The following is a 72,089-nucleotide window of genomic DNA, read 5'->3' on the forward strand; positions in this document are numbered from 1 at the left end:
TACGGCTAAGCGGCCGTCGGCAGTGCGTCGGCAAGGTGTGCGCCAGTGATTACGGAAGGGTCCTTCCCCGAACTCCGCGGGGATCTCCATGCCACCAATGCGAGCCAGTTGCCTCAGGGGTCTGGAAGAAGACGCCGGGATAGGCACACTAGAGCTAGCTCCAGAACTAGAGGCGCCGGGGTCGCCAGTGGGTGTCGGGGCCGGAATGTCAGCAGTAGCAGCAGCAGCAGCAACAGGTGCAGCAGTGGGAGGAACAACGGGGCCTGAGCCGCTCGGGATGTCAGTAGGTGGAACGTCCGACATCTGAACAAGGAAAAATGAATTTTCCATGTCAGTATGTCATAAAGCAAGCAAATAATAGGCCAACAGTTTAAATCATGTATAACAATAAGTAGCATGGCAATATCAGTAATCGTACGAAACTAGCATGCAATCGAAAGCAAGTAATAGCATGCAGTAGTGAAATCACGTAGTAGCATACGGCATATAGCAGTAACAGTAAGCAGCAGCATGCAGTAAGTTCAGCGGAAACAAGTAAACTAACAAGTTGTAGATTAGCCCTATTAGTGAATCCTACTCGGGTCGGTCTTAGACTCACTAATGCATCCTAATTCCCTACAACCAATGCTCTGATACCAAATGTGACGCCCCGTACTAAATCATCATGTACGGACCATCAACAACAGGATCATTACAAGGTTAAGTACTATATGCGTTTTCAAAACAGAGTTTACATTCATAAATAAAAGTGACGTCATAACATACGTCAATTGTTTTACAAATCAAAAGCATGCTTTGCTAAGTAGAAGCATTAAATAAGTGTACGTGACCATAATGGTCGTTACATAACATAAGTTCATAAGTAAAAAGTTTGAATGCAACATAAGTAGTCATGCGATAACAACTCTAGGCAGCGGGTTCTACAGCACGACTAGTAAGATAGCGGAAGCGACTTCAAGCACCTGAGAAAATACATGCTTAAAAAGGTCAACACAAAGGTTGGTGAGCTATAGTTTAAGTATAACAGTAATGTAAGTAGGCCACGAGATTTCAGTGCTACAACGAGCGTTTCAAAAGTATGTAAAAGTATATGCTTAACCGTGGGCACCCGGTAACTAACTTAACGTTTAATGTACCCCCTTAAAGTGCACTTGGCAAGTGCGTATAACCTCGAAGTATTAAACACTCGTTAAATGCTAGCGCTACTAGCCCGAGTGGGGATGTCAAACCCTATGGATCCATATCTAAGATTCGCGTTCACGGTTCAAAAACCAATGATTAAACGTTACCGAGCTAAAGGGAATGTTTCTGCCGTTATATAACCCACACATATATAAAGTTTAAGTACTCGTGCCTAGTATGTAAAACATAAAATCCGCATGTATTCTCAGTTCCCAAAAGAAGTTAAAGTAAAAAGGGAATGCTATAACTCACAATGATTAGTAGTAATGGTAAGGTAGTAGTCGGAAAGTGGTGTGCAAGTAACGGTCCAAACGTCCTCAACCTAAGTCAAATAGCACTAAGTCAATAAGTCGTCTCAAAAGGTTTACAAGTACGTAATTAAGGTCATAAGGGTCATCATCAATCATCATTAAACAAAAGGTAACAAGTAAGACTCGTTTATGAAAGTCGTTTAAAACAAAGGCTGATTTGGTCAGTCACCACGGCCTCTACCCTTACTGAATTAAGGTGAGACCAGTGGTCATGGCTCCGTCTATGAGTCCCTTAAGTGTGGTAAAATTTACAGAAGCAAACTCGTCTTGGTTTGACCGTGGCGACGGTCTAAGTGCGAGTAGGTCAGAAATTTCTGCACAACGTTAAAGGACATGGTAACGATCGGAGGGCCATAAATCCTAAACCGTAACTCGGATTAAGACGAGTCCTATATGAAAAGTTATCTACTCGAAAAGTTCTATCTAAAAATCAAGGTTAGAACAGCCCAGGTCTACTGGTCTGTTCCAGAAACATCAGGTCAGTAGGTTTTGGACAGAACAGTGGGTTTTGGAGAGTTCCGGTTGTCTCGGTGCTTGATGTTCATCACGGTTCTCATCCTTGATGCGTATAGCTTCAAGTGTACAACTCGTTGATGTGTTAACATCATTTTGACCAAGGTTTGTCCATCATAACTCAAGTGCAAGTGTTGTAAGTGTTTGATGAACCAAGGTTACATGTAAGTTTATGAACAAGTTCATGAACACTAAGAAAGATCACAACCAAGTGTTGGATCCATGATACTTGCACCAAAGTGTAAGCTCTTGTTGGTTTCATGTCCTTGTTCAAATGTGTAGTAAGCAACTAACAATAAGAAATAAATAAAAATGAATGATAAGCCTAAACCAACCATGAAGGTGGTATTCTAGTAACATACAACAAACAAGAACACAAGTAACAATTATAAAGATTATAAACTTTAAATCTTTGAAACAAATAAAGTAGAAAACTAAATAAACAAGAAAGTGGTTCATAGTTGCTCATACTTTTAAAGATTCAACCAAGTTGATCTTTAAGTGAAGTAACTTCAAAGTTACTTCAAGAACTACAAGTAATGAGTTTATACAACTATGAACTTTAGTTATTTTGAAACAAAATATGTAGAACATAACTAGATAGATTATGTTCTTGAATGTTCTTGTTATAACAAGATAAAGATGAAGAAATCAAACTAGTAAGTTTGTTCTTGAAAGTTAGAAAGTAAGTAACATATAACTAGTAACTACATGTATTCAAACATTAAGTAAGAACAAGTAAACAAACAACAATTGATGATGATGTTTAAGGGGTAAAAGGCCACGGTTTTTAGGGAGAAAGAAGAAGAAGAAATGTCTTCAAATTACTTACAAAGAACAAAGAACTTGAGAGAAAAAGAGAGAAGAAAATTGCAAGTAAAGTGTGTGTGTTTGAGTGGGAGATTTCAAGTGAACAAGTAATGAAGAAATGAAGTCAAAAACCCCTTATGGAGGCCCCAAGGCCGACGGCCTGCAGCTCCCAAGGGGGTGGGTGAGTTGCTTGTTGGTCACTAGGTGGAAAAGCATGCAAAAGTTGGGTAAAAGGGTGGTGTTCATGGGGATAATGAGCCAACTATATTCCAATTCTATGTAACCAACTAGTTTAAGTTCAAGTATCATACTTACATGTAAACATGGGCTAGATTAATCCATAATATAAGTAGGGTGGGCTTACACTAGTCCATTAACTCTTAAAAGTCCCAAGTTGCAAGTAGTTAGCAAGTAATCCAATAAAAGTCCATCTTAAGCCCAAGTAACTAACTAAAGGCCTTAGTTAATTAAAATGATTAATAAAATTAATCATGAATGTAAATAATATCTTAAAATATTATTCGTGCAAGTTCCGGGTGTCACAAAGACGTTTCGGGCATTTAAAGTTCAAGTACGGGCAATTAAAGCAACATGTAAATGTAATAACATACATTCGATTAATCACACGTATTAATAATAATTATTAATAACTAACGTTGGAAAAACCAGGGTCGTTACAGCCCGTGATCGCCAAAAGAGTTATGCTGATCTTAAACGTAAAGACTTTGAATTCAACATTGGTGATCGTGTAATGTTGAAGGTTGCACCTTGGAAGGGTGTGATTCGCTTTGGAAAACGTGGAAAGTTGAACCCACGATACATTGGTCCTTTTGAAATCTTGGAACGTGTTGGACCCGTTGCTTACCGTTTGGATCTACCAGCACAATTGAGCTCAGTTCATCCTGCCTTCCACGTGTCAAACTTGAAGAAGTGTCTTGCTGCACCTGAACTTATCATACCACTTGAGGAACTTACGATTGACGACAAACTCCACTTTGTGGAAGAACCAGTTGAGATTATGGACCGTGAGGTCAAGACTTTGAAACGCAACAAGATTCCGATCGTCCGAGTACGATGGAATGCCAAACGAGGACCAGAGTTCACTTGGGAGCGAGAGGATCAAATGATGCAGAAGTATCCTCACCCTTTCCCGACTCCTCCATCTGCCTCAGCTTAAATTTCGGGACGAAATTTTCTTTAACAGGTGGGTAATGTAATGACCCTGGATTTTTCAACGTTTATTTATTAATAATAATTATTATTAATACGTGTGATTAAACAAATATATGTTATTACATTTACATGTTGCCATGACTAAACGTACTTGACTTTAATTGCCCGAAACGTCTTTGTGACACACGAAACTTGCACGAATAATATTTTCAAGTATTATTTACATTCATGATTAAGTTTTATTAATCATTTTAATTATCTATGGTGATTAGTTAGTTACTTGGGCTTTGATTGGATTTATTTGTTAATTAATGGAACTTGGGCTTTGATTAATGTTATGGACTCTTGAACATGGGATTATTAGCCCACCCTACTTCTCATATGGACTTATTTAGCCCATCATCACATGTAAGTATCATTTAGGTTGCAACTAGATGGTTTAATTTCAAAGAGAATCTTGTTACATATTACTTGCACACCTTCCCCATGTAAACACCCATATTAACTAAAACTTTTAAGCTTTACATGCTAATGACCAAGAAACAACTCCCCTTCCCTTTTTTTTTCTGCTGACCGTGGCCTCCCAAGGGTGAGAGGGAGTTCAAAATCTTTTTTTTTATCACTTAATACTTGCATTCTTCACTAGTCCCATTTCATTTATACACACACACTTACTTACAATTTCCTCTAAACTTTTCTCTCCTTCCTCTACATACTTGTAAGTATTATGAGACTTTTTTTTCTCTCTTTGTTCTTCATCCAAACCATGACCAAGAACACCCCTCATCATCATTCTTTGCTTGTTATTTTGATACTTGTTCTTGTTGGTTCACTTACGAGTAGTTGTTAATTGTTGTTGTTTACTTACTCCCTCCGTCCCGTCACAAATGTCCACATTTCTATTTTGAGATGTCCCATTACAAGTGTCCACTTGGTATTTCAACCAATGGGAAGAGGTTATTTTGGAGAGAGAAGATTTCTGATTGGTGGAGAATGGAGTTAGTGGGATTTCCTAAAACTGTGTGCAAAAAGTAAGTGGACACTTGTAATGGGACGGAGGTAGTACTATTTTTCTAAGAAGCAAACTTGTTAGTTTGATTCTTCATCTAACTTGTTCTTACAGGGCATACAAGAACATAAAGTTTCCAGCTTATGTTCTTCATTTATTGTTTCAAAAGTTTGTAAGTTCATGGTTGTAAAAATCATACTTGTGAATCATGTTTGTAAACTTTAAAGTTTACTTTCTAAAGATCAAGACTTAGGCTTGAATCTTTAAAGTATGAACAACCTTAAACTAGTTGCTTGTTTACTTAGTTTATTTCTTCATTTACTTGCACTTTAATTTCATGATTTATGTTCTTGTTGGTCAAGTGTTACTAGTTAACTTTGATCTCATTAATCTTGAACTAAAGTTAACTTTGAAAGTTCAAGAACATGTAAGTAAGCTTTCTTTAATTATAACTTTGTACACTTATGTTAGATCTAGACTTTTGAGTCTTGGATCTTCAAGATCAAACTAAGAACTATGTTCTACATCTTAAGATCTTGATTTCATAAGTTCACTTCCAAGTTTGTAACTTATTATTAGTTTTAAAGTTCATGTAAGTGTTAGATCTAAGACCTTGATGTAACTTTGGTTAATCAAACTTCATACAACTCTTAAGTGAGTTGTGCTACATGTCTTGGACTTTCACAAGTGTTATGATGGTGAAACCTTGGTTAAGATGATGCAAACACATCAAGAGTTTTACACTTGAAGCTATATGCATCAATGATGAGAACCATGATAAGCATCGAGCACCAAGAACCACCGGAACCTACTGACCCTACTGTTTTATTGTTTCTGTGTCTGAATCGTACGACCTAGGCTACTGTAATTATGATTTTCAGATAGCTATGTTCGAGTAGATAACTTTTCATATAGGACTCGTCTTAATCCGAGTTACGGTTTAGGATTTATGGCCCTCCGATCATCACTATGTCCTTTTAACGTTGTGCTGAAAATTCTGACCTACTCGCACTTAGACCGTCGCCACGGTCAAACGAAGACGAGTTTGCTTCTGGGATTTTTACCACAACTAAAGGACTCATATACGGAGCCATGGCCACTGGTCTCACCTTATTTCAGTAGGTATAGAGGTTGTGGTGACTGACCGAACTCAGCCTTTGTTTTAAACTACTTTCATAAACGAAACTTACTTTACGCCTTTTGTTTAATGATGAATGATGATAACCTTTAAGACCTTATTTACATACTTTTAAACCTATTCGGACAATTTACTGACTTAGTACTATTTGAATTAGGTTTAGGACCCGTTTGGACAACCTTCATTACTTGCTTACTTTCCCGACTCGACTTTACCGCTACTTTATCATTGTGAGTTATAGCATTCCCTTTTTACTTTAACTTATTTTGAGAACTGAGAATACATGCGGATTTTATGTTTTACATACTAGGCACGAGTACTTAAACTTTATATATGTGTGGGTTATACAACGGCATAAACATCCCCTTTAGCTCGGTAACGTGTAATCATTGGTTTTTGAACCGTGAACGCGAATCTTAGATATGGATCCATAGGGTTTGACATCCCTACTCGGGCTAGTCGCGCTAGCATTTAACGAGTGTTTAATACTTCGTAGACATACGCACTTGCCAAGTGTACTTTCAGGGGGTATAAACGTTAAGTTAGTTACCAAGTGCCCACGGTTAACATATACTTTATCATACTGTTTTGAAACGCTCTTTGTAGCACTGAAATCTCGTGACCTACCTTACATTACTGTTATACTTAAACTATAGCTCACCAACCTTTGTGTTGACGTTTTTAAGCATGTTTTTCTCAGGTGCCTAAGGTTATTTGCTTCCGATGTCGTGCTAGTCTTGCCGTAGACACCCGCTGCTCTAGTGTTATCACCGCATGAACTGTTTATCTTGCATTCAAACTTTAATACATTTGAAACTATGTTTTGTAACGACCTAAGGGTCTCATATATTTATTCATGCTTGCTATTCGTAGAAGTATACTGTTGGTGTAAAACATTTGATGTCGGTTATGACGTCACCTTTTTATCGTGAATGCAACTTCTTTTATTACAGCATATAGTACTTAACCTTGTAATGATCCTGTTGTTGATGATTCGTACACGATGGTTTTGTACGGGGCATCACACTAATAATTATTATTAAAAATATAAATACTCAATTTTAGAGCAAATTTTATTATTATTATATTATTATTATTCAAATATGAGTATTTTTTACGGGATTAATTACGTTACATATGTATACGAAATACATGTCTCAATAAAATGTTGTAATGTAGGTTTTTATGTCAAGAAAAATAGTAATTGTGATGAAAATTGGAAGAAGGTCGTAGGAGAATAAATGTAGTTCATTTATTATGACCAAGTTAAGTATAACAATATTTTGTAAAAATAACAAAAAGTTTCTTAGTCGAAATCTGTAGTTCCATAGGTCATTAAACTAAATGACTTTAGCATTTACGTTCACTTAATATCTACTGTTTCGTTTAAACAAACTCGTAAGTCAACGGGTCATTTCACTAGTTTATGCTCCCTCCGTCCTATATTAATAGTCTAGTTCCATTTTGGGATGTCCCAAATTAATAGTCTACTTTCATTAAAAAAATAAAATAATAAGAAGCTTAAGTTCTATTATACCCATAATGTATGTGGATATGATTAAAGGAGAAAGAAAAGATAATGATAATACTGGAAAGTAAATAGAAAATATATGACATTTTCTTAAAATGTATATTTTTTGTCTTTGGATTATTAATATGGGATTAAGGGAGTATTATATATATTACCTATAAAAGGTCCCAAAACTCTCATCCCCAACTCCGCCCATCATCCTCTACATAACATAAGCCGCATTCTTTGCACAAATTATTAACTCCATTTCTATTTTTTTAATATTCATATAACAAACTCCCCCAGTTTTAGCATTATTTCTTGAAAATTTCTACATTATTTGAGCTATTCCCATTTTTTCATTTATTATTAGTAGCTCATTGAATCAATAACACCCCAGTACAGAGAAAAAAACAAATTAATATCTTTTTATTTATTTTTTCAAGATTTTGAAATGACACCTAGTCTTGTTTGCTTAACATCAAGTTTACTATGTGTAGAAGATAATGACATTATTTGTTATGATAATGAAGATTATGATTGCGATATTAATCAAAGTTACAGATTTGTTAATCATTTTGAAACAGAACACTCTGTTCTTGATATCCCTTTGCAAACTGATGAGTGTTTGAACATGTTGATTGATAAAGAATGTGAACAAGCTATTGGATTTTTTGATTACTTAAATAAAATGAAAAATGGGAAAGTGGATTTGGTTGCAAGACAAGAAGGTGTTGATTGGATTACAAAGGTTTGTTCTTTAACAATATAATTTAATTTTTCTTAGAGCATTTACAAGATTCAATATAATTTTTAGTTCAATTTGGGATTTTAGTAAGTTGCTAATGTTTTTTAATTACTTATTATAATCAGGTTCATGCTCATTTCAATTTTAGACCTCTAAGTGCAAATTTAGCAATAAATTACTTGGACAGATTTCTTGCTGTTTATGAATTGCCTGTGAGTTGTCATTTTATATTTTCATAATAATTTATGCTTTATTTGTCAATTTGCAATATAATTGTCAACTATAATGATTTTTTTTATGGTGTTTATTAATAAAAGGCCAAAGCTTGGATGATGCAATTGCTAGCTGTATCATGTTTATCATTGGCAGCAAAAATTGAAGAGACTGAAGTACCCCTCATATTAGATTTGCAGGTCAAGATTCTTTTTTTGACTAAAGTTGTTGACTTTCTTTGTGGGGTCAGATTAAACTTGACAATAAAGTTGGATTCATGTTTGAAATTATAGGTTGATGGATCAAGATTTATGTTTGAAGCAAAAACAATTCAGAAAATGGAGTTGCTTGTGTTAACTACATTAAAATGGAGGATGCAATCTGTGACTCCATTCTCATTTCTTGATGAATTTATTAAAAAAGTCAATGGTGGTCAACATACTTCAAAATCTTTGATTTTGACATCAACCCAACTCATTTTATGCTTGATTAAAGGTAAGATGATGATATTTTGTTTGATCCCAAAAATTATGATTGATACTCGTCTATGATATAATGAGGACTAATTTTTAAAATAATTTTATAATGTAGAGATTGAGTTCTTGGAATTTAAACCTTCTGAAATAGCAGCAGCAGTAGCAATTCATGTGGTGGGAATGGGATCAACTCAAATTTCTGCTCTTCTTCAATATGTTAAAAAGGTAATTAAGGAACTAACGATTCAAAGATGTTGTAAACTTCTTTAATTTTACATTAAACATTAAGCATTAAACATCAAAGTTATAACTTATATGAAAAGCATATTAGATGTAAATAAATGGAGTTTGATTTCTGTTTTGATAACTTGACAAAATTTTAAATGATTAATGTTTTCATAGTTCAAAGTCATTTAATTTAAATATTTAATATATCTATAATAATGCTTAGATCTTGAAAGGTAGGATGTGGAGTAATATTAAATATGCAATTAAATGCTTTACATTTTTGGGATTTTTCATGATAGAAATAATTTAACTTCAATAGTAGTATTGATTGAAGTTTCTTATTTATCATGTGTTTCTGCAGGAGACTGTTCTTAAATGCTTAGAGATGTTGAAAGAGGTTGATGGTGATTGTACAAGGAGCTTAATGAGTGGTACACAGACATCAATGCCAAAGAGTCCAATTGGTGTGTTGGAGGCAGCATGTTTTAGTAATAAAACTGATGATTCTGCTAAAAGGAGGAGACTCAACAATACATCACATAATTTGGAAATTTAGATTCACATTTAGGTGAAAAAAATAAATTGATTGAAGTTTATTTTTTATTTTTTTGCAGGGTGAGTATTTAGTGTGTTATCATTGAGTGAAAATTCCTAAAAGAAAAAAAAAATTAAGTCATGAGCTGTTAAATATTAGACTTCTTAACAGCTTGGGAAAAGAGAGTTAGGGTAATGTTGGAAAAGAAAATTGAATGTATATAGATTATTATATTATATTATGTACTCCGTCTTTTTGAGTAGATATGTTTTTTTGTGTAACTTAGGTTGCTCCCAACGGAGTAAATACTCCCTCCGCCCAGGCTATAGTCCACAAGAAGCCGATGGCAGCAAAGGCGCCCAGGTCCCGCCCAGGTACTCGCTCACCATATCGTGCTGCTGATCATTCTTTTTAATCATATTTCAGGACGGAAATATTGGCTAAAAAATGTGGTATTTTTTGCTTCTTAAACTTGTACATTTAATTAATTAAGAGAAGAAATGAGTGTTATTGTTGGGAGTGTTTAGTCCTGGAAAGGAAGTGCTGAAGTGCTGATGTGGCGCTTATGTGGTACATGAGGACTAAGATGGAGGAGTGTCTCCATTGGGAGCACTCTTACGTTTTGATTGAATTTTTTGGGAATTAATTAAAGTAATAATTGTATTTCGATAACTCTATAAGACTCGGAATATTATTCCTATAGAAAGATGTACCTAACATAGAGCATCTTTGCGTAGTTCAATTTGGACATAGATTTGAAATACTACGGAGTATATTTTATAGATCCACTAACAATTTAAATTAATTTACATTTTATAGTTGTAATGTGGGTTTTAATAAGTACAACATAATATACATCAGGTGTTTTGTACATTGACATTAATTCATTATGCTACTTGTATTCTGTAGTAATTTAAATTTAAAGGATTATAAATGTAATATTTTCAATCTATAACTTTTTGCATTTTTGTATACACACGGATGTAGAGGGAGGGGGCTATGTCCCCTACCCCAACTATACAAAAAAATGAAATTTTTGGCCCTTTAGTCACGAGTCCTAATCAATTAATTGGACTCTATATGAAGGAGATATGATTAAAACGGAGACAACTCAGTAAATTTGTAACAAACAAAACTTGACATTCTTCGACATAAAAATAAATTTCAAACTAAATAAGTATTGGAAGTTTATGAAATCAACCTAGATATTGTAAAATTAGAAACGATACGCACTTGAAATATAATAGGTCGTATACATGCTCAAGCACAAAGAAAATGCATTGGGTTCGTTGGGGAACAAGTTCTAGCTTCTTACGATCAGGGGGCGTAAATATGGGTAGCATTTGCGCGTTTAATTATTTGTTGCTTCTTAAATGGGTGTGGCGATTCGTTTCTAGTGATAAGTCATTTTGGGTTAAGCCTATATGCTAACAAGGCTGAGGAGTAGGGAAACCGTGACATGATACAAGTCACCTCTGTTATCACGTGAAAGAAGGACACGACTAGTCAGATAATTGCTTACAGTACATCATGTAGGTAGAGGAGGTCGATAAAGGGGTTGGAAAAGTACTATAACCGGTGTTGGTGACTGGAATAAAAATCTCGTCGCCAACAACAACCAAAGGATAAATGAAATGATTAAAAACAACACTTAGATTAGTCACAGTTAAAGTAAAGTGCGTAGATGCAAATAGTATCCATAGTCCAACAAGCATCACCTAAATCCGACAAATTTACAAAACAAATTCAGGTTGATAAGATACACGAGAATAACCATGAAGGTGGTCATGGAGTGGTTACTGGTTAGGGCCTACCCTTCTAAAGTGGAAGTCATGTGTTCGAATCCACAAATATGAAAAAATTAATCTCCCTTGTGACCACAGAGGTTCACCCGCGATGACTCCGATTGCTCGAAAAGCAAGCAGTCGTCCTAGTCTTAGTCGGCTCGCAAAGCGAGTCGGTCCCATGTATACTTAAATAAAGATACGTTAGAATAAGGCCCAAAATAATGGGCTGAGAAGTGATGTAAGCCTTAGGAGGCAGACATCAAGTGGAAGATGTGCTATTTGGTTGTCCACTGGAATGAGGTGGCCCACTGCCAAGTATCCCAGCTGCTGCTGGTCCAAATAATTGTTAGAGTGGTAACCGCAAAGCTTGTATTTGCTGCTGCGGTTTATTACCTTTGGCAAGAAAGAAACGTTGGATGTTTACGTTGACCAGCTTTTGAAGTTTTTTTCTGGACGGTTGGACTCAAGATAATGACATTGAAGTTCAATATCTGCGGGTGATGATTATGAAGTCTTTGTGGCAAATGTCTGGTTGTTTTGGTCTGGTTGTTAAAAAAAATCCTTGGGGATTAATCATATTTTTTTTTAACGGCAAGCTTGCATCAGCGTATCATTTATTTCAACGACACTCATCATTTGCACATACACACGCGTTCGGGCAGGAAACCCGAACCATATTACAGGGATCCGAACCTTAAACCATCCCGAGGGGCAGGCGGGTCGGATCTGGGTCCTGAATAGGTCGGTAAAACCTTCCCAGGGGCAACCCGACTTATGATAAGTAAGCCTAACACGGATATTTTTAAAGAGTGGGACTCGAACTTGAGTCCACTCTCCCCCTTGCCCTGGCCCCACCTAAGTGAAACCAAGGATACCTAGGTCAAAATTGTTGAAGCAAAATTTACTCAATATCTAATAAATCCCCGATTTGCTGATTACATTCTACGAAGTCGTGATCGATTACTCCCCAATTAGCATTTTTCTAACTTCGTGTAATACCCCCAGTCCCCCACAAAATTAGAGCAACATATCACACTCTTATATGCATATAAATAAAAGTAACACAGCTATGAATCCTATTATTATTGTTCATCAATACTCACTATCATATATCTTTACTATGGGACTCATGGAACAAAACACCCCATTAGTGCAATTTTGAATGCTGAAATGAATGTATAGTAGGACTCCCAACCCAAAATATAGATGGTTCAACAATTTGAACTAACAACACACAGAGGATATTGGTGTGGATCAAGTGCACCCTGAAGATTTTTCGCTGCGCTGTCGTAGTATACAAAACCCATGAACCAGAACTCGTGTTCGTCAACTGATACAACTTGGATGTACTTTTCTGCAGGATTTGTTTTGCTTCTCGAAGGGTACACCGCTTTGAGTTGAAGAAGTGGGAGGATCACCTATTTGTTGTTTCACAAAACATACTGCAAGTTAAAGTCATATGCATCTTATGCATCACAATGAATCTAATCTTTGATATATTTTGTAGTCATTTTAAAGAAACGTAAACGGATAAGGTTTTCCTGTTCAAACTACCCGGAGAAAGAAGATATTTTTATCGTTTTCGACCCTTTTCCTTGACCACCCCAAGATATCTCATGTACGATGCCCTAAAGATTTTTCATTTTACATTATACTCCTATCTTTATATGTAAATTAAAGATAAAAGAATTAAGGAAGTTAACCTTGTAATAGCTCCATTTCTTTTCATCACCAACTTTATATGGAAGTGGATTATCACTACAAAACGCGAGCTTTGCAGTTGAAATGTACAGTACACCCATTACGGGGCCAGCAGAAGTTGATAGGTAGCATGCATACGACTTCAAAAATCGCTCATCAGGAAACGTTTGAAATGTTGATCGGAAGATTTTATCGTATCCACCTTCTGCAAGAACTTTGGTTCCCTGAGCAATTCTTCCAACAGCCGCATCAGTAATACTAGGACCCGTTTTTACTGGTTCAAGGTAATCAATCAAATCAAATACTAAATGAAAAGGTCATTACATACAGAATATAAATATGTATATATATACACACACACACACACACACACACACACACACACATACGCCTAATTCCAATTCCCCTACAATACCGAAATTCTTAGTTGCAAATTGAATTCAGATCAAACTTTTATATTACCATGATATGTAGAGGAAGTTCAATGTTGGGGAAATTATGGTCGGCTGCCCCTCACGACCACATTTTTTAGTGTATTTATATGTTAAAGTTATATGTTTTGCCCCGTTCTTTTTTGAAAGGCAAGTAGTTGGAATCACTGATGGGGATAGAAACCACCCACCCGATCATATTCCATGCACACACACACGCTTTCGGGCAGAAACCCGAAGCGCATTACAGAAACCCTATCCTTAAACCATCCGAGGGGCAGGCGAAGCGGGCCGAATTCTTGGAATACGGGTCGGTAAAACCTCCCCGGGACCCCGGGGCAATCCATAATCGGGTAAATACCCTGAATATTTTTAAGAGAGGGACTCGAACTTGAGTCCTTTCACCCCATCCAATACAAAAGTTATTGAGCGTACCACTTAGGAATGGCAATGGATCGGATATGGATCGGGTGATGCCATATCCACATCCATATCCATTTAATTTTTGTTCATCCATATCCATATCCATATCCATTTAATTTTTATTCATCCATCCATATCCATATCCGTTGGATTAAGCGGGTTAATGGATATCCGTTGGATATTAAATGAAACGTTAATCTAACGAAAATTTTGACAATTTTATATAGAGCATAACAAATGTAAATATTTAACCTTAATATTATTGGTTTCTTACTAAGGTTTGGATGTAATTTGTCTTCGATTTTGACTTAATTGAGCAAAATGCGTTATAATATAAGTAAATATATGTTTAAACTAATATAAATGTGTTACTTTAAGTGTTGTTATTAACAAATTAATAATTGTGTCGATCATAACCCTTATTTTTGTTAATAAATTAAGAATTTGTATGTTATATGTATATGTATATCGATATGTAGATGTTTATAAATATATTTTAGTACGTTTATATCAATATATAAATGTATTTCGGGTGGCAATGGATATATCCATGGATGACATATTGTCATCCATATCCGATCCACGAAATATTTAGATCATCCATATCCATATCCATATCCATTAATCGTCCATTTACATCATCCATATCCATTATAAATGGATCGGATCGGGTGGATATCCATCGATGGAACATCCATTGCCATCCCTAGTACCACTAGGCCACAAGGGCGGTTTTTTAGTTTATGTTTTTCAATCTTTTAATATTGTCAACAAAAAATCATGACCACTATACATACATACGTTAGGCACGAACACTCATTAGATACCCTTATATCATTAGATTAACCCTTATATCATATCATTGATAAACAATTATTCATCATAATGATTAAAATCAACTAATACAAATGAATTAAACAAAATTAAATATTTATTTATTGTTTTTGATGTTAATTTTAACTTACAATGTTGCCACACATCTCCTGCATATTCTTGCCCTTTCTTTGTTGCTTCAGCAGCTTTCTTAGCCCATCTCCCAAACATAATCTTCATCGTATCCATCGTACCTGCAGCACATCAACGTACACAAATAAATAATTATAAATTATTCACAAAATCGTTATTATTCACATGCAAACTCACTTTTCGTTGAAGAATCTCGAACCGGCGTAGCTGACACGTAAGGATTATCAGACGGCGCATTCATTGCGGTGGCGCTACCGCCGGAAATATCACCGGCAGCCGGATGTGAAGGGGGAACGTTAACGACGTTGTTCATATGGTCTACATTGTTAGGGTTTGTATTCAACGGATGTTGGTGCGATGTGTTGGATGATTGATTAGGATTCATCGCCCAAAATTTGATTTAATTAAGATAAAAGCTAGGAATCGTCTAAACTTTGATTTGATGAAGATTTCGAGGGTTTTGTTTTGATTTATTTAATTTGATAATTTGATTGAGGGAGTAACGTTTAGGTTTTTACTTTTATGACACCTGGCAAGTGGCAATGCATGTCCTTTATAAACGACGGACAACAATACTCCGACGATTTTGAAAATTTTCTAGTGAGTTACAGATTTGGTCCACTGAGTTACGAAATATTTACAAATCCTTTCTTTCTTTCTTTCTTTCTTTCTTTTTCGTTTGTAAAGAAGGCAAAAAAACCCGTACCCGATGAGAAAAATCAAAACCCGATATTTCTAGGCCGGGTAAATGGTTATAGGGTCGAGTATGGGGATTGTTTTTAATTTTTACACCGGTCCGGGTCCGGGAATGCAGGGGCGAAGCCATGAATTTTGATTACTGGTGGCACAAAATAATAACAAATATATGATGAAAATTTAAATACGCTATGCCTAAAAATAAACAAAGTTATATTTTAAATCAACGTCTATATATTTCTTTCATTGAAAAACGACCTACAATTGCTTTATCCATAACACTAGCAACTCTTTTACCCCATCTGATGTTACTTTTCTTTTCTTTACAAATCGTTATAGTGTCTTACATCCGTATATAACCAATAGTTATTTAATAGTATGTACAAATTCATAAAACTACTATACACTAGGAATAACAATTTTTAATTGAAATGCAAGTGTGGATTGAATATATGTTTTCAATTGTAGATTTTCAAGCATTCAATCACTAGGTTACTCGTTTGAAGTTAATTACGAATAACATTTGACCTGATTGCAAATAAAATTGTGATAACTTAATATGACATATAATAATTATAAAACATTGACCGTAAAATCTAAGTAATTACTAAACTAAATTGATACAAGTATAACATTAAAAAAACACTTAAGAAATTAGATCATTGAAAATGAAATGATTTTTTATGAATAGTTACATGAAGTGAACTACAAAGATTGATAATCACTTCAAGTAAACAATAATATATAGTACTCGTACTTGTCACTGTAAAATTATATCGCAAAAGTTTAGATCATACTTGAATCAATATCAATCTAAATTTTATTATTAGGAAGCAAACCAAATTCAAAACAGCCACTAAATAATTTGCTATTAAAGTATTGGACCAAGGAAGATATAAACTAATAAAAGTGGATATAAACTGATAAAAGTGTGAATAATTTGAGTTGTGAGCCGGTGCCCCAACTTTAATTGAATGGTAGCACTCTTTTAAAAGTCCTAAGAATTCTTACAAAATATTTACATAACAAACATCAATTTATCATTGCACTGGTTGCCTGTGCACCCACAAGTCATAGAGTGGCTTCGCCACTGCGGGGATAGTTTTAGACACAAACCCGATTATCCGGCCCGTATATACGAAAAAACCCGAGTCCGTATACCTGAACCGTATACCCGATTACTCGGCCCATATACCAGATTACTCGGCCCGTATACCCGATTACCCGTCCCGTATACCCTAAAAAGACTCGAATACCCGTGGAATAACCCATTTACCCAATAGTTCGTCAGTACATGAAGACCCGAATACCCGTGGGCAAACCCATTTACCCGCTAGTTAGAATGAAACTACTATTTGTTGTAAATGAAAGTTTAAGTAAACAAGAATGAACAAAGAATGTGCAAACTGAATGTGTATTGGATTTATGATCAAATGATACACCAATATACGAGTTTAAATACAAGGGAAAACAAAAATGCAAGGCAAATAAAGACAACTAATTGATATAAAACACACTACACACACTAAACACACTATACACTTGTTGTAGAAAGATTCAAGTTTGCATGAAATTTAACACAGTGTGTGCTAGCTAGCTCACTCCATAATGCTGTTAAACAATTTAAAATGAAAAAATATGGCTTGTGCTTTGTGGAAGTTAGTCATTATGAGCTCACTGGTAACGTTAAGAACTAGAGAAGTTATTACTGGGCATAAAAATCGACGTTTGCTGTTGACTCATATCAATAGAGCCGATTTAAATGAAAGCAAGTGGATGACTCAAATAGAATTTTAACTGCAATGGAAGCATCCAGGAAGATGTATACAATATATAAGATGTAAATGCTACATATATAGCACAAGAAGCATATTCAAATGAGTCAAGACAAGGTGAAGCTAATAGGATATTGGTCAAGCCCTTTCGCACTTCAAGTGCAATGGGCACTCAGTCTAAAAGGGATCAAATATGAATACACTGAGAAAGGTTTCATAAACAAAGGCCCGATGCTTTTGCAATACCACCCTGTACACAAAAAGATTCCGATTCTTTTGCACAATGGTAAACAAATTCTTGAGTCACTTGTGATCATTGAATAAATAGACGACGTGTGGAAGAATCATTGGCTACTTCCTGAAGATCCTCTAGAAATGGCTCAATTTCGTTTTTGGGCAAAATATGTCGATGATAAGGTAAATTGATTGAATAGCTATAAAACGCTCATTTTTTTTGTACAACAATAACAACAATATCCAATCCCGCATGTGCGGGGTATGGGGGAGGTAGGATGTAGACAATACTACCTCTACCCTATAGTAGAAGAGAAAAGCCATTTCTCCATCCACAAGCAGGACCCGCATGCGAAGAAAGTCGTCCCTCTGTGTACTCGAGGGCAGAGAGATTGCTTTCGGTGGACCTCCCGGAAGAACAAAACAATAATAAAACAAAATTCGATACATACCTGAGTGTGCCGTACGGAGCTCAAGAAAAATGCAAGAAATGTTACACCAAAAGAACGCTAGACATATACAGACAGATATAAACGCACATACAAAAATATACATAAACACATACATAAGCATACCAACATACATAAACGCGCATACATACATCCATAAACATACGTCTATACATACGCACATGATCATACATACATACATACACACACATGTATACGCGAATGTATATCTGCATAAACATACATACATACATCCATACATAAACATGCCTCCATACATACACATAAATACAAGCATATATACACATACATACGCAAACTGATACAACTACACACCCACACACAAGAGAACCCTATAAAAACTATGCTCCTAACCGCATAAACAAGTGTATCCTAGTATATCTTACTCAACAAAAACACTCGTATGTATAAAAAAAAAATTATTCATATATATATATATATATATATATATATATATATATATATATATATATATATATATATATATATATATATATCACATAAATACATACATACACACACATATATACCTACTGTAAGACCTGAATAATTATTGTACAGAGTGTAAATAGGGTACATAAAGTATAATGACCCGTTCTAATCCATCCGGACGAAGTCCACATCGATTATAAACGATTCACAATAGTTGATTACATTGCGAGGTACTGGACCTCTATATGATACATTTTACAAACATTGCATTCGTTTTAAAAGAAAAATTTTCATTTACATCGAAAGTTGACGGCATGCATACTATTTCATAATATATCTAACTATAATTGATTAAATAATAATCTTGATGAACTCAACGACCCGAATGCAACGTCTTTTGAAATATGTCATGAATGACTCCAAGTAATATCTCTAAAATGAGCAAATGCACAGCGGAAGATTTCTTTCATACCTGAGAATAAACATGCTTTCAAGTGTCAACCAAAAGGTTGGTGAGTTCATTAGTTTAACATAAATAATCATTTCCATCATTTTAATAGACCACAAGATTTTCATTTTCAGTTCTCATAAATAAACGCCCCATGCATAGAGACAAAAATATCATTCATATGGATTGAACACCTGGTAACCGACATTAACAAGATGCATATAAGAATATCCCCTATCATTCCGGGAAATCCTTCGAACATGATAAAACAACATCGAAGTACTAAAGCATCCGGTACTTTGGATGGTGTTCGTCGGGCCCATAGATCTATCTTTAGGATTCGCGTCAATCAGTAGATCGGTTTACTAATTCTTAGGTTACCAAGAAAAAGGGGCATATTCAGCTTCGATCATTCAACCATATAATGTAGTTTCGATTACTTATGTCTATTTCGTAAAACATTTATTAAAATTGCGCATGTATTCTCAGCCCAAAAACATAAAGGGTAAAAAGGCAAATGAAACTCACCTAATGTATTTTGTAGTAAAAATACATATGACTATATTGAACAATGCAGGGTTGGCCTCGGATTCACGAACCTATATCATTTGTATACATATTAATACATATCCTAGTAGTTGAATGATATTAATATATATATATATCATCTGTATATATATTATTACTGATATAATTTTTATATTAGTAACTTATACATTTCGTTATTAATATATGTTCATTTATGTATATATATAAATATAAATTTTTGTTACATTATATGTATTAAATATTTTATTTATATATATTTCATTTGTTTGTTAAAATAGTATTTATAATAATACTAAAATAATATTAGTAGTGATTAAAATAATAATAGTGATAATAATATTAATGACTCTATTAATCATAATATAAATGTTAGTTTTAATAATACATCTTATGATAACGATAATAACAGTAATTTTTAAATTTGAAAAGTTTATTAATAATGATAATGAAAATAATAATTTTATACTAATACATAATAGTTAATAATAATAATTATTATAGCAATTTCATTATTTGTGATAATATTAATAACAATACTTATGTTAATCATAATCAAAATTTTCATGTTAAGTTTCTACACTAATAACTAAGGCTTCTGTAACATCAATTTGTAATTTTAATCATATTAATAATAGTAATACTTATTTTAATAATAATCATTCTAATAATAATATTTAGTGATATAATGATAATAATAATACTAGTAACTATAGTAATAATTTTATTAATAACGATAATAAGAATTATAATAATAATGTTAATAACTAATAATAATGAATATAGTAATAATAATAACAATCATAATAATAATAATAACAATTAATAATAATAATAATAATAATAATAATAATAATAATAATAATAATAATAATAATAATAATAATAATAATAATAATAATAATAATAAGATAAATAAGATAGACTACCTTCAAGGAAAAATAGGCCTAAAAAGAATACTGCCTCATTTGGGATTCGAACCCGAGACCTCTCGAACACCTAAACACAACCCTCACCACCCCGCTGCTTCTACTTTTCTGATTACATCTACAGGCTAATTTTATTTAACCGTATTTTCCATGTTTTTATTTCTTCTTCTTCGTCTGATACAAGAAGTCGACCAGGAATGAACCAACTAAAACAATCATTTAATCAATAAATTTGTTTTAAGTTTTGTAAACAAAACAGACTTCATGAATTTAGATGATTGAATTTGATCAGAGTAAAACGATTTTTATAAAACACAGGGAATAAAACCCGTTTTTGAACTCGATTGGTGATTTCGATTTTGAAAGCATTATAGCCCATGATTTATACATGAAAGATGTTCACAATCCTTCTCAGAAACTGCTTGAACCTTCAATTGCATCTGAAACATCGACTAGACTTTGAATTTCATGAAGATCAATAAGTTTGACTTTTTAAATAAAAACTTTGACTGGAGAATTCAAGATCAAACGAAAGAATTAATGTCTCAAACTTTGCAGATAGTTCAAACTAAAGGTTTCTAACATATCTGCAATTCTAGATTTTAAAAATCGTTAAGAATTCTAAGGATTGGTTTAAATGTCCATGAACAAGGGACAGGAGCTCTCTTTTTGAGTTTCTCTGATTAGTTTAAATCCAGTAAGAGTTGTTACTGATATTTGTAATTTGTACTAGATAATGTGAGTTGGAAATTACTAATTAACAACTGGTTTGGAGTTATTATATAACTCAATTGAATTCGATACCAGGAAGCTATCGTACAAAAAAAATATAAACAAAATAAAGCCTGACATTGAAAGTTACAGATTTGGATTCGATCATGTTATTCCACACTGATTATACGACTAATTAAACAGAAAAACAATCACCTACAGTTTTGAGAGCGATTGAAAAACATCATACAATTCTCCTGTATTCATATGCATATGATTAACCGTATATATATACACTGTATAAGTATATGTATATGTATTTATGTATATTTGTATTTGTATAAATGTATATCGGTTACCTCTATATCTGTATATTATATATATAAAGAAAACATATTAATATTAATTATACATACAACAATTTTTAATATAAATAATGGAATTAATAATAATAGTAATAGTAATAATAATAATATATAATCTTAATACTAAAAAAAAAAATGATAATAGTAACAAAAATGATAATAATAATATTTTTAGTGATAATAATAATAAATTGTATTTTTTTAATAATTATAATGATAATGATAATAATTTATAATAATAACAATTCTTAATAATAATATCTAATAACAAATAATAAAAATATTGATTTTAATGCTAACATTAATATACATATTAATAATGATGAATGTAATAATAATAATATGTCAATTGTATTATAACTTGTAATTCTATATGTCTATTTGTATATGTATTTATATATACACTGTATTTAAATATATCTGTATACATATATGTATTATATTTAGTCTCCTTAGTTATTAAATATAACTATAATAATACTTCTTAATATAATAATGATAACACTCTATAATAATGTAATGGTAATAACAATTATATTATTATAAATAATAATGAAATTAATAATAATTTTAATATAACATTTATATCTTAACTTGTAATTACATTTAATATTACAATTTATTAATTATGTAATATTTAATAGTTATATAATATATATATATAATATCTATATTTAGTATTCAATTACAATATATATACTAATAATAATAACAATCTATTTAATAGTATTATTGATAATACTAATTAATAATGATACTAATAATAATATTAATATAACAATTATATTCAAACTTGTAATTAAGTTTAATATATTACCAATTATTATATAGTATCTATCAATTATATAATTATTGAATCCTTAATATTTATTAATTATATATATATATATATATATATATATATATATATATATATATATATATATATATATATATATATATATATATATATATATATATGTATGTATATATATTACCATATTACTTATGTATAGAATTTATATATATATTTACATATTTATTTACACTGATGTTCTTGAATTGAAACGACCCGTCCTAATCCATCTGGACAAAGTCATTAACATCTGGTCCCATTGCGAGGTACTGACCTAAATATGCCATGTACGACTCCATATAATATCTCTAAAATGAGCAAATGCACAGCGGAAGATTTCTTTCATACCTGAGAATAAACATGCTTAAAAGTGTCAACCAAAAGGTTGGTGATTTCATAGTTTTATCATAACAATCATTTCAATATATTAATAGACCACAAGATTTCCGTTTATAAATATATGTACACTCGCAAGTGTATAAAAGTATTCTATAAGTTGTAGGCACCTGGTAACAAGCCTTAACGTTCATGTTTTACTCTCTAAAGTACACCAGATCAGGTGTGTTTAATATAACTTCGAAGTACTAAAGCATCCCATAGTAAGGATGAGGTTTGTCAGGCCCAATAGATCTATCTTTAGGATTCGCGCCTACCGTACATAGACAAGTAGTTTAATGTTACCAAGCTAAGGGTATATTTCTGGTTTAAACCCACATAGAATTAGTTTTAGTACTTATGCCTATTTCGTAAAACATTTATAAAACAACGCATGTATTCTCAGCCTAAAAATATATATAAAAAGGGAGTAATGAAACTCACCATACTCTATTTTGTAGTAAAAATACATATGACTATATTGAACAATGCAGGGTTGGCCTCGGATTCACGAACCTATATCATGTATATATATATATATATATATATATATATATATATATATATATATATATATATATATATTAACACATATAATGGTAATTAATAAATTTATGTATTATTAGTGATTTAATTGTTATTTTAATTATGTGTTTCATTAATAACTTAATTAATTACATTTATTAATATTTATTATAAAAATATTAATATAGGTATGTTATCTGTAATAAATATGGTTTTATATAACTAACAGTTATTTGATAAAATAATAATAAATAAAAAATTATTTTATCTTATAATAATAGTAATAATGATAATAATGATAATTTTCATAATAAATGATAATAATAATACTTGTATTAATATCATTAATTATATGATGATAATAATAATGATAATAGTAGTATTTATAAAATGTTAATAATATTAATATTTATAATAATTAATAGCTACCTTTAAAGAACTAAAATTTAAAAAGGTTTTCCATCGCCCGGGCTCGAACCCGAGACCTCTTGGTTAACCCAAGACCCTCAAACCATTGCACCACTTCTGTTTTTCTGTAATATTCATAATCGAATTTTATTTCACCCGTTTCCATTATGTTTCCATTTTTCTTCATCCTTTTAAATGACTCGATCATTATCATCATTAGTATTCTTCATACATCATTATCATTTATCATAATTTCATCATGATCTATATCACCATTATCATCATATATTAACACGTATCATCATCACTGCACTATTGATCATAACATCGTATCATAATCATCATTGAGATTATCATAAATCATTATCATTATCATTATCAACGATTTGATCATCTTCTCAATATCATGATTATAACTGCCCATCTTCATCATCAATATCCATTTTTGATCACAGAATCATCACCATCAATATCTCATCGTCATATCTATCATCACGACATCATCAAACTAGTACAGCCCAATATCCCTTTTCGTTTGGCCAACCAGGAACCGCAATTTGGGTCACGACCTAAATGTAATCATATATACATGATGGCCCAATAACAAAATAAATGGCCCAACAGAAAATCGGTGTTTACTTCAAATAGCAGCGGCCCCAATACTCCAATGATTGTTACAACCCAAGTAGACTTCTGTGGTTGTTTTGGCTCATTCGTCACCCTTACAGCAACCTTAATATTAATTGTGATATACTTTTGAAAAGGGAAAATATCACATGGTAGGGTAACAGGTAGCAGGTAATTTCAATAGAATGTGTCTTATGCAAATAAAATAAGTGGGTAATGTCGGCCATAAATAAAAAGGATATACACAAAAGCAGATTAATCAGTGGAACTTCAATTCTTCATCATCATTATCGTTTTTTTTCCCGCCTCATTCACACGTATCATCATCTTCCCTACTTCGTCTCTTCTTCTTCATCAATCATCATCATCATTCACTGTATTAAAAATAGTAACAACAAGGCTTCTGTAGCAGTAAGCAACGAGGAGGAAAAATAAAGGTGTTCGTTTGTGTTGGGTTGAAACAGAAAAAAAAATACACGGTAACAACAGTGATTTACGGTGATGATGGCTCATGGTGTTGTTCAATGAGGAAAAGAATAAAAACATAAAACAGCTGATGTAGCAATTCATGGTTCAACATAAAAGAAGAGAGAGAGAGAGAGAGGAGAGAGATAGAGTGTGTAATTTGGGATGACTGGAGATGAAGTGATGAACGATGGTAAATCACGATGGCTGTAGTGGTGATGAAAGATTCACGGAGGTGGTGTTCATGGGTTAACGAGGGTGTTGAAAATCATGGTTCTCCGGTTATAAGAAATTAATAGAGGGAGTTTGAGGTAGGGTGTTCATTGGTGATGAAAGGTGGTCACGAAGGAGATAGGAAGAGAAAAGAAAAGTGGCCAGGTGTAGATGATGAACCACGGTGGTGTATGGTGGCGGTAGAGGGTTCCACGATGGTGGTTTGTGGATTTGAATACAGTCGATGGTTCAAGGAGTTTTGGGTTTTTCATGTATGTATCTATCGATGTATATATATAGATGTATATATATAGAAAAATAGTTTCATAAAAGTATATATATATATATATATATATATATATATATATATATATATATATATATATATATATATATATATATATATATATATATATATATATATATATATATGTAATATAACACTCTAACCACTTGGAATCCAATAAAAATCGTATAGCCGCCCACAGTGTTTATTTCTACCGGTATAAGTTGGTCTATCATTACAATCAGAACAAGCCAAAAAGATTAAAAAGCAGAAGATGAAAGTTAACAAACTTTGTATATGTTTCATGTATATATTAGAGATAGATTAGATATTGATGATAATGATATGTAACAGAAAGTTAGCTTTTGGAATAGTAATGAAATCAATTACGTAAATTAATTAGATACATGGTAGAATTTTGGTAATTTGTTATGTAGTGGGTGTGGGAATCGAATAAGGAAATTACAGATATTATTGTTATTGCAAGTGGGGTTGTGGTGGTTGAAGAAGATGATTATGGTTGTTCATGTAAGTGTAAGTGTAATTGTATATTCTATATATTTGATGTGTAATGTATATATATATAATAGAGATAGAGTTTTGTTATATAGCTAATGGGTCATTAGATTAGCACCAACGGAATTTATGATCGGGTAACATGTAGTTCGAATATTAGGCACGAGTGATAACAGAATAGAGGATAGGTTATAATGATTTGTGTATTTGTATAATTGTCCATATGCATATGTACCTGAATATTATATACATATATAAAAGAGTTGCAAAAGAAAACTTTCCGACTTGGATTAAAAAGTATCCACTCTCAAATATACTAAATCCCGTGAAAATAATTGTTGGTGTTATATATACATACATATATACATACATATATACATACATACATACATATATACATATATATATATATATATATATATATATATATATATATATATATATATATATATATATATATATATATATATATATATATATATATATATATATATATATATATATATATATATATATTTACATATCCATTTACAATTAGTAGTTCGTGAATCGTCGAGAATGGTCGAAGTTAAATGAATATATTAAACCGTTCAAAATTTTTGAGATTCAACATTACCGACTTTTCTTATCGCATCAAAATTAATATATCGTATAGAGAGTTTGGTTTAAAATTAGTCAAAATCATATAAAGATTAAGTTTAAATTTGATCAGAAATTTTTGGGTCGTCACAGTACCTACCCGTTAAAGAAATTTCGCCCCGAAATTTGATTGGGATGGTCATGGTCGACAATAAATATGTTTTCATGACTCATATGAGTTGATAAATAGAGTTTTATCACTATTGATTAATAAAATAATTCGATCACTCGAATAATATGAATGAAGCTATCGCAAAAGAGTAAAATGAGATAAAAATATTCATCTCAGCTTTTGACGTAGTCAGGGTTGATTTCCGGAATTCAACGAATTTAAGAAAATCTTCTAATCAGAAAGAAAATGTAATATCACGATTTATTAACAACTGTTGGAATTACGGAATAACAGAAATATTAAGGAAATATTTCCTTAATATGCTTTGAGATTAAATAGAATGAAAGAGTCGTGTAACATGGTACATGATGAGGGTATGGTCTACTGTGAACCATCATCATGTTTCATTAGAAACTCAACATGACTTACTGTAATATAATCACGTTGGCCAAGCGTCATTATATTATACTAACCCATGCTTCAATTTCCAACACTTCTCCACAATTCATTCATAATTTATACTTAGATTTTACAGAAGTTTCAATATAATGGAATACAGGAAACACGAAGAAGTATATAATTTCGGACGAGAATATTTATGAAAATATCTTCAGAAATATCGAAGATATTTGTGATAATATTTTGGAATTTCTAAGTTCAAAAGTTGATGAAGAAGGAAAAAAAAAATTTCGCAAGATTTTAACATGACTTCGGAACAAGATATTCTCTAAAGATTTCGACGGATCCAGAATTACCTGGGTTCTCTGAATATAGGGTTTGGTCCTTGTATATTTTTCCTTGGTCTCCTTCACGATTAGCTCAATCCGTTTTTCAGTACTAAATTTTCTATCGAGTGTTCCAAACACTCCCTTTCTTTATCATCAAACTCTTGGCCATTTAGACCATCTACAATTTTACTGTTTCCGTTGCATTTAATGCTATTATATCTGAATCATCGGTTATCAATCCGAGGTGGTTTCAAGAAAATTCTGTTTTTAGATGATTAAATGTCGATGGTAATATGGCGGAATATAAAAGGTTCCCCGGTAACAATAAAGGGCACGCTTATATGTCAAAGTTATAATAAGGTTGTTTTGAATGAAAAGTCGAAGTTGACTCGTTGGAGCTGTGACAAAATTTGCTACTTTGAAAGGGATTACCAAATTACTTTGGGTAATAATAACACTAAAGAAATTAGCACTGCTACGTGTTAAACGTTTACTCAGGTTCCGAGAGTTTTTCAGGCGCATAACTATATGCATCAATCTTTTCTTCTGTAGATGAAGTTGTGGTTGATTCATCCTCTCAATTGAGGTGTTTTCAAGAATCATGAAAGATTTGAACGCAGATTATAATCGTCGAGATACAGATGAGGTTTAAGATGAAATCAAGTGGCAAACTTGAAGAAACGTTTAGTTTCATATGTTATGATCAATATTTTAATTATCCAATATTATTAGTCCACAGTCGATAGTCCACAGTTAACAGTACAATAATTCATATATAGTTTAATATATAATATTCGAATTAATTAATACGTTTCATGACCCGTATACGTCTCAGACTCGATCACAACTCAAACTATATATATTATTGTAAAATCAACCTCAACCCTGTATAGCTAACTCCCGCATTACTGCATATAGAGTGTCTATGGTTATTCCAAATAATATATATAGATGCGTCGATATGATATGTCAAAACCTTGTTTACGTGTCCCGATATTTAAAGTGCGAAAAAATAAATAACAGAAATTAAATGACGATAAATAAAGTGCGTAAAGTAAATAACAGAAATTAAATGATGATAAGTAAAATTGCGAGAATGTAAATTGCGATAAATAAATTGCGATAAATAAAATGTAATCAGTTAACTAGGAACAATTAGATAGGAACAGTTAGCGTGGATTCTTAACAACATTTTTCTCGTAGTTAATTTATTTGTTTCTAACAAGTTTTATTTTGTCCAGTGTTTTCTTCATTATGCCATTTGTTGGATTCTGATAGATCAAAATCCAGATATAAAATTGAATGAAAATAGTTATTCTGTGGTGAACGGATACGTATATCGGTGGTTGTAAATAGGATCGTAAATGACTATTGAATTAGATTTGGAAGAATGTACATTATACTTATTAATGTGAAATCTGAATATTCCTCGGGTATTACCTACCCGTTAAAATATTTTCAACATTAACATTTTGTACGAAAGAATTTTTTAATTACAATCTTTATGAAAACATATATACATATATATTTTCTTCAGATGTAATCACGGATTCATTGAGTTAATATGATATTAAACTCATTTGGTTTACCATTAGAACTAGAATACATAATCTCTAAAACATTTAGAGATTACTTTAATCGTCATGAAGAACGAAGATAATCGATGTAGAACGATACGTAGAATGATGATTATACTCGAGGTACAGAATGAGATGTTGAGGCATGGATTGTTGATAGTACTAGCGCTGTTACTGATGGTACTGTTGGTGCCGATGATGTTGCTGAAGCTGGTACATTTTGCACCATATTCTCCAAATTTATTTTTCGAGCGCGAAGTTTGTTGACTTCTTCTATTATTCCGGGGTGATTGTCGGTTCGGAAGAGCAGATGAATGAGGTTTAGAATTTTAGATAGAATATAATTGTGGCGAGATATTCGGGAAATGAGTGAGAAAATAGTATCTCGAACAGGTTCGTCGGTAATTGCTTCAGGTTCACCGCCAAGAGGGTAATTTGATTGGCAGAAAGGATCACCTTCTTCGCGTCTCCATTGATTAAGTCGACTACGAATGCATCAGATGAATTGGGGATGGCTAATTGATTGATTCATTCTGATGACACCGCTTTCGAAGCTTAGGTGAATATCCATGTCGGAATAGCTGTCATCGGAATAGCTATCGAAATCTGAGGGACTCGAACTGGTTGAGGGATTCATCTCGTACAATCAGATGAAGGATTTTCGATAAGAAATAGATTATAAGATGTAGATTAGTACCCTGCAATACATAATTTACATATGCATATATAATACTAAAATCCCATAAGTTATGGAGGAATCTACGGAATATGACAGGCAAAGTTACAGTAACAGATACGCTAAGATATGAAGTAGCAGATACTTTAAGATATGAATTTTGTCTATACACTATTCATGCAGTCAATGCAGTAAAACGTGTCTAGACTAAGAATGATAAGCAACTGATTCTCTAAGAATGATAAGCAGGTAATTTTCGACACGAAATGATAAGCAAAACTTTTGACATTCAGACACAGTCGAAGTCCAGACTCACTAATGCATCTAAACAACTATCAGTTAGACACACTAATGCAAGACCTGGTTCGCTAAGACCACCACTCTGATACCAACTGAAATGACCCGTCCTAATTCATCTGGACAAAGTCATTAACATCTGGTCCTATTGCGAGGTACTGACCTAAATATGCCATGTACGACTCCATATAATATCTCTAAAATGAGCAAATGCACAGCGGAAGATTTCTTTCATACCTGAGAATAAACATGCTTAAAAGTGTCAACCAAAAGGTTGGTGATTTCATAGGTTTATCATAACAATCATTTTAATATATTAATAGACCACAAGATTTCCGGTTATAAATATATGTACACTCGCAAGTGTATAAAAGTATTCTATAAGTTGTAGGCACCCGGTAACAAGCCTTAACGTTCATGTTTTACCCTCTGAAGTACACCAGATCAGGTATGTTTAATATAACTTCGAAGTACTAAAGCATCCCATAGTAAGGATGGGGTTTTTCAGGCCCAATAGATCTATCTTTAGGATTCGCGCCTACCGTACATAGACAAGTAGTTTAATGTTACCAAGCTAAGGGTAAATTTCTGGTTTAAACCCACATAGAATTAGTTTTAGTACTTATTCCTATTTCGTAAAACATTTATAAAACAGCGCATGTATTTTCAGCCCAAAAATACATATAAAAAGGGAGTAATGAAACTCACCATACTGTATTTTGTAGTAAAAATACATATGACTATATTGAACAATGCAGGGTTGGCCTCGGATTTACGAACCTATATCATGTATGTATATATATATATATATATATATATATATATATATATATATATATATATATATATATATATATATTAACACATATAATGGTAATCAATAAATTTATGTATTATTAGTGATTTAATTGTTATTTTAATTATGTGTTTCATTAATAACTTAATTAATTACATTTATTAATATTTATTATAAAAATATTAATATAGGCATGTTATCTGTAATAAATATGGTTTTATATAACTAACAGTTATTTGATAAAATAATAATAAATAAAAAATTGTTTTATCTTATAATAATAGTAATAATGATAATAATGATAATTTTCATAATAAATGATAATAAAAATACTTGTATTAATATCATTAATTATATGATGATAATAATAATGATAATAGTAGTATTTATAAAATGTTAATAATATTAATATTTATAATAATAAATAGCTACCTTTAAAAAACTAAAATTTAAAAAGGTTTTCCATCGCCCGGGCTCGAACCCGAGACCTCTTGGTTAACCCAAGACCCTCAAACCATTGCACCACTTCTGTTTTTCTGTAATATTCATAATCGAATTTTATTTCACCCGTTTCCATTATGTTTCCATTTTTCTTCATCCTTTTAAATAACTCGATCATTATCATCATTAGTTTTCTTCATACATCATTATCATTTATCATAATCTCATCATGATCTATATCACCATTATCATCATATATTAACACATATCATCATCACTGCACTATTGATCATAACATCGTATCATAATCATCATTGAGATTATCATAAATCATTATCATTATCATTATCAACGATTTGATCATATTCTCAATATCATGATTATAACCGCCCATCTTCATCATCAATATCCATTTTTGATCACAGAATCATCACCATCAATATCTCATCATCATATCTATCATCACGACATCATCAAACTAGTACAGCCCAATATCCCTTTTCGTTTGGCCAACCAGGAACCGCAATTTGGGTCACGACCTAAATGTAATCATAGATACATGATGGCCCAATAACAAAATAAATGGCCCAACAGAAAATCGGTGTTTACTTCAAATAGCAGCGGCCCCAATACTCCAATGATTGTTACAACCCAAGTAGACTTCTGTGGTTGTTTTGGCTCATTCGTCACCCTTACAGCAACCTTAATATTAATTGTGATATACTTTTGAAAAGGGAAAATATCACATGGTAGGGTAACAGGTAGCAGGTAATTTCAATAGAATGTGTCTTATGCAAATAAAATAGGTAGGTAATGTCGGCCATAAATAAAAAGGATATACACAAAAGCAGATTAATCGGTGGAACTTCAATTCTTCATCATCATTATCGTTTTTTTCGCCTCACTCACACGTATCATCATCTTCCCTACTTCGTCTCTTCTTCTTCATCAATCATCCTCATCATTCGTTTGTGTTTAGTTTCATATGTTATGATCAAAAATAGTTACAACAAGGCTTCTGTAGCAGTAAGCAACGAGGAGGAAAAATAAAGGTGTTCGTTTGTGTTGGGTTGAAACAGAAAAAAAAATACAGCGCTAACAACAGTGATTTACGGTGATGATGGCTCATGGTGTTGTTCAATGAGGAAAAGAATAAAAACATAAAACAGCTGATGTAGCAATTCATGGTTCAACATAAAAAGAAGAGAGAGAGAGAGAGAGAGAGAGAGGAGAGAGATGGAGTGTGTAATTTGGGATGATTGGAGATGAAGTGATGAACGATGGTAAATCACGATGGCTGTAGTGGTGATGAAAGATTCATGGAGGTGGTGTTCATGGGTTAACGAGGGTGTTGAAAATCATGGTTCACCGGTTATAAGAAATTAATAGAGGGAGTTTGAGGTAGGGTGTTCATTGGTGATGAAAGGTGGTCACGAAGGAGATAGGAAGGAGAAAAGAAAAGTGGCCAGGTGTAGATGATGAACCACGGTGGTGTATGGTGGCGGTAGAGGGTTTCACGATGGTGGTTTGTGGATTTGAATACAGTCGACAGTTCAAGGAGTTTTGGGTTTTTCATGTATGTATCTATCGATGTATATATATAGATGTATATATATAGAAAAAGAGTTTCATAAAAGTATATATATATATATATATATATATATATATATATATGTAATATAACACTCTAACCACTTAGAATCCAATAAAAATAGTATAACCGCCCACAGTGTTTATTTCTACAGGTATAATTTGGTCGATCATTACAATCAGAACAAGCCAAAAAGATTAAAAAGCAGAAGATGAAAGTTAACAAACTTTGTATATGTTTCATGTATATATTAGAGATAGATTAGATATTGATGATAATGATATGTGACAGAAAGTTAGCTTTTGGAATAGTAATGAAATCAATTACGTAAATTAATTAGATACAGGGTAGAATTTTGGTAATTTGTTATGTAGTGGGTGTGGGAATCGAATAAGGAAATTACAGATATTATTGTTATTGCAAGTGGGGTTGTGGTGGTTGAAGAAGATGATTATGGTTGTTCATGTAAGTGTAAGTGTAATTGTATATTCTATATATTTGATGTGTAATGTGTATATATATATATATATATATATATATATATATATATATATATATATATATATATATATATATATATAAAATAGAGATAGAGTTTTGTTATATAGCTAATGGGTCATTAGATTAGCACCAACGGAATTTATGATCGGGTAACATGTAGTTCAAATATTAGGCACGAGTGATAATAGAATAGAGGATAGGTTATAATGATTTGTGTATTTGTGTAATTGTCCATATGCATATGTACCTGAATATTATATACATATATAAAAGAGTTGCAAAAGAAAACTTTCCGACTTGGATTAAAAAGTATCCACTCTCAAATATACTAAATCCCGTGAAAATAATTGTTGGTGTTATATATACATGCATATATACATACATATATATATTTACATATCCATTTACAATTAGTAGTTCGTGAATTGTCGAGAATGGTCGAAGTTAAATGAATATATTAAACCGTTCAAAATTTTTGAGATTCAACATTACCGACTTTTCTTATCGCATCAAAATTAATATATTGTATAGAGAGTTTGGTTTAAAATTAGTCGAAATCATATAAAGATTAAGTTTAAATTTGATCGAAAATTTCCGGGTCGCCACATGAATCGTCAGGAATAGTCAAGGGTTAAATGCTTTCATGCAATAGTTCAAAAATTTTCGAGACTCAACATTACAGACTTTGCTTATTGTGTCGAGATCATATAGAGATTAAGTTTAAATTTGGTCGGAAATTCCCGGGTCGTCACATAAAGTGTGGGCTGCATTATGTATTTAAACAGAGGTCAGAAACCTTCCCAGAACCTTGTGCGCGCTGCCCAGGGTTAAGTGTGCGCGCTGCGCACTAGCCCTGTGCACAGATTCCAGCATTTTAAATTAAAGTTTAATGAGGCCGGGTTTAGGTCACTTATGGCCAGTTTTGTGGTGGTTGAAAAACATTCAACACAACCACCAACACCATCTTCAATTTTAGAGAGAGAAACCCTTTGAGAGAGAGAAAGCTCAAATCAATGAGGAAGAAGCTTGATTCGGGTTAAAGCTCAAGTATTAAAGTTATTCATCTAGCCTTTAGTTACATTTTGATTGTAGTGGTATGCCCTACCTTTGATTTCCTCATTTTAATTTGTTTAAGGGTTAGGGTTTGGGTTTGTGATGAACATAAAACCCATATTTGGTGATTTTGGGTGTTCTTGGGTAAGATTGAGTCACGAGGACTTAATAGTAACTAACCTAGGGTTTCAAAATGTTAATTGGTGATTATGAGTCTTAAAAGGATAGTTAATCACTAGCACAATTTATTGTTTTTATAAATGAGTGTATTTGGGTGGTGGATGACCCAAGTGGGTATGTTGACTTCGAAATGGGTTAAAAAGGGTTTTGAATGACCTAGTGGTGTATAGTAGGGTGATTTAATGCTATGGTCACTAGTTTTAGTGATTGTTGGTAAGTTTGGGCCTATGATTGGTATTATGAGAACAAAGGGTGAACACTTACACTAAGCGGTCTATTTGGGCGGGTTAAAGGTCCCATTTAGATAAGTGTTGATTTTATGTTAATATCATAGGTGATTTTCGTTGATGGTTGAAGATATTGTGGGCTTACCTTCATTTTGGATACAAGGTGAGTGGAATAATTATATGCGTATGTATATAATGTATTTATTTGTATGCTACGGTATGAACCAAAGAGCCGATAGTGCCATAGTATGTGAGATTGTGCTATGATGTGAACCAAAGAGCCGGTAGCATCGTAGTACGTATGTTGTAGTGTGAACCAAAGAGCCGGTAGCACTTAGCGCTAGTATGACTCGGGTTGTGATGTGAACCAAAGAGCCGGTAGCGTCATAACTGATGCGTATGGTGTGAACCAAAGAGCCGGTAGCACCATGACGCGAGTATGGTTAACCATGGTTGTGTGTTGTATTGTAGCATATTGTATTATGTCGATTATATGTTATTGTTTATGCTAGTTGCGATATTTCAGATTTTTAGCTTCGTACTTGAGATGACATGCTAAATATATTGCTAGCATGTATACGGTATGTGAGTAAGTATTTGCAAGTAGGTATATTATATATGTATGTGTATAACTATTGCATTTAATAAGCGTTTTGCTTACCCTCTCGTTGTTTACCTTTTTATAGGTTCCGGCGTGGACAAGGGAAAGGGTACTCTTTTGGACTAGTGATCCCGCTTTGTGTTGATAGGAGACACTTTTTGGGACATTTAGCTTTTGAAGTTTGACCAAGATTTGGGTAGTTTAACCCCCAAACACCATGCTCAAATTTAAACTAGTGTGGTCGAAACTTATATTTTGTACGAAACTCGTATTTCGGCATATGTGGGCCCGGTTTTGTAAAACTTGTTTTATTATTGAATCATGTTAGTTTTAACGACTATAATGTGTTGTGAAAAGCATTTCTTCTAAAAGTGTCGGGAAATGGGAGATCTTTAAATGAAAATTGGACTTTTTGGACAGCGGGCTGCCAGCCCTTGTGCGCGCCGCGCACTACACTGAGCATTAAAAAAAAAATTTCACGTATTCAGTTTGATAACGGGTTGGGTTGTTACAAGTGGTATCAGAGCATGTTCTAAGTGATTTAGGCGACTTGAGATAGGTGCCTAGACTTAGACTTTATTGTGTATGTGTTTTATGCGGGACTTGTAGGAGATGGGTTGGAACGGGATTGGCTAATGCCTAGGGTTATGTGAACTAACCTTGTGCTAATTATTTTGTGTTATGTTTGCAATCATTAAGCGAGATAGACGTTGTACTAGCAAGTTAATGCGACGTGCTCGCGTAACAATGATTAGCTACCATTGTTACGGGTTTAAATCGTGTCAAACAAGCGATGTACGACGATTGTTGAGCAAGATGGGGTGGTGAGGTGTATTTGTATATACGTGTCATGTCTCTTCGTTTCATGGTTTAACCTATTTCCGTTTTATAGAATGAAGATGAGAAACGGACATGATACCAATGAAGGCGGTACGAGCGAGGACGCTGAGTTTACGGCCAAGGTTGATGCCATTATGCAAAGGCGTCACACGGTTTTTCTAGAGGACGTCAAGAAGATGTTCTTAGATTCGATTGATGAGCAAGTAGTCAATATAGTCAAGGAACAAGTTAAGATTGTTCTTCAAGAAGATAACATCGGAAGGCGAGACTTCCACTATAAAAATTTCAAAGATGCTCAACCTCCCACCTTTGAGGGAGAACGAGACCCACTCAAGAGTGCTCGTTGGATCTTCGATATGGAGGGGGATTTTTGTACTAGTGAGTGCCCTCTCGATAAGAGGACAAGGTATGGTAGTAGCATGATGAGGGGTGATGCCAAGTTGTGGTGGGATGCGAAAATCCGACTTTATGGTGAAGAACAAAGTATGAGTTTGATGTGGGACGAGTTTAAGGCAGAATTCTTCAAGGAGTACCGAACTTCGGTCGATCTTTTGAGGCTTAAGGACGAGTTGCAAATTTTAAGGCAAGGGTCAATGGATTTGAACACTCTCAAGTCCACCTTTTTATCAAAGACTCAATTTTGCCTGGAGTATGTCGGGAATGATCATATGTTGAAAGAAGATTTCTACCGAACCTTGAATGATAACTATCAAGAAAGGATTAGTAGAAACTCGGTGAAAGCTTTTGATGAGTTGTTCGATATCGCTAATGGTTTTGAGTCGCTTGCTCCGAGAAAGAGTGACTTCACCTTTGGGAAACGAAAATTTGAAGCTACTAGCCACTCGAACAAGAAGAGTATGAGTGTGACCGAGAGCATCGGTAGTGTGAAAAAGGGGGCTTCTAAGAGTTTTGGACCCATGTGCTACAATTGTGGGCGACAAGGGCACATGGCCCGTGATTGTACGACTCATCTTCCAACAAAATCGTTTGTTTTAATTGTCAAAAGGATGGTCAACTAAGGACGGAATGTCCCGATTTGAGGAGTGATCAAGTTAAGAAGCTAGAAAAGGCGGCGGGGATGGCGAGGGGACAAAATTACTTAATGACCCATGATGAAGCCAAGCAATCCAACGAAGTTGTCTCAGGTACTTTCATGGTTAATTCTAATCCGGCAAGGATACTATTTGATAGCGGTGCTAATTTATCGTTTGTGTCTCCGCGATTTGTGTCTAAGCTTAATAAGCCGCTAGCTAAGTTAAGTCATCCGGTAGAAGTCGAAATAGCAGATGGTAAGATGGTGCTAGGGATTGATGTTTGTAAAGATTGTGATGTTGTGTTCGGTACCGAAACGTTTAAAATTGATCTCATTCCGATGACTTTGGGTGAGTTCGATATTGTTGTTGGTATGGATTGGCTCGATCGTTATAGAGCCAATATTGCATGCCATGAAAAGTCTATTCGTGTGAAGACCCCTAGTGGGGGAGAGTTAATTATTCATGGAGAAAAACGAAGAAGACTTATGCCATTATGCACTTATGCACGGGCATGTCGTTTCCTTAGTGGTGGTGGCATGGCTTTTCTTGCTCATGTAGTTGATACTCGTGAATAGCCACCATCCATTTGTGAAATTCCGGTGGTTAATGAATTTGAAGACGTTTTTCCGGATGATTTATTGGGTGTTCCGGCGGAAAGACAAGTTGAATTTCGCATTGAGTTGGTTCCGGGGGCTACTCCCATTGCTAAAACTCCTTATCATTTAGCACCAACGGAAATGCAAGGGTTGTTAAATCAAACCCAAGAGTTGCTTGAAAAGGGTTTTATCCGACAGAGTGCTTCACCATGGGGCGCTTTGGTTTTATTTGTGAAAAAGAAGGATGGTAGTATGCGGATGTGCATCGATTATCAGGAGTTGAACAAAGTGACGATCAAGAATCGTTATCCATTGCCTTGGATTGACGATTTGTTTGATCAACTCCAAGTCGCGACTTATTTTTATAAAATTGACTTACGGTCCGGCTATCACCAAATGCGGGCCTGTGAGGAAGATATTGAGAAAACGGCCTTTCGAACGCGTTACGGGCATTTTGAGTTTGTAGTTATGCCTTTTGGTCTTACGAATGCACCGCCGGAATTCATGGATCTTATGAACCGAGTGTGCCAACCTATGTTGGACAAGTCAGTAATTGTGTTCATTGACGACATACTTGTCTATTAGAAGAGTATGAAGGAACATGAACATCATTTGTGTAGTGACCCGAACTTTTTCATATTTATATATATATTAAATGAAATTGTTATTTACATGATTAAGTGTTTCCAACATGTTAAGCAATCAAACTTGTTAAGACTTGATTAATTGAAATAGGTTTCATATAGACAATTGACCACCCAAGTTGACCGGTGATTCACGAACGTTAAAACTTGTAAAAACTATACGATGACATATATATGGTTATATATATAGTTAACATGATTTTATTATAAGTATGTATCTCATTAGATATTTTAACAATGAGTTATATACATAAAAATGAGACTATTAATTTAAGAAACTCGAAAACGATGTATATAACGATTATCGTTATAACAACGTCTTACTAGGTACATATGAATCATATTAAGATATTGATACACTTGGTTAATTATGTTAAATGATAAGTAAATATATTATTAAGTGTATTAACAATGAAATACATATGTAAAAATAAGACTACTAACTTAATGATTTCGAAACGAGACATATATGTAACGATTATCGTTGTAACGACATTTAACTGTATATATATCATACTAAGATATATTATATATCATAATATCATGATAATATAACAATTTAACATCTCATTTGTTATAATAAATAATGGGTTAACAACATTCAACAAGATCGTTAACCTAAAGGTTTCAAAACAACATTTACATGTAACGACTAACGATGACTTAATGACTCAGTTAAAATGTATATACATGTAGTGTTTTAATATGTATTCATACACTTTTGAAAGACTTCAATACACTTATCAAAATACTTCTACTTAACAAAAATGCTTACAATTACATCCTCGTTCAGTTTCATCAACAATTCTACTCGTATGCACCCGTATTCGTACTCGTACAATACACAGCTTTTAGATGTATGTACTATTGGTATATACACTCCAATGATCAGCTCTTAGCAGCCCATGTGAGTCACCTAACACATGTGGGAACCATCATTTGGCAACTAGCATGAAATATCTCATAAAATTACAAAAATATGAGTAATCATTCATGACTTATTTACATTAAAACAAAATTACATATCCTTTATATCTAATCCATACACCAACGACCAAAAACACCTACAAACACTTTCATTCTTCAATTTTCTTTATCTAATTGATCTCTCTCAAGTTCTATCTTCAAGTTCTAAGTGTTCTTCATAAATTCCAAAAGTTCTAGTTTCATAAAATCAAGAATACTTCCAAGATTGCAAGTTTACTTCCAAGTTTTCTAAATCCATTCCAAGTAATCATCCAAGATCAAGAAACCTTTGTTACTTACAGTAGGTTATCTTTCTAATACAAGGTAATAATCATATTCAAACTTTAATTCAATTTCTATAACTATAACAATCTTATTTCGAGTGGAAATCTTACTTGAAATTGTTTTCGTGTCATGATTCTGCTTCAAGAACTTTCAAGCCATCCAAGGATCCTTTGAAGCTAGATCCATTTTTCTTATTTCCAGTAGGTTTATCCAAGGAACTTGAGGTAGTAATAATGTATAACGACCCTCATTTTTCCATTCTATATTTTTCCAATATTAAATGCCCAAACAATATAATCAAAACTTAATGATTAAACTTTAATCAACAATTGTTAAGTATTAAGAGTTAGAAAACATATTAATTAACTTTGTGCAATAATTGACAAGTTAATAAAAGATGAAAATAATAAACTGTTAGTCGACACTCACTGCTAATTAAAATTTATGCATTTATGTAATATTATAACTGATAACCTATAAGTAATAAATAAAAATTGACATTTATATAAATAATAAAACAATTGAGAACTAAATATATACAAGTCATGAATTAGTAAAAAGAAAATAATACTTATCATGTAGTAAATGTAAAAAATAATAATAGTAATAATAGTAATAATAATGAGACTAAAGAATCTTAAACAATTACATCCTTATGTTGACTAAAAATTAAAATAATACATATATAAACTAGTACCACCTATTGTTGACTAAAAATTATAAAATAAAATAAAATCATTAATTAGAACATCCTTATGTTGACTAACACTCTAATACTTGCACTATATAAACTCCTAGTTTCTCATTCACAAATCACACCAAAATCCTCTCTCAAAAACAATCTCTCCCTCTCCCTCTCTTGTGGTATTCGGATCTTCAAGCTTGTTCTTCGTGTTCTTCAAGAATCTTCAAGGAGTTCTTCAAGATTTTCAAGGCTTTGATCTTCCATCTTCATCGTGTTCATCTTTTCTTTGTTAATTATCTTGAATCTTCAAAGGTATAACATAAACCCTAAACTATTTACATAAACTTTAATCTTTGTTAATTCATATTCATATTATAAACTTGTTATCCATAAACACACCTAGATTTATATATACATATATACATGTAAAAAAAAATATATATATATTTTTATATATACATATACATATTAAAACCTTAAACCCTAATACTACTTATACTAGTACTTAACATGTATATACTATTACTATTACTAGCACCTATAACCTACTACTTATATTGTAGCACACAAACATTTTGGGATATGTATTAGAGATGTATAGATCTTCGAACTTTCTTGACGAATGGTTTCTACGAGATTCTAGGCAGAGGGTTTGGACTTCCGATTTAAAGGGTCCTATGGCTCAAGCCCCTAGATCTAAATTAGCCATTCGAAGGGAAAGGGGTGATTGGAAGCTTATCTAATACGGCAAGTATCCTAAAATGGAAACACTCATAAAAGTAGAAACTCTCTAGTCATAGAAACTTAGTAAAATAAGAAACTTTCTAAAAATAGAAACTTTATAAAAATAGTAACTTACTAGGAATAGAAACTTAGTAAAACAAACTATACTTAAACACATACTTAAACTTAAACATGGGCAAAACACTTAACTACTCTTAAATGTCAATAGGTTGACTTTCCTGCTCACTCGTTCAACTCTCTATTCTGAGGAATAACTCTCTCTCTACTTACTAAGGTGAATTCATAGCCCCACTCTTTATTGCTAGCAAACTTATTTAACTTTTTGGGGTGAGACACATGCTGCTTTTACTATTTACAATTTAGACACAAGTACCAACTGCTAAAACTATGCTATACCCGGCTACGTCCGACTAAGTCCCTACAGTGATATTTTTAAGTGCTGCGGCATGCTTATTTATTGGGGGTAGGCCTATCGGGAGTAACGTCCCCGATACATTTGACTCAGTCTTTGTATTACTTGATAATGAAATTTAAACCGACAAGGACAGACACAACTTGTCATGGGGCAAACTTGAACGTTTAGTCTAAATATCACGCACTGGCATAACTTTTTGATCCTGCGGGAGATCAACCTTACAAATTAAATCTTGTGGTCTAAAACAAACGGTCAAACTTATTTGTTAAACCTATGAACTTCACTCAACCTTTTGGTTGACACTTTAGCATGTTTTGTCTCAGGTGCTGTTTGATTCAAGCTCTTATACTTACTGCTTATGTGATGCTACTTGGACATAGGATCAAGAGATATCGCATTTATTACTTCTGCATGTGAACATTTCCATTATTGTTACTCCTATCATTGTAACTACGTTTCATTTTCCGCTGCGTGCTCAATAAAGTTTGTTTTATCATTTAGTATTGTTCTCGTATATTATAATATGTTGGTTGATTTGATATTAAGTCACATTTCACCCAGGCCCTAACTGGGGGTGTGACATAATGTTCATAACATCATTCGATTCATACATATAAAGCTATCTTATTCGAAGGTTTAAACTTGTAATCACTAGAACATAGTTTAGTTAATTCTAAACTTGTTCGCAAATAAAAGTTAATCCTTCTAACTTGACTTTTAAAATCAACTAAACACATGTTATATATCTATATGATATGCTAACTTAATGATTTAAAACCTGAAAACACGAAAAACACCGTAAAACCGGATTTACGCCGTCGTAGTAACACCGAGGGCTGTTTTGGGTTAGTTAATTAAAAACTATGATAAACTTTGATTTAAAAGTTGTTATTCTGAGAAAATGATTTTTATTATGAATATGAAACTATATCCAAAAATTATGGTTAAACTCAAAGTGGAAGTATGCTTTCTAAAATGGTCATCTAGACGTCGTTCTTTCGACTGAAATGACTACCTTTACAAAAACGACTTGTAACTTATTTTTCTGACTATAAACCTATACTTTTTCTGTTTAGATTCATAAAATAGAGTTCAATATAAAACCATAGCAATTTGATTCACTCAAAACGGATTTAAAATGAAGAAGTTATGGGTAAAACAAGATTGGATAATTTTTTTTCATTTTAGCTACGTGAAAATTGGTAACAAATCTATTCTAACCATAACTTAATCAACTTGTATTGTATATTATGTAATCTTGAGATACCATAGACACGTATACAATGTTTCGACCTATCATGTCAACACATCTATATATATTTCGGAACAACCATAGACACTCTATATGTGAATGTTGGAGTTAGCTATACAGGGTTGAGGTTGATTCCAAAATATATATAGTTTGAGTTGTGATCAATACTGAGATACGTATACACTGGGTCGTGGATTGATTCAAGATAATATTTATCGATTTATTTCTGTACATCTAACTGTGGACAACTAGTTGTAGGTTACTAACGAGGACAGCTGACTTAATAAACTTAAAACATCAAAATATATTAAAAGTGTTGTAAATATATTTTGAACATACTTTGATATATATGTATATATTGTTATAGGTTCGTGAATCAACCAGTGGCCAAGTCTTACTTCCCGACGAAGTAAAAATCTGTGAAAGTGAGTTACAGTCCCACTTTTAAAATCTAATATTTTTGGGATGAGAATACATGCAGGTTTTATAAATGATTTACAAAATAGACACAAGTACGTGAAACTACATTCTATGGTTGAATTATCGAAATCGAATATGCCCCTTTTTATTAAGTCTGGTAATCTAAGAATTAGGGAACAGACACCCTAATTGACGCGAATCCTAAAGATAGATCTATTGGGCCTAACAAACCCCATCCAAAGTACCGGATGCTTTAGTACTTCGAAATTTATATCATATCCGAAGGGTGTCCCGGAATGATGGGGATATTCTTATATATGCATCTTGTTAATGTCGGTTACCAGGTGTTCACCATATGAATGATTTTTATCTCTATGTATGGGATGTGTATTGAAATATGAAATCTTGTGGTCTATTATTATGATTTGATATATATAGGTTAAACCTATAACTCACCAACATTTTTGTTGACGTTTTAAGCATATTTATTCTCAGGTGATTATTAAGAGCTTCCGCTGTCGCATACTTAAATAAGGACGAGATTTGGAGTCCATGCTTGTATGATATTGTGTAAAAACTGCATTCAAGAAACTTATTTTGTTGTAACATATTTGTATTGTAAACCATTATGTAACGGTCGTGTGTAAACAGGATATTTTAGATTATCATTATTTGATAATCTACGTAAAGCTTTTTAAACCTCTATTGATGAAAGAAAGGTTATGGTTTGTTTTAAAATGAATGCAGTCTTTGAAAAACGTCTCATATAGAGGTCAAAACCTCGCAACGAAATCAATTAATATGGAACGTTTTTAATCAATAAGAACGGGACATTTCAGTTGGTATCCGAGCGTTCGTCTTAGAGAACCAGAATTTTGCATTAGTGTGTCTTATCGAGTTTGTTAGGATGCATTAGTGAGTCTGGACTTCGACCGTGTTTACTTGAAAAATGATTGCTTAACAAATTTTGTTGGAAACTATATATTTTTAATATGTGAATATTATGTGATATATTAATCTCTTAACTCGTTTGATATTATGTGATAGATGTCTACCTCTAGAACAAGTCCCATTGACTCACCTAATAATAATGAAGAGTCAAATGTAAATTGGAATGATTCGTGGACTGATTCACAAGTTCCCGAAGAGGAACTGGAAGAAGAGTCGGAACCGGAAGAAGAATCGGAACCGGAAGAAGAATCGGAATCGGATGAAGAAATAGAACCGGTGGGGGAAATAAAAAAACGGTTAAGTAAAATAAAATCCTCAACCAACCGACCAAGGTTAATTATGGTCAATGGTGTTTCCGCCAAGGAAGCAAAATATTGGGAGGATTACCAATTCTCCGATGAATCGGATTCTGGCGAGAATTCCGATGATGTTATAGAAATTACCCCAATTGAATTTAAAAAGGCAAAATAAAATAATAAGGGAAAGGGCATAAAAATAGAGAAATCTAATTCCAACCCCGATGAACTTTATATGTATCGTCAACCCTCGAAGTCCTTAAGTTGTAACAATGACCCGGGAACCTCTAAACCACCAGGTTTTTCTAAACCGTTGTGGAAAACGACAGCTAGTATTAGGGGAACATCATATATCCCTAGAAACTTGGCAAAACGAACCAAAACCGAAGAAGAAGAAACAAGCGAGTCGGAATAAGATAGTTGTATTCGTGTGGTGTAATATATGTAATATAGTGTGCTTATGCTTTATGATATATGTAAAAATTGCTTGTATTAATAAGTATTTTTTTTTTATGAATCTAACTCTTGTCTATTTTACAGTATAAAAACACAAAATGGATAGACAACCCAATATTTTAAGAGACCTACCCGGAGACATGATTGATGAAATCTTGTCTAGAGTCGGTCAGAATTCCTCGGCACAACTATATAAGGCGAGATCAGTTTGTAAGACATTCGAAGAACGTTCCAAGAATGCCTTGGTTTATAAAAGGCTTTCGTTCGAAAGATGGGGGATATCACATTGGAAAATCTATAAGTTACGATGTGTTTACTTTGACGCATATATTGCGAGGAACCCAAATGCTATTTTACGCAATGGGTTAAGAAATTATTTTGACTCAATATATCCGAATATTAGACTTCGTGATTTAGAAAAAGCGACTAACATGCAACATAAAGAAGCATGTTATGCTTACGGATTAGTAATGTTCGCTTCTCACCAAAGTGAGAACAAGAACATCGGGCTACAACTATTAAACAAAACGTTCCCACAAGTGACGGAGTCGGTAATTGGGGTAAGAAATGAGGTTTTTAGATTGTTACAGGACTGTTGGACAATACGTAACCCTCGTCCCTTTGACGACGTTACAACACGATGTCTTATCAATGGCCATAACGGTTATGTTCCACAAGACCAAGGATGGGAAGTAATCCTAGTAAAACCAGAATGCATGACTTGTTTCTGGACGTATGAATTACGTGTCTTTATTGCCTTTGCTGAACGACTTGTGTACTAGCTAGAATTATCTTCACAACCATCTTGTATCAAATTTATTGTGTGCTATATTTCATGCTATATGTAAAATAAGCAGTATTGTAAGTTTGTAAAATATTGTGTAAAAGTTTGAACGCGAAATATTATTATAATCAGTTTTTCATATAGAATTGTAGTAGTTGAATTGTATATTAGCTACTAAGTATGAACTTAACGGGTAGGTACTACCCGAATTTAAACTTATAAAACGCTAATATGAAGAAAAAGCTTTTATAAATGAGTTCATATTATGCTACGAAATACTATTAACTACTCTTAATATTCTGTATGATTAACTTGTTCCATTTGACTATTTTGAAGGAAATGGCACCGACTACTCGACACACCGTGAATATGAATGAAGAGGAATTCCGTACTTTTCTAGCTTCAAACATAGCCGCAGTACAGGCTGCGCTACATACCAACAATAACCTTGGATCTAGCAGTACAGGAAATCGTGTAGGATGCACCTACAAAGAATTCACTGCCTGCAAACCTTTGGAATTTGATGGAACCGAAGGACCGATCGGATTGAAACGGTGGACTGAGAAGGTCGAATCGGTGTTTGCCATAAGTAAGTGTACTGAAGAGGACAAAGTGAAGTACACTACGCATACCTTCACAGGTTCTGCGTTAACATGGTGGAATACCTATCTAGAGCAAGTGGGACAAGACGATGCGTACGCACTACCGTGGTCAGCATTCAAGCACTTGATGAACGAGAAATACCGTCCCAGAACCGAGGTCAATAAGCTCAAGACAGAACTTAGAGGGTTACGAACCCAAGGATTTGATATTACCACGTACGAAAGACAATTCACAGAATTGTGCCTATTGTGTCCGGGAGCATTCGAAGATGAGGAAGAGAAGATCGACGCGTTTGTGAAAGGATTACCAGAAAGAATCCAAGAAGATATAATTCACACGAGCCCGCCTCCATACAACAGGCATGTAGAATGGCTCACAAACTAGTGAACCAGATTGAAGAAAGAATTAAAGAACAGACTGCTGAAGAGGCCAATGTGAAGCAAGTCAAAAGAAAGTGGGAGGAAAACGGTGATAAGAATCACCAATACAACAACAACAGCAATTACAACAATAATCGCAACAATTATCCCAACAATCGCAACATCAATCGCAACTACAACAAACGGCCCAACAACAACAACAACAACAATTACAACAATCATCCCAACAACAATAATAACCGCAACAACAACAACAATCAGAAGCAGCTATGCCAAAGGTGTGAAAAGTATCACTCGGGGTTCTGCACCAAATTTTGCAACAAGTGTAAAAGAAATGGTCATAGCGCGGCTAAGTGTGATGTCTACGGACCAGGGGTTAATAGAACGAAAGGAACAAATGGTGTCGGAACGAGTAATGGCGGAGCAAGTAGTGTCGGAGCAAGTTATGCCAATGTAGTTTGTTATAAATATGGAAAACCGGGCCACATTATTAGAAATTGCCCAAACCAGGAGAACATGAATGGACAAGGCCGCGAAAGAGTTTTCAATATTAATGCGGTAGAGGCACAGGAAGACCCAGAGCTTGTTACGGGTACGTTTCTTATTGACAATAAATCTGCTTACGTTTTATTTGATTCGGGTGCAGATAGAAGCTATATGAGTAGAGATTTTTGTGCTAAATTAAGTTGTCCATTGACGCCTTTGGATAGTAAATTTTTACTCGAATTAGCAAATGGTAAATTAATTTCAGCAGATAATATATGTCGGAATCGAGAAATTAAACTGGTTAGCGAAACATTTAAGATTGATTTGATACCAGTAGAGTTAGGGAGTTTTGATGTGGTAATCGGTATGGACTGGTTGAAAGAAGTGAAAGCAGAGATCGTTTGTTACAAAAATGCAATTCGCATTATACGAGAAAAAGGAAAACCCTTAATGGTGTACGGAGAAAAGGGCAACACGAAGCTACATCTTACTAGTAATTTGAAGGCACAAAAACTAATAAGAAAAGGTTGCTATGCTGTTCTAGCACACGTCGAGAAAGTACAAACTGAAGAAAAGAGCATCAATGATGTTCCCATTGCAAAAGAATTTCCCGATGTATTTCCGAAAGAATTACCGGGATTACCCCCACATCGATCCGTTGAATTTCAAATAGATCTTGTACCAGGAGCTGCACCAATAGCTCGTGCTCCTTACAGACTCGCACCCAGTGAGATGAAAGAACTGCAAAGCCAATTACAAGAACTTTTAGAGCGTGGTTTCATTCGACCAAGCACATCACCGTGGGGAGCTCCTGTTTTGTTTGTCAAGAAGAAAGATGGTACATTCAGGTTGTGTATCGACTACCGAGAGTTGAACAAACTTACCATCAAGAACCGCTACCCACTACCGAGAATCGACGACTTATTTGATCAACTACACGGCTCGTCTGTTTATTCAAAGATTGACTTACGTTCCGGGTATCATCAAATGCGGGTGAAAGAAGATGATATTCCAAAGACTGCTTTCAGAACACGTTACGGTCATTACGAGTTTATGGTCATGCCGTTTGGTTTAACTAATGCACCAGCTGTGTTCATGGACCTTATGAACCGAGTGTGTGGACCATACCTTGACAAGTTTGTCATTGTTTTCATTGATGACATACTTATTTACTCAAAGAATGACCAAGAACACGGTGAACATTTGAGAAAGGTGTTAGAAGTATTGAGGAAGGAAGAATTGTACGCTAAATTTTTAAAGTGTGCATTTTGATTGGAAGAAGTTCAATTCCTCGGTCACATAGTGAACAAAAAAGGTATTAAGGTGGATCCGGCAAAGATAGAAACTGTTGAAAAGTGGGAAACCCCGAAAACTCCGAAACACATGCGCCAGTTTTTAGGACTAGCTGGTTACTACAGAAGGTTCATCCAAGACTTTTCCAGAATAGCAAAACCCTTGACTGCATTAACGCATAAAGGGAAGAAATTTGAATGGAAGGATGAACAAGAGAAAGCGTTTCAGTTATTGAAGAAAAAGCTAACTACGGCACATATATTGTCATTGCCTGAAGGGAATGATGATTTTGTGATTTATTGTGATGCATCAAAGCAAGGTCTCGGTTGTGTATTAATGCAACGAACGAAGGTGATTGCTTATGCGTCTAGACAATTGAAGATTCACGAACAAAATTATACGACGCATGATTTGGAATTAGGCGCGGTTGTTTTTGCATTAAAGACTTGGAGGCACTACTTATATGGGGTCAAAAGTATTATATATACCGACCACAAAAGTCTTCAGCACATATTTAATCAGAAACAACTGAATATGAGGCAGCGTAGGTGGATTGAATTGTTGAATGATTACGACTTTGAGATTCGTTACCACCCGGGGAAGGCAAATGTGGTAGCCGACGCCTTGAGCAGAAAGGACAGAGAACCCATTCGAGTAAAATCTATGAATATAATGATTCACACTAACCTTACTACTCAAATAAAGGAGGCGCAACAAGGAGTTTTAAAAGAGAAAAATTTAAAGGATGAAATACCTAAAGGATCGGAGAAGCATCTTAATATTCGGGAAGACGGAACCCGGTATAGGGCTGAAAGGATTTGGGTACCAAAATTTGGAGATATGAGAGAAATGGTACTTAGAGAAGCTCATAAAACCAGATACTCAATACATCCTGGAACGTGGAAGATGTACAAGGATCTCAAGAAACATTTTTGGTGGCCGGGTATGAAAGCCTATGTTGCTAAATACGTAGGAGAATGTTTGACGTGTTCTAAGGTCAAAGCTGAGCATCAGAAACCATCAGGTCTACTTCAACAACCCGAAATCCCAGAATGGAAATGGGAAAACATTACCATGGATTTCATCACTAAATTGCCAAGGACTGCAAGTGGGTTTGATACTATTTGGGTAATAGTTGATCGTCTCACCAAATTAGCACACTTCCTGCCAATAAGAGAAGATGACAAGATGGAGAAGTTAGCACGACTGTATTTGAAGGAAGTCGTCTCCAGACATGGAATACTAATCTCTATTATCTCTGATAGGGATGGCAGATTTATTTCAAGATTCTGGCAGACATTACAGCAAGCATTGGGAACTCGTCTAGATATGAGTACTGCCTATCATCCACAAACTGATGGGCAGAGCGAAAGGATGATATAAACACTTGAAGACATGCTACGAGCTTGTGTTATTGATTTCGAAAACAGTTGGGATCGACATCTACCGTTAGCAGAATTTTCCTACAACAACAGCTACCATTCAAGCATTGAGATGGCGCCGTTTGAAGCACTTTATGGTAGAAAGTGTAGGTCTCCGATTTGTTGGAGTGAAGTGGGGGATAGACAGATTACGGGTCCGGAGATAATACAAGAAACTACCGAGAAAATCATCCAAATTCAACAAAGATTGAAAACCGCCCAGAGTCGACAAAAGAGCTACGCGGACAGTAAAAGAAAAGATATAGAGTTTGAAATTGGAGAAATGGTCATGCTTAAGGTTTCACCTTGGAAAGGCGTTGTTCGATTTGGTAAACGGGGGAAACTAAATCCAAGGTACATTGGACCATTCAAGATTATAGATCGTGTCGGACCAGTAGCTTACCAACTGGAGCTACCTCAACAACTCGTGGCTGTACATAACACTTTCCACGTCTCAAATTTGAAGAAATGTTTTGCTAAATAAGATCTCACTATTCCGTTGGACGAAATGCAAATCAATGAAAATCTTCAATTCATTGAAGAACCCGTCGAAATAATGGATCGTGAGGTTAAGAGACTTAAACAAAACAAGATACCGATTGTTAAGGTTCGATGGAATGCTCGTAGAGGACCCGAGTTCACCTGAGAGCGTGAAGATCATATGAAGAAGAAATACCCGCATTTATTTCCAGAAGATACGTCAACACCTCCAACTGCTTAAAATTTCGGGACGAAATTTATTTAACGGGTAGGTACTGTAGTGACCCGAACTTTTTCATGTTTTTATATATATTAAATGAAATTATTATTTACATGATTAAGTGTTTCCAACATGTTAAGCAATCAAACTTGTTAAGACTTGATTAATTGAAATAGGTTTCATATAGACAATTGACCACCCAAGTTGACCGGTGATTCACGAACGTTAAAACTTGTAAAAACTATACGATGACATATATATGGTTATATGTATAGTTAACATGATTTTATTATAAGTATGTATCTCATTAGGTATTTTAACAATGAGTTATATACATAAAAATGAGACTATTAATTTAAGAAACTCGAAAACGATATATATAACGATTATCGTTATAACAACGTCTTACTAGGTACATATGAATCATATTAAGATATTGATACACTTGGTTAATTATGTTAAATGATAAGTAAATATATTATTAAGTGTATTAACAATGAAATACATATGTAAAAATAAGACTACTAACTTAATGATTTCGAAACGAGACATATATGTAACGATTATCGTTGTAACGACATTTAACTGTATATATATCATACTAAGATATATTATATATCATAATATCATGATAATATAACAATTTAACATCTCATTTGTTATAATAAATAATGGGTTAACAACATTCACCAAGATCGTTAACCTAAGGGTTTCAAAACAACATTTACATGTAACGACTAACGATGACTTAACGACTCAGTTAAAATGTATATACATGTAGTGTTTTAATATGTATTCATACACTTTTGAAAGACTTCAATACACTTATCAAAATACTTCTACTTAACAAAAATGCTTACAATTACATCCTCGTTCAGTTTCATCAACAATTCTACTCGTATGCACCCGTATTCGTACTCGTACAATACACAGCTTTTAGATGTATGTACTATTGGTATATACACTCCAATGATCAGCTTTTAGTAGGCCATGTGAGTCACCTAAAACATGTGGGAACCATCATTTGGCAACTAGCATGAAATATCTCATAAAATTACAAAAATATGAGTAATCATTCATGACTTATTTACATTAAAACAAAATTACATATCCTTTATATCTAATCCATACACCAACGACCAAAAACACCTACAAACACTTTCATTCTTCAATTTTCTTCATCTATTTAATCTCTCTCAAGTTCTATCTTCAAGTTCTAAGTGTTCTTCATAAATTCCAAAAGTTCTAGTTTCATAAAATCAAGAATACTTCCAAGATTGCAAGTTTACTTCCAAGTTTTCTAAATCCATTCCAAGTAATCATCCAAGATCAAGAAACCTTTGTTACTTACAGTAGGTTATCTTTCTAATACAAGGTAATAATCATATTCAAACTTTAATTCAATTTCTATAACTATAACAATGTTATTTCGAGTGGAAATCTTACTTGAAATTGTTTTCGTGTCATGATTCTGCTTCAAGAACTTTCAAGCCATCCAAGGATCATTTGAAGCTAGATCCATTTTTCTTATTTCCAGTAGGTTTATCCAAGGAACTTGAGGTAGTAATGATGTTCATAACAACATTCGATTCATACATATAAAGCTATCTTATTCGAAGGTTTAAACTTGTAATCACTAGAACATAGTTTAGTTAATTCTAAACTTGTTCGCAAATAAAAGTTAATCCTTCTAACTTGACTTTTAAAATCAACTAAACACATGTTCTATATCTATATGATATGCTAACTTAATGATTTAAAACCTGAAAACACGAAAAACACCGTAAAATCGGATTTACGCCGTCGTAGTAACACCGAGGGCTGTTTTGGGTTAGTTAATTAAAAACTATGATAAACTTTGATTTAAAAGTTGTTATTCTAAAAAAATGATTTTTATTATGAACATGAAACTATATCCAAAAATTATGGTTAAACTCAAAGTGGAAGTATGCTTTCTAAAATGGTCATCTAGACGTCGTTCTTTCGACTGAAATGACTACCTTTACAAAAACGACTTGTAACTTATTTTTCCGACTATAAACCTTTACTTTTTCTGTTTAGATTCATAAAATAGAGTTCAATATGAAACCATAGCAATTGATTCACTCAAAACGGATTTAAAATGAAGAAGTTATGGGTAAAACAAGATTGGATAATTTTTCTCATTTTAGCTACGTGAAAATTGGTAACAAATCTATTACAACCATAACTTAATCAACTTGTATTGTATATTATGTAATCTTGAGATACCATAGACACGTATACAATGTTTCGACCTATCATGTCGACACATCTATATATATTTCGGAACAACCATAGACACTCTATATGTGAATGTTGGAGTTAGCTATACAGGGTTGAGGTTGATTCCAAAATATATATAGTTTGAGTTGTGATCAATACTGAGATACGTATACACTGGGTCGTGGATTGATTCAAGATAATATTTATCGATTTATTTCTGTACATCTAACTGTGGACAACTAGTTGTAGGTTACTAACGAGGACAGCTGACTTAATAAACTTAAAACATCAAAATATATTAAAAGTGTTGTAAATATATTTTGAACATACTTTGATATATATGTATATATTGTTATAGGTTCGTGAATCAACCAGTGGCCAAGTCTTACTTCCCGACGAAGTAAAAATCTGTGAAAGTGAGTTACAGTCCCACTTTTAAAATCTAATATTTTTGGGATGAGAATACATGCAGGTTTTATAAATGATTTACAAAATAGACACAAGTACGTGAAACTACATTCTATGGTTGAATTATCGAAATCGAATATGCCCCTTTTTATTAAGTCTGGTAATCTAAGAATTAGGGAACAGACACCCTAATTGACGCGAATCCTAAAGATAGATCTATTGGGCCTAACAAACCCCATCCAAAGTACCGGATGCTTTAGTACTTCGAAATTTATATCATATCCGAAGGGTGTCCCGGAATGATGGGGATATTCTTATATATGCATCTTGTTAATGTCGGTTACCAGGTGTTCACCATATGAATGATTTTTATCTCTATGTATGGGATGTGTATTGAAATATGAAATCTTGTGGTCTATTATTATGATTTGATATATATAGGTTAAACCTATAACTCACCAACATTTTTGTTGACGTTTTAAGCATGTTTATTCTCAGGTGATTATTAAGAGCTTCCGCTGTCGCATACTTAAATAAGGACGAGATTTGGAGTCCATGCTTGTATGATATTGTGTAAAAACTGCATTCAAGAAACTTATTTTGTTGTAACATATTTGTATTGTAAACCATTATGTAACGGTCGTGTGTAAACAGGATATTTTAGATTATCATTATTTGATAATCTACGTAAAGCTTTTTAAACCTTTATTGATGAAATAAAGGTTATGGTTTGTTTTAAAATGAATGCAGTCTTTGAAAAACGTCTCATATAGAGGTCAAAACCTCGCAACGAAATCAATTAATATGGAACGTTTTTAATCAATAAGAATGGGACATTTCAATTTGCGTGGTGTGTTGAAGACATTGCGGAAGGAGAAGTTGTATGCAAAATTCTCCAAATGTGAATTTTGGCTAAGGGAAGTTCAATTTCTTGGCCATATTGTGAACAAAGATGGTATTCAAGTAGATCCGGGGAAGATTGAGACGGTAAAGAGTTGGGGACGACCGACTACGCCTATGGAAATCCGAAGTTTTCTCGGGTTGGCCGGTTATTATCGTCAGTTTATCTAAGACTTTTCTAAGATCGCTTCTCCATTGACGAAGTTGACAAGGAAGAACGTGAGATTTAATTGGGAAAACGAGCAAGAAATTGCTTTTCCATTGTTGAAAGAGAAGTTATGTCAAGCTTCGGTTTTAGTGTTTCCGGAAGGTGTAGAAGACATGACAGTTTATTGTGATTCTTCTTTAAATTAGATCGGGTGTGTTCTAATGCAATGAGGTAAGGTCATCGCTTATGCCTCTCGATAATTAAAGGAACACGAAAAGAGATATCCGACTCATGATCTTGAATTGGCGGCGGTGGTGCATGCGTTGAAAATTTGGCGCCACTACTTGTACGGTGTCAAGTGTACGATTTATTCAGATAATAAGAGTTTGAAACATCTTTTTGATCAACAAGACTTGAATTATCGTCAACGTAGGTGGATGGATGTGGTAAAAGATTATGATTGTGAAATACTTTATCATCCGGGTAAGGCGAATGTGGTCGCGGATGCGTTAAGTCGGAAGAGTCAACATCCGGCGATACGAGTAGGATTGTTACGCATGATTATTACTAACGATTTCCTTGTAAAGCTCGGTGAGATTCAAATTGAAGCTTTTGTTAACAATAAGCATGAGGAACGAATCGTGGGACAAACGAAGTCTATTACTTTAGGTCTGCATGGTTTGTTGTCTTTTCAAGGAAGAGTGTGGGTGCCTAGAATGGGAGATTATTGATGAGTGCTACTTGATGAAGCACATAAGTCAAAGTATTCCATTCATCCGGGTGCAACGAAGATGTATCTCGATTTGAAGAAAGAGTATTGGTGGCCGGGCATGAAACGTGATGTTGTAAAGTATGTTGAACAATGTGTCACGTGTTTGCAAGTTAAGGCCGAGCACCAAAATCCGTATGGTAAGTTACAATCGTTGGAAGTCCCGAAAGGGAAATGGGAGCACATTACCATGGATTTCATTACAAAGTTACCAAAGATGGCGAGAACCCAATTTGATACGATTTGGGTGATAGTTGATCGGTTGACGAAAAGTGCTTTGTTTCTTCCCATTCGGGAAACGATATCGTCGGAGGCTTTGTCGAAGTTGTTTATCAAGGAGGTGATATCGAGACATGGAGTTCCTGTATCTATTATTTCGGATCGGGATACTCGTTTCACATCTCGGTTTTGGAATAAGTTTCATGAAGATATGGGCACACAATTGAGAATGAGCATGGCGTACCATCCTCAAACGGATGGTCAAACCAAACGTACGAAAAAAACATTGGAGGATATGTTACGGGCATGTATTATTGATTTCGAGGGTAGTTGGGATGAGCACTTACCATTGGTGGAGTTCTCGTACAATAATAATTATCATACTAGTATCGGGATGCCACCTTACGAGATGCTTTATGGTCGTAGGTGTCGAACTCTGATTTGTTGGGGTGAAGTGGGTCAAAGAGAAATCGGGAGTACCGATTTGGTTTTGGAGACAAATAGTAAGATTGAGATGATTCGGACTCATTTGAAAGCGGCTCAAGATAGAAAAAAGTCGTATGCCGATAAACGTATGCGACTGATTTAGTTCCAAGAAGGTGACATGGTGATGCTTAAGGTTTCGCCATGGAAGGGTATTATTAGGTTTCGAAAACGGGGAAAGTTAGCTCCCCGGTTTATTGGGCCATTTAAGATTTTAGCTCGTGTTGGTGAAGTTGCGTATCATTTGGAATTACCCGAAGAGCTTGCGGGGATCCATAATACATTTCATGTTTCCCATCTCCGTAAGTGTCTTGCGGATGATTCTTCATGGATGCCATTAGACGAAATTGAGCTAAACAACAAGTTAGAGTATGTTGAGGAACCGATTGCTATACTCGATGAAAAGGTGAAAAGGTTGAGGAATAAAGAGGTGAGGACTTATAAAGTTCAATGGCGTCGTAGTAAAGGATCCGAGTTTACGTAGGAGCCCGAAGAGTTTGTGTTAGTGTATCTTCCCTCTTGTCATGCGGCTTGGACCGCGAGGACGCGCTTCGATTCAAGTGGGGGAGAGTTGTAAGACCCGAATAATTATTGTACAGAGTGTATATAGGGTACATAAAGTGCGGGCTGCATTATGTATTTAAACAGAGGTCAGAAACCTGCCCCGAACCTTGTGCGCGCTGCACAGGGTTAAGTGTGCGCGCCGCACACTAGCCCTGTGCACAGATTCCAGCTTTTTAAATTAAAGTTTAATGAGGGGCATTATTGTCCTTTCACATGAGGTCGGGTTTAGGTCACTTATGGCCAGTTTTGTGGTGGTTGAAACACATTCAACACAACCACCAACACCATCTTCAATTTTAGAGAGAGAAACCCTTTGAGAGAGAGAAAGCTTAAATCAAGGAGGAAGAAGCTTGATTCGGGTTAAAGCTCAAGTATTAAAGTTGTTCATCTAGCCTTTAGCTACGTTTTGATTGTGGTGGTATGTCCTAACTTTGATTTCCTCATTTTAATTTGTTTAAGGGTTAGGGTTTGGGTTAGTGATGAACATAAAACCCATATTTGGTGATTTTGGGTGTTCTTGGGTAAGATTGAGTCACGAGGACTTAATAGTAACTAACCTAGGGTTTCAAAATGTTAATTGGTGATTATGAGTCTTAAAAGGATAGTTAATCACTAGCACACTTTGTTGTTTTTGTAAATGAGTGTATTTGGGTGGTGGATGACCCAAGTGGGTATGTTGACTTCAAAATGGGTCAAAAAGGGTTTTGAATGACCTAGTGGTGTATAGTAGGGTGATTTAATGCCATGGTCACTAGTTTTAGTGATTGTTGGTAAGTTTAGGCCTATGATTGGTATTATGAGAACAAAGGGTGAACACTTACACTATGCGGTCTATTTGGGCGGGTTAAAGATCCCATTTAGATAAGTGTTGATTTTATGTTAATATCATAGGTTATTTTCGTTGACGGTTGAAGAGATTGTGGGCTTACCTTTATTTTGGATACAAGGTGAGTGGAATAATTATATGCGTATGTATATAATGTATTTTTTTGTATGCTATGGTATGAACCAAAGAGCCGGTAGTGCCATAGTATGTGCGATTGTGCTATGATGTGAACCAAAGATCCGGTAGCATCGTAGTACGTATGTTCTAGTGTGAACCAAAGAGCCGGTAGCACTTAGCGCGAGTATAACTCGGGTTGTGATGTGAACCAAAGAGCCGGTAGCATCATAACCGATGCGTATGGTGTGAACCAAAGAGCTGGTAGCACCATGATGCGAGTATGGTTAACCATGGTTGTGTGTTATATTGTAGCATATTGTATTATGTCGATTATATGCTATTGTTTATGCTAGTTGCGGTATTGGAGATTTTTAGCTTCGTACTTGAGATGGTATGCTAAATATATTGCTAGCATGTATGTGGTATGTGAGTAAGTGTTTGCAAGTAGGTATATTATATATGTATGTGTATAACTATTTCATTCACTAAGCGTTTTGCTTACACTCTCGTTGTTTACCTTTTTATAGGCTCCGGTGTGGACAAGGGAAAATGTACTCTTTTGGACTAGTGATCCCGCTTTGTGTTGATAGGAGACGCTTTTTGGGACGTTTAGCTTTTGAAGTTTGACCAAGATTTGGGTAGTTTAACCCCAAACACCATGCTCAAAGTGTCGTTTGGAATTTAAACTAATGTGGTCGAAACTTATATTTTGTACGGAACTCATATTTCGGCATATGTGGGCCCGGTTTCGTAAAACTTGTTTTATTATTGAATCGTGTTAGTTTTAACTATTATAATGTGTTGTGAAAAGCGTTTCGTCTAAAAGTATCGGGAAGTGTGAGATCTTTAAACGAAAATTGGACTTTTTGGACAGCGGGCTGTTAGGCCTTGTGCACGCCGCGCACACAAGGGCTGCGCGCCGCGCACTACTCTGTGTATAAAAAAAAATTCGCGTATTCAGTTGAATAACGGGTTGGGTTGTTACACCTACATACACATACAAACATACGCACACTAATATATACATGTGCAAACCTGTACATACATACACACACCCATACAGAATCGTATAAAAGCTATGCACCTAACAGAAAATAAATAAATAGTTCTTAAGCATACATAAGATACGTAAAACAAACATACATACATACCTACATACGTAAATATACATACATGCATCCATACATACACATATAAGCACACATAAATATAGATACATAAACATACATAAATAAACATACAAAACATCAACCATTCAGGCTTGCCTGAGTGTTCACCGAGTTGCCCAATGAAGCACACCACCCATGTTCAATTCCTGGCTATGCCAAATTGTTCAAAAAGGGAGTGTGACTCGAGGGTACGCATAATGCGCAATTCACCCGGTACCAGGTCTCGCGCTCGGGGGGCTTAATTACCCGATGTTTTACCTTTTATGAGGGAGTCAATGTGCTCGTTTATAGGAGGGTTTCCTCGCTTACCAAAAAAAAAACATACAAAACAACCATCCATACCTAAGTATGCATATATACACATACAAAATAACAATCAAAATAACAATTAAAAAAAACTTACTCAGCTATTTTAATTCTAGACCTCCACACATTCCTATCAGAAGCCATGTCCTCGGTCAACAGAAGTTCCTTCATGTTGATCTTCACACGACCCTCCCACCTACGTTTAGGTCTACCTCTTCTTCTAACACCGTCCACCGTGAGGGTCTCTACTCTCCTGACATGAGCCGTAAGTGGGCGCCTCATAAAATGCTCAAACCATCGAAATCGTTCTTCTCTAAGTTTGTTGATGATGTTCCCAACTTCCAGATTTTCCCTAACAACCACATTTTTTGTGTACATCATCTTAATGTATAAATTCCTCGTTGTGTAGTGTGCCAATGATCAAAAAACTGTTGAGGAGTACACCGACCAGAATGAAAACGATGCAGAAGAAGCTCGTAATATTCTCAAGACTCTCGAAAGAAGTTTAGACCCAAATAGAATTGTCTCTGGAGATAAGCATAATTTGAGTTTTATGGATATTGTGATTGCTTGGGTCGAAATTTGGTTTCGAGTACTTGAAAATTCATTGGACGTTAAAACACTAGATGAGGAGAACACACCATTGCTGAACAAGTGGTTTAGAGATGTACTTGAGGTGGATGTAATAAAAGAGTGTCTCCCACCCTTTGAAAAAATGGTAGCACGCTACAAAGATCTTCATGAACACTACTATAAATCAAGTTTGAGTCGGGTATCAAATTAAGTTTGTGTGTGTTCAAAACGACTCTGTTTTGTAATATTCACATATACCGAAAATAAAGTTTGTTGGGTCCTACTCCTAGTAATAAGCCACATAACTTATATAATTTAGTAAATAATTTAAGGGGTTATCACTAAAATGTCAATTTTTTCTCCTTTTTTGACTCGGAACTCATAAAATGTAACACCCTGAATTTTTAATAAATTAGAAAATATTCTTGAAAGTGTCAGTAAATGTGAAACAACTCCAATCTGTTTAACCAAAAACGGAGTACATTTTTTTTTAATAAGTTAGGTCCCAATAATACACAATATTTCCAACTCTGTTTTAACCAAAAACATAACATCGTGACATTACGTTTAACAACTTACAATGACCCTTGGTATCCAAATGACACCTTTCAAAAGCATTTGTAATAATAATCCAATTACACAAACACGGGTTAATACTCAATAACCCAACCCAATACCAAGAGCATAATCCCGGGGACTACCGAATCCCCAGTTCGCATCCAAAGCATCCAAAAGCTACCCCATCGAGCTAAGTGCTCCTACTCATCTAGTCTAACAACTAGCTAGCTTCACAATCTCAACCCTGTAAAAAGTAAACAACGAGAGGGGTAAGCTTAAAGCTTAGTGAGTGCAATAGTTATACATATACATATATAACCTACTTACTTGCAACTACTTACACAATACCGCATACAAACTTGTAACTCAAATAGTATGTCATCATACTCATATTACTAACAAGTTGTACAATATCACAAAAACCGCATTAGCATATACTCATCACAATATATATATATATATATCGCATGCTAAACAATATCCAACAACATAATATGGTTAACCATAACGCTATGGTGCTACCGGCACGTGGTTCACACCATACGCATTTGAGTCTCACTCTTTTATAGTGTTACCGGCTCGTGGTTCACACTTTGGCGCTACCGGCACGTGGTACACGAATCATTTTATAGTGCTACCGGCACGTGGTTCACACTTGATGCTACCGGCACGTGGTTCACATCCCGATTTTATAGTGCTACCGGTACGTGGTTCACACTTGATGCTACCGGCACGTGGTTCACATCATGATACTTGTCACACCACATGCTATGGTACTACCGGCACGTGGTTTATACCATAACATTCACAAATAAATACGCCATATACATATACGCATAATTATTCCACTCACCTCGAAACGCTCGCACAAATCATGTATGTAAAACGCCTCCAAACGCCACCGAGCAAACCTTTACCTATAATACGCATATTGGTATACACATAATCAACATACATTCTCTACAAGAGAATTCGACACAACACCCTTAACCAAGGGTTTATACCTATCTCCGCAATCCGCCCATTTAGACACCTAAGTGCAAAGTTCATCTTTTTATACATTTAAATGACACCCGAATGTCCAAACTAACGAGACTAGTTCCCGCGTTCCCAAAATACCCAAATACATTAACTTTAACCTTTAAACGCATAATAGTTCGCATTTTACACAAAAACCCATTCCATGGTTGACCAAGTTTGACTTTATTGCCAAAACATCAAATTTCAACCCAAAATCATTTTCAACGATTAACTCACATCCAAACACGTCCTTGAACACTTAACACTAGTGTTTAAACAATCATTTGACCAAAAATAGTGTCATCAAGTTTAACCCAATTTAATTTACCCATTTTGACCAAAGTCATAAAAATGTCCAAACTAACCAATAATCACTAACACATGTGAAAATGGCCCTAATACACCAATTAAACCCAATCACAAGTGTTAAACACTTAGCTCACCCAATTTGACACATAAACCCTAATTTTGACTCATTTCAAAATTAGTCAACTCAAATCCACCCAAAAAGGGTCGAACACTACCAAAATCATTAAACTAAGTGATTACACTCAAAACCAAAGCCTAATCATGGCCAAAACGTCAAACAACCCAAAACCCGCCATGTATAAAAATAACTAGTTTCCATAAACCCACTTCATCATCTAAATGGGTTTTACAACTAAAAAGCTCAAAACCCTAACTTGAATATCAAATCATAAAGATGAATTTCGGAGTTAGAACTTACCGCTAGCATCAACTTGTAGCTAAGAACGAGGAGGACAACGTTGCCTCTTGCACTAAAGATCGAATCACGAATATTCCTTTTCAAATTTCATTTTGAATCAAATGGGGTTTTGAAGTTTTGAGAGAAAATGAAGAAGAAAAGGAAAAAGAAAATGAAGAAATGAAATAAGTGGATGAGATTAAGATCTCAAATCTGGCTCACACGCGAAAAGACCAAAATGCCCTTGAACCTTATTTAAAATTACTAAAATCTGGTACCAGTTCACCCAGAACGCCGCGCCGCGGCCCTCGTCGTCGCGCCGCGAGAATACGCGTGTTTTAATGCTTGTTTGTCAAGCCTCCTGAAATTGAAACCAGTGAAACACCGCGTCGCGACGAGCCTTGTCGCGCCGCGACCTTGGCCGTGGTCTGGTGCCTTTTATCCAAGCTATAAACAATCGCATAAAAACCCATAAAAACGTTTAAACAAATCCTTCGATCACCCGCGTACTCTATTTACATACATGTAACATGTATATACTTACTCAATACACCTATAATCATATACGGGGAAAACGGGGTGTTACAACTCTCCCCCACTTAGATTCGATCACGTCCTCGTGATCCTAGTCACTTAAATCCGGACCTACACGCTATGGTTCTCAAACAATCGTTCCAATCCGACTTCTAACACATTTCTCATTAATCCGAAGATTAACCCGTTTACCAAAATACACCGTGCACGCATTTCGAGATATGCAATGTACAAATCATCCGAAAACTACTACAAACGTTTTGCATACATGGAAACATCATGCATTTCTTCTAATTACTCTAGGCGATTCTCCCCAACGAATCATCTTAATCACCAAATTGTCATCCTCGATTTATCAAATCCAAAAATTCGAGCACTAGAACTTGCTCAATCGCTCACATTGGGAAAAACTTGACCAATCTCTTACCGAGATATTAATCCCTTAGCGTACCCTTACCAAGTACAATGCTAATAGCAACCAAGTCCCAACATAAGGTCAACAACTCGAACGATGAAGACCGAACATAACGAATCCTTACGGATAACACTTATCACTAAACATCCCTTGTTTAGTGCGCAATACAACTAATACGCTACTATCGTAACATCATAAACAAATGGTTAAAACCGATAGCGTCCAAAACGACTATGGCAACGCTAATCCCAAGGTGTACAAAATCGACTATTGTCACGCCCGTAACAATATGTGAGCAAAACACGGCTATCGCATCACTAATCACACAACATGGTCCTGACGGCCCCACCATCGGTGTATAAAATGACCGATAGTTTTCAACACTAACCACATGAAGGCTTTCTAGTACTAGCACGGAGACTATTCATATACTAGAATCCCATCAACAGCAAATCATCATCACCACAATTCCGCCACTCGACACACGACCCATAAAAATATTCACCTATGTCGGGTGAACCCTCCCACCTAGACCGTCCATTAAGGGTGGCCTTGACATTTCCATGTAACCAACGGGTCGCATCACTAGGGAACACACTCTCACAAACAAACAACAACCGCGTGTCTCGACGTGAGACAATAAGAACCGGCGCTCCCCGCCTCACAACCATCCACAAAGTGGGATAATCCACTGAAAATTCTCACTATCACGTTTCCCGATAGGGAAAATACAGTATTTACCACCATCTCGAACTCGTACTTACTCGACAGTACTATCCGAGTTTCACACCAACCCAAGTTTATATCACGAGAGCACACGCAAAAATAGTTACATTCTCTCACTCCCGTGATCTCAAACTTCACACTTGGTCTTACACCGCACTTTGGTACTACACGACCACCTTACATAAGAAATTTTACACTTCACTTGATCTAGTACCACGGGAGCTTCCTCGGGCGGCAGTAAGAACTCCCCCACTTAGGATTTAGCTCCACATTCTTACCGCAAAGATGATAACATCCCGTGGAATTACCATTCCACAACACACATGATCATTCTCATCACTAATCATAAACATCGATTCACTGAAAATTCACTTTAGGCTCTCAGAGCCATCATACAAAATTACCAGAGATGTCGTACACGCGACGACTTCGCACCTTCATACCACAAATTACAATCAACTGCCTTAATCGTTCACAAAGCAAACTCCACTAAAGTCCCACATACGTCTCTATGCCTAAGCATACGTCACTCCGATAAATTAGTCGTGCATCTCAATCGAGATCACCCGACCTTCCACTCAACGAACCAGTATCCGCAATTACTCACTCTCATGGAGAAGAGTGACCAATCCGATACAATAATTTCATTGACCACAATATCAACACTTCATCATAACCTTAGGCCCATCCGACCATTAAGTCCACCACCGGTTCACCGGGCATCTTTACCCGTCTATCACTTAAGAGCAACAAGATTCGCTCATCCCTCACTTCATAAGAAGTGTTTACCGCAATGCTCTTAGACTTCGACCTTCACAACCGTCGAATTACTATCACTTGTCGATCATTATTGTAATCTCCGCTGCTTCCAAGGGTATCTCACAGGAACCCTAAGCACAAACTTATCACACCACTACCGGAGTTGAACATTACACTAGCAGGTATAAAAAGGCACCTGACGCAGTGTCATGCAGACTCCCACCACAATCAACCGAATTTTAGAAACTCGATCTTTAGGTTCCTTACACCCAATATCGCCCATCTCTCCACAATAATGACCCGAAGTCATACTCACCCGACAAACCTCACAGTTTATCGTCTTATCGAATGTTTCTTCCGATCATATGCTACCCGCAATTTTCACAAGGCCAAACGATATAGCCTCACGAAACCTTTCATCTAACGCTAAGGGGTGCTTGGAACACCAAGTCTTACACTCTTCCAAATCGGCACAACCACAACTACCTGGGATATTCCATTAGGAATGTTACCCTATAATCCATAATACACTAACATACTACGCAATCACCGTCATACGGGTCCCACTCCCATGAGTTTAACGACCCAAAGACTCCTCGATTCGCCAATTCCAAGGCGACTCACAACAAGAATCCCAACACGATTCTCTAACCACACACTCTACCGAGTGTAACTCAAAACTACAATCATTAGACTTGTCACATTCCATTACGGAATTTAAGTCCTCGACGCACACACACGCATACAATAAATCGGTCATCCTAGTTACGATGGGTAACTAAAACCAATAACAATCTCAATAGTGCATCCACTACTTAGGGTGACTAAGTACGCACCAAACTCGTGAGTTGGCTCACTCACTTAACTAACCGAATCCACTGTAATACTTCCCGACTCACAGAGAACCCGATGTGATAACAAGTACATCACTCGAGACCACTATATTCTAGGAACCAATAAAAGATTCCTAACTCGTCCCGATTCTACCCCAACCATGCCACGTTTTCTCCACTCTGTACTCGTCATGTCATGCTTGGTGTCAAGATACACGTTCGTAATAATGGTGATCGGTCACTATTACAAATGCGTACCTTACCATTTTTACATGGTCACAAAAAGTACTTTACCCGGACTGACGCAACATTCACACAAAATAACACGCGATAATTCCTAGTGCCAGAATGACCAAAGTCCTTACCGCGAACTTGATCACTCAAACCGCCAAATATTCGAATCTCTCCAATAGATTCGTCTCTAGGACACCGCACCAATAGGTACCTGTATATATACACCTATATACAATATAATAATAAATATACACAAGTACACCGCAACAACAAGTCAACCTACAACCTAGGTGACTATCGATAAAACAACGTCCAAGTCCGCCTACTTACATTAGGCACTAGCAATCTAAGGTACTAATTTACACACGAAATAAGGCCCCACATAATCACGCTTTGGACAATCACAAGTCCTAGTTAGTCACCTACTCTAAGGCACTAACAAATCTCAAACCGACCCGTATTCCTACAAGTCCCGTAAATAACACAACACTATCAATAAGTCTAAGACTAGGTACCTATTCCAAGGTCACCTAATTCCCTTAGACTATGCTCTGATACCACTTGAAACAACCCCAATTCGTTTAACCAAAAACGGAGTACATTTTTATTGTTTTTTTTTTAATAAGTTAGGTCCCAATAATACACAATATTTCCAACTCTGTTTTAACCAAAAACATAACATCGTGACATTACGTTTAACAACTTACAATGACCCTTGGTATCCAAATGACACCTTTCAAAAGCATTTGTAATAATAATCCAATTACACAAACACGGGTTAATACTCAATAACCCAACCTAATACTAAGAGCATAATCCCGGGAACTACCGAATCCCCAATTCGCATCCAAAGCATCTAAAAGCTACCCCATCGAGCAAAGTGCTCCTACTCATCTAGTCTAACAACTAGCTAGCTTCAAAATCTCAACCCTGTAAAAAGTAAACAACGAGAGGGGCAAGCTTAAAGCTTAGTGAGTGCAATAGTTATACATATACATATATAACCTACTTACTTGCAACCACTTACACAATACTGCATACAAACTTGTAACTAAAATAGTATGTCATCATACTCATATTACTAACAAGTTGTACAATATCACAAAAACCGTATTAGCATATACTCATCACAATATATATATATTGCATGCTAAACAATATCCAACAACATAATATGGTTAACCATAACGCTATGGTGCTACCGGCACGTGGTTCACACCATACGCATTTGAGTCTCACTCTTTTATAGTGCTACCGGCTCGTGGTTCAAACTTTGGCACTACCGGCATGCGGTTCACGCCTCATTTTATAGTGCTACCGGCACGTGGTTCACATTTGATGCTACCGGCACGTGGTTCACATCCTGATTTTATAGTGCTACCGGCACGTGGTTCACACTTGATGCTACCGGCACGTGGTTCACATCATGATACTCGTCACACACATGCTGTGGTACTACCGGCACGTGGTTCATACGATAACATTCACAAATAAATACGCCATATACATATACGCATAATTATTCCACTCACCTCGAAACGCCCGCACAAATCGTGTATGTAAATCGCCTCCAAACGCAACCGAGAAAACCTTTACCTATAATACACATATAGGTATACACATAATCAACATACATTCTCTACAAGAGAATTCGACACAACACCCTTAACCAAGGGTTTATACCTACCTCCGCAATCCGCCCATTTAGACACCTAAGTGCAAAGTTCACCTTTTTATACATTTGAATGACACCCGAAGGTCCAAACTAACGAGACTAGTTTCCGCGTTCCCAAAATACCCAAATACATCAACTTTAACCTTTAAACTCATAATAGTTCGCATTTTACACAAAAACCCATTCCATGGTTGACCAAGTTTGACTTTATTGCCAAAACACCAAATTTCAACCCAAAATCATTTTCAACGATTAACTCACACCCAAACACGTCCTTCAACACTTAACACTAGTGTTTAAACAATCGTTTAACCAAAACTAGTGTCATCAAGTTTGACCCAATTCAATTTACCCATTTTGACCAAAGTCATAAAAATGCTCAAACTAACCAATAATCACCAACACAAGTGAAAATGGCCCTAATACACCAATTAAACCCAATCACAAGTGTTAAATACTTAGCTCACCCAATTTGACACATAAACCCTAATTTTGACTCATTTCAAAATTGTCCAACACTACCAAAATCATTAAACTAAGTGATTACACCCAAAACTAAAGCCTAATCATGGCCAAAATGTCAAACAACCCAAAACCCACCATGTATAAAAAATAACTAGTTTCCATAAACCCACTTCATCATCTAAATGGGTTTTACAACTAAAAAGCTCAAAACCCTAACTTGAATATCAAATCATAAAGATGAATTTCGGAGTTAGAACTTACCACTAGTATCAACTTGTAGCTAAGAACGAGGAGGACAACGTTGCCTCTTGCACCAAAGATCGAATCACGAATCTTCCTTTCCAAATTTCATTTTGAATCAAATGGGGTTTTGAAGTTTTGAGAGAAAATGAAGAAGAAGAAAAGGAAAAAGAAAATGAAGAAATGAAATGAGTGGATGAGATTAAGATCTCAAATCTGGCTCACACGCGAAAAGACCAAAATGCCCTTGAACCTTATTTAAAATTACTAAAATCTGGTACCAGTTCGCCCAGAATGCCGCGCAGCGGCCCTCATCGTCGCGTCGCGAGAATACGCGTGTTTTAATGCTTGTTTGTCAAGCCTCCTTAAATTGAAACCAGTGAAACACCGTGCTGCGACGAGCCTTGTCGCGCCGCGACCTTGGCCGTGGTCTGGTGCCTTTTATCTAAGCTACAAACATTCGCATAAAAACCCATTAAAACGCTTAAACAAATCCTTCAATCACCCACGTACTCTATTTACATACATGTAACATGTATATACTTACTCGATACACCTATAATCATATACGGGGAAAACGGGGTGTTACAAAATGTGTGCACCAGAAAGCGCAACTGAAAGTCAACCTAACACTTATGCATTTTCAGAATTTACATCAGAATCAGAATCTGTCAATTTCAGTCCCTGAACTTCTAAGAACTGGTAACATCGCGTTTTGAGTGGGTTTATCGCGTCCCAGCAAATCGCGGAACACGACAGGTGTGTTTGAAATGCGACGCCTTGAAAACCCTCGACCTGATCAATCTATCGCATTCTGGTGCATGTTGTCTCATTTTAGTCATCGCGAAACGTGACTGGTTGTCGCGAAACGTGATGTAGTCACTGAACTGACTATTTTAACCCGTTTTAAGGGTATCTTTTGGGGTGTTTTGGTCTTTTCACTATGTGGACGGTTTGAGAACATAAAAACTGATACCAAGCTTATCCTTATCTCATTTTTCACACACTTCACCTCCTTCATCAAACCCTAGAGTGAGAAACCCATTCCTATTGAGAGAGCTTGATTGGAGAAGAAGGAGTTGGATTCTCACCAAAGCTCAAGTGTTAAAGTTGTTCATCTCGTTCTTGGCTACGTTTTGGTGGTATTGGTAAGTCTCAACTCCGAAATTCATCTTTATGATTTGATATTCAAGTTAGGGTTTTGAGCTTGTTAGTTGTGAAACCCATTTAGATGATGAAGTGGGTTTATGGTGACTAGTTATTGATGATACTTGGGTTGTGTTTGAAAGTGCAATTGGGTCGAAATTACACTAGTTGTCAAATGGGTTGGTTTGTAATCCACCCTGCTTGTGTTGTTTGTTATGTGATAAATGGAATAGGTACGTTCCATTGGCGATTGCGGATTTTGCTTTTGCATCCATCAAGATTTCAAGGTGAGTGTCAATATACTATGTGCATATGTATGTATAGGATGGGTGCGGGTTGGGTGAAGTGATCCTCGACTATAGAGCTCACTTCACATATATGTGGATTTGATGGACTTGTGTATAGGTTTAAATGGCACGGTTGTGCGTTTTGGTTGACCACCTTTGGTGAGTTGCACACTTTGTGTGTACGTTATCACATGGTCTTGTGATGTGGATTTATATAACCCCGATGGCAAAGGGTTGGTATTGAGTTGTGATTTGGATAACCCCGATGATGTGGATTTGTATAATCCCGAAGGCGTGGGTTTGGTATTTGAGTTGCGGGTGAGTAACCCCGATGATGTGGATTTTTATAATCCCGGGACTGTGAGTTTTGATTTGGGAGGTGAATCATGTGTGGTGTGGATTCACGGTGACACGTGTAGATTCGGTCATCTTATTGATGTAGTGGTCAGGTGTGGTGCGGATTCACTAAGGCTCGTGTATTTCGGCTAACCTCGATGTTGTAATGGTATTGAAGATAGTAGTCGCGTGTGGTGCGAATTTACTAAAGCTCGTGTAGTTTCGGCCAATCTTCATTTGGTATTGGGTTAAGGGGTTAACCTTGGGCGGTTTACGCATTGTTATATATATATATATATATATATATATATATATATATATATATATATATATATATATTGTCGTATTGTTGTGATGTAGCTAACCCTCCGGGTGTGGCTTGATGGCGTTGTACATATCGTTGTTGGTGTACTTATGTGATGACCCGGAAATTTTCGACCAAAATTTAAACTTAATCTTTATATGATAACATTATTCCAATATGATAAGCAATAAATTTTGACAAGTTTTAAAACTTTTGAAATGAGTTTCATAGAAACAATTGACCAACCATTTGTTCGACGATTCACGAACGTCATAACTTGTATTAAATATATACTTATGTATATATATGGATATATGGAATATATCTAACTTGAATATATGATAGTTAAGTATCACATTAAGTATATTAATAATGGGTTTTATATATATAAATTGAGACTACTAACTTAATGGTTTCGAAAACTATATATATATATATATATATATATATATATATATATATATATATATATATATATATATATATAGGGGCAGGATCAATGGGGAAGTAACCAATCGGGGGGAAGCAAATTTTTTTTCTTCGTTTTTTTTGGAATTTTTTTTCCGGCATCAAGATCACACGAAAATATGAACATTTAGAAGAGACACTTCGTGATGAATGTTATTATTTAGGCGGGAAAACGATCTACAAAAATAACATTCAAGATAATATTGTTCGTGAAGAATATGAACATTTTTTTTATATGTTTTGTGAAGTAAAATTTAGCCCGATTTAGAGTTTAGGGTTTAGGGTTTAGGGTTTAGGGTTTGGTGTTTTGGGTTTATACCCTAAACCCTAAACCCTAAACTCTAAACCGTTCGTGTTAAAAACTCAATCTAAATCCTAAATCTAAACCCTAAATCTAAACCCTAAACCCGAATATCTAAACCCTATAAACCCTAATATCTAAACCCTAATATCTAAACCCCAATAGCTAAAACCTCAATATACGCTCGAAAAACACGATAATTGTTATATATTACTTCTTCCAGCGTTTTCCCGCCAAAATAAAAACATTTATCACAAAGTGTCTCTACTAAATGTTCATATTTTCATCTCATCTATAATGTTCGTGAACAAAGTTTTTTTCAAAAACGAAGAAAAAAAAAGTTTTTGCTTCCCCCCGATTGGTTACTTCCCTCTTGATCCTACCACTATATATATATATATATATATATATATATATATATATATATATATATATATATATATATATATATATATATATATATATATATATATATATATATATATATGTAACATTTAACGATGTAATAACCCTTATGTTAAAATGAATATATATGTATTGTATTAAGATGTATTAATACACTTTTGAAAGACTTAAATACATATATTAACATAAGTATATTCAACAAAGATAGCTATACTCGTATTCGCATTCTATTTCCTCATGAACTCTATTCGTATTTTTACGGTATTTTTACCCGTCTAATACGCAGCTTATAGATGTATAACTATTGAAAAATACACTCCTTAGCAGCCTCATTTTTGGATCCTAGCATCTTTTGTCTTGTTAATGAGTCATGAGACAAAAACTCACAAGTTTACTAAACATTTTGGTAACATATGACTCCATTATTAACTTAAAATTCGTCCATATGTACCACCCCATTTTTCCATTCCATTTTCTTATTCTTTACTCCAAATTACCCTCTCAAAATACTTCTATCTTCATACTAAATCATCACCAAGCATTTACCTCATCATCTAGCTTCAAAATCAAGGAAGAACACTTCTTAAAACTCTTGTTAAATTCCTACTCTATTGCTATCTTAATAAGTTTATAAAACTTGTAAAAACTAGAACTTGTTTTGGTGGAAACCAAGCATGTTTATAAACTAATGTAACCTTACTAACTTGACTTTAAAAACACTTATTTATATGTATTATGACATTATATTAAGTTATTATAAGAATTTGTAACTTGTATATATGTATAACACCTTAGAACTTAATATACAACAATTGGTCTCTTTCGGTTCTTGAAAACTGTTTTGACACACGAATTTAAAAGCTATCTTAAACTTTGTTTTAGAGTATATAACTCTGGATATATGTTAATATATATGAATCAAGATTTCTGTAATATTTTCATGATTTTAGACGAAGTGAAAGTATTTTTCAAAAATTCATTAGTTGACTGATGACAGATTTTATCTGAATCTATCCACCGTTACAAGTTAATGGCATAAGCCTAACTTCGACTATGAAACCAAAACTTTTCAATTATGTTCTGAAAACACAACATATTAAGGAGTCTCCAGCAACTTGATTCATTAAAAACCATGTAGTAACAAATAATTTATGAATGAAAAGATTTGGCTAAGATTAATCTTGTATGCTTAATCAATCTTACTAGAAAACTATGCTAACTAAGACCTGGGCTATTTTCCTTGATAAAACCTGTTAGTGTATATGTTAATA

The 72,089-nt window shown here is 34.7% G+C and overlaps 3 protein-coding genes across 3 annotated transcripts; 2 read left to right on the forward strand and 1 right to left on the reverse strand.

Annotated features, from left to right (window-relative positions):
- Positions 1-8,100: 8,100 nt before the first annotated feature.
- LOC139893116 (cyclin-D4-1-like) lies at positions 8,101-9,931 on the forward strand. The gene is made up of 6 exons (XM_071876254.1): positions 8,101-8,397; positions 8,520-8,606; positions 8,712-8,807; positions 8,901-9,102; positions 9,199-9,308; positions 9,673-9,931. Exons 1-6 carry the CDS (start codon positions 8,101-8,103, stop codon positions 9,865-9,867), a joined length of 987 nt encoding a protein of 328 aa, XP_071732355.1. The 3' UTR covers positions 9,868-9,931.
- Positions 9,932-12,844: 2,913 nt separating this feature from the next.
- Positions 12,845-15,539, reverse strand: LOC139889726 (GEM-like protein 1). The gene is made up of 4 exons (XM_071872661.1): positions 15,332-15,539; positions 15,154-15,255; positions 13,337-13,608; positions 12,845-13,051 (listed from the first exon to the last, which is right to left on the reverse strand). The coding sequence occupies exons 1-4, from the start codon at positions 15,537-15,539 to the stop codon at positions 12,845-12,847; spliced, it is 789 nt and encodes a 262-aa protein (XP_071728762.1).
- Positions 15,540-17,727: 2,188 nt separating this feature from the next.
- Positions 17,728-59,617, forward strand: LOC139889727 (glutathione transferase GST 23-like). The gene is made up of 3 exons (XM_071872662.1): positions 17,728-17,911; positions 17,954-18,042; positions 59,243-59,617. Exons 1-3 carry the CDS (start codon positions 17,728-17,730, stop codon positions 59,615-59,617), a joined length of 648 nt encoding a protein of 215 aa, XP_071728763.1.
- Positions 59,618-72,089: the final 12,472 nt, after the last annotated feature.

The sequence above is a fragment of the Rutidosis leptorrhynchoides genome, chromosome 2 (assembly GCF_046630445.1).
Source record: "Rutidosis leptorrhynchoides isolate AG116_Rl617_1_P2 chromosome 2, CSIRO_AGI_Rlap_v1, whole genome shotgun sequence".
NCBI classification, from domain to species: Eukaryota; Viridiplantae; Streptophyta; class Magnoliopsida; order Asterales; family Asteraceae; genus Rutidosis; species Rutidosis leptorrhynchoides.

Coding starts and splice junctions, on each gene's coding strand:
- LOC139893116 (XM_071876254.1), top strand. CDS start 8,101: ATGACACCTAGTCTTGTTTGCTTAACATCAAGTTTACTATGTGTAGAA. Junction 8,607..8,711: donor TTGCTGTTTATGAATTGCCT/GTGAGTTGTCAT, acceptor TATTAATAAAAG/GCCAAAGCTTGGATGATGCA. Junction 8,808..8,900: donor CCCTCATATTAGATTTGCAG/GTCAAGATTCTT, acceptor TTGAAATTATAG/GTTGATGGATCAAGATTTAT.
- LOC139889726 (XM_071872661.1), bottom strand. CDS start 15,539: ATGAATCCTAATCAATCATCCAACACATCGCACCAACATCCGTTGAAT. Junction 15,256..15,331: donor TCGAGATTCTTCAACGAAAA/GTGAGTTTGCAT, acceptor GATGTGCTGCAG/GTACGATGGATACGATGAAG. Junction 13,052..13,336: donor AGAAATGGAGCTATTACAAG/GTTAACTTCCTT, acceptor AACAACAAATAG/GTGATCCTCCCACTTCTTCA.
- LOC139889727 (XM_071872662.1), top strand. CDS start 17,728: ATGAGTCAAGACAAGGTGAAGCTAATAGGATATTGGTCAAGCCCTTTC. Junction 17,912..17,953: donor TCCGATTCTTTTGCACAATG/GTAAACAAATTC, acceptor TTGAATAAATAG/ACGACGTGTGGAAGAATCAT. Junction 18,043..59,242: donor CAAAATATGTCGATGATAAG/GTAAATTGATTG, acceptor CTCGTTGTGTAG/TGTGCCAATGATCAAAAAAC.